General features: G+C 42.4%; 1 protein-coding gene across 4 annotated transcripts; it reads right to left on the bottom strand.

Moving 5' to 3' along the window:
- Positions 1 to 19,429: 19,429 nt before the first annotated feature.
- WARS2 (tryptophanyl tRNA synthetase 2, mitochondrial) lies at positions 19,430 to 59,752 on the bottom strand. Of its 4 annotated transcripts, none has more exons than XM_058018775.1 (6): positions 59,673 to 59,752; positions 39,221 to 39,478; positions 27,886 to 27,966; positions 26,064 to 26,149; positions 23,334 to 23,452; positions 19,430 to 21,326 (listed from the first exon to the last, which is right to left on the bottom strand). In XM_058018775.1, exons 1-6 carry the CDS (start codon positions 59,739 to 59,741, stop codon positions 20,878 to 20,880), a joined length of 1,062 nt encoding a protein of 353 aa, XP_057874758.1. In that variant the 5' UTR covers positions 59,742 to 59,752; the 3' UTR covers positions 19,430 to 20,877. The 4 variants fall into 4 exon arrangements, with proteins under 4 accessions (XP_057874758.1, XP_057874759.1, XP_057874761.1 ...); XM_058018776.1 differs by lacking the exon at positions 59,673 to 59,752 and adding an exon at positions 59,415 to 59,495; XM_058018778.1 differs by lacking the exon at positions 59,673 to 59,752 and adding an exon at positions 58,755 to 58,866.
- Positions 59,753 to 72,089: the final 12,337 nt, after the last annotated feature.

Genomic DNA, 72,089 nt, shown 5'->3' with positions numbered 1-72,089 from the left:
CTCCCCTCCCCCCAAAAAATAACCTGTGCACCGCTTGGCTTCACGCGGAACAGAGGTGTCCCATCAGCCATGCCACCCGCCACAGCACCTTCCTGACAGCCTTATTTGCACACTCACACACTCACAGCCCCGAGGAGAGGCGGCAGAGCCAGCCGAAGGCGCTCCCACAGGGCGCTGGTGCCGAGGAGAAGGGGCAGATGGGGTCCTGGGCCCCGCTGCCCCCCCGGGCCCCCCCGGCCTCACCCGCACCGGGTCGCTGAGGTTTCCTCGGGGCCTCCTTCTTCCTGCCCCTGCCCTGCTTGCAGGTGGACTCTGGAGGGGTGTTAGCCGGCGAGACGGGACCCAGAGAGATTTCAAAGCGGTTCATAGGTCTGGGTTTGCTTGTCTGTTTGTTTGTTGGCTGATTTGGGTTTTGTTTTGGTTTGGTTATTTTTTCCCAATACATAAACCACCCTGAAGGAATTTCCGTGTTCTAGAGGGTTAGGAGACCTCGGGAGGAGCGAGGAAAAGCCGGCACGCACATATACTCACATACACAGACACAGACACAGCGAGGCTGTATCTACACAAACTCCAGGGCAAGAACTTATACCAGATCCACTGTCAGAGTCAGGGCACAAGAGCTGGTCCCGAGAAGGTCGCAGGCCGAGCACCTCCCGGAGGCCGAGGGGCTCAGCTCTGCCGTGGCTCGGCGCTCCTGTGGCCCCAGACCGGGATGTTATCGCCTCCCTTATCACCCCACGACGAGCACCGGGAAAGCCGGGCCGGGATCAGGCGTGGGGTGGCCCACGCGCGAGTCTCGGCAGGGAGATTTTAGTCTGAAAGGTGACTGTTCTCTGCAGGGAGCCTGATTACTTTTCCATCGGAAAAGTAAAAGAAATCAGTTTAAAGTGGGTAGCAAGCAGCTTTTACACAGAGGCGCGTTGAAGAGCTGCTTCTTCGCAGATAATTCCTGCTGTTATAATTTGGGATCGTTCGAGAGAGGTGACGTTTTGGGATTTGTTTCCTTTTTTTTTGGATTATTTTTTCAGCCCAAATGCAACCCTCGGCTCCCAAGCCCACAGGACTGAGTGCCATCAGTGCGGAGATCTGGAGACACGGGGCCTACGGTACCTTGCAGCCGTCCCAGCCTAAGCTGCCCTCGGGGAGGAGGAGAGGGAGAAGCCAAGGGAGCTTTAACCTGCCCCGGTCCGGGCAGGACCCAGCCACGCTGCCCCTTGTCCCGCTCTTGTTCCCAAGCCCCATACACGTCGAAAAAATGGTGTTCCCCAGAAAACGCTGTGGGTCTTGCCCTCGTACAATAGTTCTCATTCGGGGCGCTGCAGGCGGACAACCGGCCCCTTGTTACAGAGACGGGATCCTAAGCTCGCTTTTCCAGGGAGGAAAGCAGGAATGCGCACAGCATTTCAATGTGTGTTCGGTCAAAAAAATAAATATAGGGGGATTTTTTTTTTTCCCCTCTTCAAGGCACGACTCTTTGAACCAAGAGAGGTTTCTGGGCTCCCCTACCTCATACATGATGTGTTATACTGTAAACAATCCCGTTTGGGGCCGAGCCTAAAACGAAGCAGACTTTAATGGGACTATTCAAAAGATCTGTGGCCGGCGGATGTAATCCTCCCTCTATGGAAAACAGCGCTATCAGCGCTAGGCACCACTGCAGAAGCAGGAGAGCGGTCCCCGGCCTCCTCACGAGGTACGTTCGTGGCACAACCCGGGAACTTCAAACACGGCTCATTTTGACCCACGTGAAACACAAGTGCTGTGTGAGGCAGGCACGCCAGACGCGGCTCCAAGCCCCTCGAAAGTGGCCATGAGCCACCAGACCCAGACCCGTCCTCTCTTTCTGCATCTCAAACCTCTCCCGCTCTTGCTCCGCGCCCGGAATTCACCCAGATTTATTATTAAACGAGATTTTATTAGCTTCTAATACTGTTTTTATTAGTTTCTAGTAACCAGAAAGCTGGTGGGGACTGGGCTCTCTCAGGACGAAATTTTGGGCTGGCGGGAGGAACTTCTCCTGGTATCTGTGGTCCCTTTTTTTATCAGCGTTATCTATGGCCCACACCTCTCAGGGATTTCTCCTGCCTGGAAGATAGAAACCTTGGAATCGAACGGAGGGCGACGAGCGATTACACCGTGGGATACCCCCCGATCCAGCTGAACCTTTATCCCTCCCTCAGCACAGCTTTCTCGGCTCTCCACGGCTCATCCCGCTAATTCCCCGCAAAGCCGCAGAAACCTGCAGATATCCCCCCGCTCTAGTCTCGGTGCCGGCCGCATTCCTGTCGGGGTCACGTTCTATCATGATTCTATAAGTGAAATTATCTTCCCTCTCCATCCCCTGGGGAGGCAGGACCAGGCAGCAGCGAGCCCGGCAGCGTGTGCGGAGCTCTCCCCGCCTCAAGGCCTCTCTCCCCGCGCTGGGCTGGGGCCCTGCCGCTGCGGGCACGGTGTCCCCCCGGGTCAGGGAGCGGCGTGTGGCACCCTCGGAGGAGGGGCCCGAGGGCCGCAATGCCGCCTCTCAGGCTCCCGCAGAACAATGTTTTGAGGCGGGCGGTGGGCAGCAGCCAGCGCTGTCCGCAGGGGCCGGACCGCGGGCGCATCTCCGCAGCAGGGAAGCGAAGAGCGGAGCGCCCCGGCCAGCCGGAGCAAGGGCGGGCAGCCCCGGCAGCACTTCCCCAGGCTGCCCGGCGTGGGCGCAGCAAGGGGAGGCTCTGTGCGAAAACAGCACGGAAAGCTCAGCCGCGACGGGCTCCGGCTCAGGGAAAGACAGTGCCGGGTCTCGTCTGGCAAGGCCGACCAGAGGGTGAGGTGGGAGAGCCAAATTCAGAGGGGACAGCCCAAGGGGGAAGGCAACGAGGCAAACTGAGAGCGGGATCTGACAGTTCAGCACAGGTCGGGGCTTCCTCTCCTCGGGAATGAGCAGTCAGCGAGGGAGAGCCTCGCTGCAGGGCAGAGGGGCGTTCAGCAGCCTGCATCCAACCATCCAGCCATTCTCTCGTGCGTGGGTGGCAGGAGGCTAAATAGGCACTCCCGGCCTTGGGCTGCATCAGGCGGGGCCAGCATGACGACAGCGGCCGCGCAGCAACCAGACAAAGCCAGCCTGCGCCACACTGCAGCCGCGCTCGGAGAATAGGAGTCCTGCCTTCGGAAAACAAAAACACAATAGCAATTAAGCGCTCATCTGAGGGTGACTGCTTGTTTGGCAGAGACTGACCGGAACCCCATGGCTTTCCGCTTGCCAGCACACACATTCGCCCCCGTTTTCCTCCTTCACCATCCCGCCCTGAAAAGCTCTCCAGCTGTCGGGACAAAACTCAGGTTGTGTGTGCCCCCATATCGCCAGGGGAACGCGAGCTCCAGGGGGAACGAGTATGGCCTCTTCTAAAATAGCAGGGCCGAGCAATAGCCTCTGAGTCAAATGTGCCTCCCTAGCAATCCTGACTGGAAGTTTTCTTCTTTACAGATGTTTTGTGGTATATTGGTCTATTTGTTAAGATCCCCCTGTGCCTTAGTAATCCTGCCCTGCCGCATTTTACTCACTTTGCGTTGATGTGGTTTCTCCTCTTGCCTTTCAGGATTATAAAAATCTCTCCCTCTCCCTTCCTCTCTTTTCCCTCTATAGTCAGGTTTCAGAGAAATGTTGGTTAAACCTCATCTGCTGCTTTTTTTCTCTTGTGATGGCAAATTCGGCGTCATCTGTGGACTTGCCCAATGCAAACATTGCATTAAGAAGTATTTCAAGGCATTTTATTGTTGCTCTGCAGTGCTTTGATGTGGTCTATAGGCACCGATTGTTGATGTCTCCCTGCGACTCCTCAGTGTCAGCATCTCATTTCTGTCTCTTCTTCCTCCTCCCCCCGCATTTCTTCCCTTTTAAAAATAAGGGGTTCGGACAGTCGCGACAGATTCCACCACCTCACCCTCGAGTCACTCCGGCCCCATTTCCCACGGGAGGGACACTTCTAGCAGTGCGGGGCTGCCCCCTGCGCTGGAGACCGCAGATTTATTTCCCTGCCCGCAGGCTGCAGAGGGGCGGCGGTGTGCCTGGCCGCCAGCTGGCAGGTCTCCTGTCCCCCAGGGCACCTCGCCTCCCGCTGGCGTGTGCAGCTCCCCCCGCACCCCTCCCTGCAGCGGGGGAGGCACCGAGCAGCGCTCCCCGCGCAGCGGAGCGGGCGCGGCGGCAGCACCGGAGCCTCCGCTCGCGGGGCAGCGGGGCGGTGACACGCCGGCCCGTGCCGGGAGCCACCCTGCGGGACGTGTCCCACCCTCTCGCCGGCCACCGGCGGTGGCGCCGTCTCGCCCCTTGGCAGCAGCGGGATCAGGGCCAGCCTTCGGCTGCCAGGGGCTCGCCTGGGTCCCGGCGCCCCGACAGCGAAATCCCGCTGGGATGCGGCTGCTGCGGAGCCGTTCCCACCGCGCTGGGGGAGGAGGGCGCAGCCCCCGCGCAATCCCAGCGGAACACGCCGGGCACGGCAGAAGCAGAGCCCGGGCCGAGCTCTCTCCAGCGCGGGCACCCGAGGAGCTTTGCGAACATCCCCACTGGGCACGACGGGCTCCCGAGAGAGCCACTTCACACTTCGAGCGGTCTGTAGGGTCAGCAGCCTGATCCGGGTCGGTATCTTTGGAATGGAAACGCCAGGCAAGACAATCACCAGCAGTCAACGCCGCTGATCCAACACGGGCCTGCGTTTTCAGTGGAAGAGTGATGGGGTCGGCGTCTCTCGGGTCCACCGCACAAACACACTCCCCTTTATCCTTCCTCCCACTTGATTTTCCTTAGCAAAATAAACTCGTGACCTCCGCACGGGTCCCGGGTGTCTCCCGGGAGCCCAGCCATTAGGCAGGTGGCGGTGGCTCGGTCGGGGAGGGGGAGGCCCGAGGGAGGCAGCTGTCATCCTGCTGCTTCCTTCCGTCCGGCCGATCTTAGCGCTGTCCCTGCCATCGCCGCGGCCCGGCGGCGGCGGCCGTGACCCCGGGACAGGGATGCCCGTCCAGGCTTCTCCGGGCACGGAGGGAGCAGACGGGAGAGAGCCGCCCCAGTGGGCTCAGGCAACGGGTCGGGCTGGCTTTGGTAACTCCAGCCTATACATCGTATAGCCATGAGCTGGGAGCGTCGCAACAGACGCGAGGCTCCTGGTTTTATATGGGGCGACTAATTTTGGAGGAACGCTCAAAGAGGGTTGGCCATGCACCAGTGAAAGCAGAGGGCCCTCATACGCCGGAGAGGCAGACACTGATCTCTTCTCTGTGTTGACCAGTGACAAGACCCGAGGGAACGGCCTGAACCTGTGTCAGGGTATGTTTAGGTTGGATATCAGGAAAAAGTTCTTCACCGAGAGGGTGACTGGGCACTGACTGGAACGGTCTAGCCAGAGAAGTGGTCACAGCACCAAGCCTGACAGAGTTCAGGATGCGTTTGGACAACGTTCTCAGGCACATGGTGTGATTCATGGGGCTGCCGTGTGCAGGGCCAGGAATTGCACCTCGATGATCCTTGCGGGTCCCTTCCAACTCAGTATATTAAATGGTTCTGTGATCTCCCTCCTGCTCTGAGGAAACTGGGTCGGGACCATTTGCCAAGCCGTGTCCTGGCCCTCGCCACGGCTCCAGCCGCAGTTTTTAATAGCTCCTGGGCGCCTTGCAGCTCGACGTGTGCGCGCCTCTCTCCGCGGCACCGCGCCCCTCCGCCAGCCTCTGGCAAGCGCGTTAAAGGGAGGCTCCCACCGCACGCTCGGTCAGCCCCTTGTGCACTGGCACACTTCTCCCTTGGGAACGAGCGGGGCTGTAAGATTGGCTCTGAGCAGATGTTCCAGGCTCGTCCGCAGAGGAAGCCCCGCGTCCTTCCCCGCCGCCCCATTCCTGCGCTCCCGGCGCTCGCTCCCGCCCCCCGGGCCTCCCCGCGCGGCCCGGTGACCTCATCCCCGGCATGTTTGCCATTACGCTTTGAGTTACCCAACCCATTTTTTTAAAAAATTAAAAAATATAAATTGCTGCTTTGTGAGATCAAAGTAACGATTTCTGGTGCATCTGGAAACTGGAGAAAAAAATTGGAGCAGCAACAGTTGCACAACTTCAAAGTGTTTTTTTAACAATGATTTCTCTTCTTCCTCTCCTCCCCAATCTTTCAAGCATCAGATAAAGACAATGGGCTCCATGGCTGTTTTCCAAAGAAATAACCTGCCTAAAGTGCCGCACAAAATCTCAAGTAGACAGGAAACACCTTACATGGCTTTATTCTCTCGATCAAATAGAAATAGTGGGAGACTCGTCTTTCTACAAGCCCAAATCCCGTCGCTTCTAAACGGCCTCGGCGGGCTGTGTTATAATGTGTAGGTAAACGAGTTTCAGGCGCGGGCTGCCACGAAGTCTTTATTCTTTTATAGAGGTTTCTAACAACGCAGCACATGCCCCGAATAACGCAGCAGCCGAGTGTAACCCAATAACTCGCAGGGAAGGAGCAGAGGGCAGCGGCGAGGGAAGATTTCCCCAGCAGGCACCCTCGGGCTGACAGGGATGTAGTGGACGGAGCGAAGCAGGTACTGGGAGCCACACAGAATTTGTTATTCCGTGTATCAGTAGGATATGCCTGCCCCGGTACCCCAGTGATCGCGGGTCCCAAGCAGGCAGGAGAGCGGCTGGGAAAACCACGCTCTCCTCAAGCCCTGCTCTCTGCCGGGGTCACTCTTTTGGGCTCGGTGGCCCTCAGTGCCAGCTCTTTAGTGTTTGCAAAGAGAAGCACCAGGGCATTTTCCTTCCCCACGCGGTGTCCCTCAAGCCCCTCGGTCCTATGCGTGGGGACGGTGCCCGCAGCGAAATGCTGAGGCCACAAAGGGCAAGGCCGCAGAGGCGGACGCTCTAATGGCTTCGACCCTGCGCCCCTGACCCGGTGCCTCCCCCACGTTTGTCCCTTTTGCCCCCTTAACTACTTCATGACTGTGCCTTTGAACTTGGAGCAGAGAAGAAACCCCCTTTGGCAGGGCGGTTTCCTGCGAAAGGGAAAAAGCCGACTGCGACTCTTGCGTGTCAGGAGATGTATCTGGAGCCCCGGGAACAGAAACCTTCGCCAAGTTTTTAAAGCTAATGGACAAGCATAAGACAGCAAAGCGGGAGGAGGAATCACCCAGAGAGCCGCAGAAGAGAAATCTCAGCTCTTTGCCGTCGGCTCGGAAAAGCGAGAGAAGCCAGGCGTCCCCAGTCCACCCCGAAAAAAGGCCGAGCTGGGTCGGCAGAAGCCAAAAAGCAGAGCAGGGCCGGGGCAGGGGCTCGGGGCCTTTGGCTGCAGGTCTGCAGGCGATCCTTCCCCTCGCAGTGCCTGCTGCTCCCGCCGCGGAGCTGAGCGAGTCCCGGCTCCGCTTGGCGGCCGCGGCCTCGCCCGCCGCCTCCCCTGCCCGGGGCACCCCGGCCACGGCCCCGCCGACAGATGTGACACCTTGGGGTCACACCTTCCCCCTCCGCCCTGACACCGGGCATGCGGCTCGGCCTGTGCAGGGTAGGCTTTACGGACCCTCTTTTATTGTAGCTGCACCTTCTCTGGTTTTCGCATCGGGTTTTTACTCCCTCTTTTGATTTTTAAACTCACGGCCCGGGCGGACGCCGTCTAGCCGGTGTTATGCGATTAATTCTCTTTGCGGCTGCAAAGGTTTGCAGGCTCCCCGTTCCCTCTTTAGGTTTCACGACTGATCCCCGGCGAATTGGTTTCCAGGTCTGCACGGCGCGGCTTAAAAGAGACGCTTCAAATGCTGCCTTTTCGTTTTAACGTCGGCATTGGAAAACAAATCTAGCAAACATTTCCCTCTCCCCGAGAGACCGCCACGGCGCACAAGTCCCAAAACCTCGCTGGAGAGAAGACACCTCAGAGGCACCACACAAAACGTGAAAATCCGGGGTGTCACCGGCTCCTGGGAGCTTTACAGCGCCGTCCCTTACGGCTTGCGGCCGTAAACCTGTGCGGAGCTGGAATAAGAGCTTGACCTCTGCAGTCTTCCTAGAAATAATCACTGTAAAGAGCTACAGAACCAACTTTTCGGGGTCGGGATCCCGATCTCCGCAGCTGCAGTTCCCGTCCTACACGGTTTCCCGGCTAAACGCCGAGAGGCTCGTCCTTTCGGAGAGCACCTTTTCGTCAGCGGATCGCCATATCCCAAAACATGTGTGCCTACAAACAGAACTAGGCTGGCGGCATTAACTCTTCTGGTCCTCTAACCCTGATCCCAGATTTAGAAATTGCTCATCTCCCGTTTACAATGGCAGATACATCACAGAATAGGGGGAAACCCCACGGGGGAAAACGATTTCAGAAATCAATTCATGTTTATTTCAGGAGAAAAAGATCCCAAACAACAAACCAACGAACAATAAACTGGTAACCTATTTCAAATATGCCTAGGAGATCAGTGTTATCTCTTTTCACATAATCGGATTTGACACCTCATTTACACGCTGGCGCAGCTCGAAAGCTTTTTACGGGTGTGTTCGTGTATATAAGTACAAGTATATTTTCTTCAGAGAAACCCTCTGAAAATTTTGAGTACTGTGATTGGGGTTTTGTCTGGTGACCCTAGGTGCTCAGAAGGGTGACGAGACTTTCCCTGTCCAATTACTCAAAAAAGAACGAATTCGGGGGAGAGGGAGGGTTGAGGGCAAACTCACGCCAATCAAACTGGACAGGAGTGGACACATACCTGACAATCCCACCTGGGCTGCCTCTCCCAGAAAGGTCAACCCTAAAGGACAGATAGACAGATAGATAGCTGGACAGACTGTCAAGCAGGGACACGAACAGATTTTGCTAGTTAGAAAAGAAGTTTGAGTTCAGCCTGGGAAGGGGTGGCCACAGTTCTGAGAGTTTGGATGGAAGTACACATCAGTTTTTGCAGGCACTGCTTTGATCGAAACAAAACTGCACCTACACTTCCCTGTCAAATCCAGAGGAATAAGGAGAACGCGGACTAAACTGCTCTTTCTCAGATGAACATAAACACCACACTCCAGACTGGACGGCCTGGCATCTCAGACACAGCAGAAAGAGGGGTCACAACCAGGGGCTCATACTCACCCCCTCTGCCTTGCCAGCGGGTCCTGTGGACACCAGAGACAACACTTCTAGATGCCTTCAAACAGAAAGCAGGCACGGACTCGGCAGCCCAGCGCTTCCACACACACACACAGGACGCTCCCACACACTCACACACACAGACACAGCGACACACGCGGCGTGAGAGGCAGGCGAGCCCCTGGGTGCAGGCTCCAAGCTGGGATAAGTTTCGGGAGGGCGCGGGGAACCCAGGCAGCCCCGCTGCTTTCCAGGGGCCGGGAAAGAGGGAAAGGTTGCAGGGACCCGGCGGCGCCAATTTGCGTCGGCCGCGGGGTTCCCAAAAACGCCTCCCCAGGCGGGGAGCCGCCGGCTCCACCAGGGCTCCGAGGAGGCCGTACCTGGGCTCCGGGCAGGCTGCCAGAAAATTTCCCCCCTCGCCTGCCCTCTGCCTTCACCCTGGCAGGGTACGCGCTGCACACCAGATCCACGCTCACAGCACCCCCGGCTCTGCACGCATCCTCCCCTATAAAGGCTCTACATCTACCTTCATTCTAGATCTCTAGATCTTTTTCCCCTTTATATATATATTCCCCCCCCCCCCCCAAGTGATTTCAACTCTTACTCCTGATCCGTTTTCCATGGCAATTGATCGCTCTGTGTTTAGCCTATTTTCAGCAACAGCGATAAAAATGTCCAGGGCATTTTTAGCTCTGTCTTAAGGATAGACTTATTCGGAATCGGCTTTAACAGTGCATTTGCCTAGACTTAGTTTAATCTCTCTGCCCAAACATATCCCCCAAACCATCCCGTACCGTTTCAGTGTATTAGAATGTGCAAGGAGTCAAATATGTGTAAGTGCGCCTTTCCCCGCTGAAAGCTGCCCAGCTCGCAAGAATCAGGGGGGAAAAAAAACTAAACCATATGTGTACAACGCTTCATTCTGCATTGCACTATAAGATAAAGAGCTTTGCCGCATCGATTCAATGGAAGTCATTAACAAGAAAGCCAGTGAAGATTATATCCGTATTTGGGAGGCAAATGCTCGTTTAGAAAATTTATTTGGGATACAATAACGCCAGGTAAGAGTTTGCGAGGCACTAGGAAAATCGGTGATGTGTGAGCCTCAGTCGCCTGGAATAAAAGAGGTTGAAAAGACACCCGGCGCCGCTGATCCCTTGGACCTCGGGAGAAGATGGGAGCGGAGACTCTCCGCTCGGGGTGAGCACCATGGGGGCTCCGAGAAGCAGGAGTGATGTGCTACCCGCCCCCGGCACTGCCCCGGGCTTCAGCACACGACGAAAAGGCGAGGGGATCGGCGGGATTCGCCAGGCTTTGCCGAGACAAGAATGAAAATGAGCAGCGGGGTTTTTCCACGGCAGCCGACGCTGCACCCTTCACGGAGCGGTGCCGACGCGCAAGGCTCCGTTTCTCGAAACGCGCCAACTCACTCACTAATTGTTTCAATTATCTGTCCCCTCCTAACTTGGTTTTCGTTATATGGAAATTGCTGCAATTTCCCCCGCGGAGATGCTCGAAAAGAGCGAGCACTGCAGCCCGACACTGCTGCTTCCCCCGCTTGCCCCACGCACGTTGTCTCCGGGGCATTTCCACTTGAACCTGGAGTTTTGCCTCTAGCTAATCCCAAAGTGTGGGCAATAATACATGACGGGGTGCTCGGGAACTCACAGACTTATTCCCTGCCTCAGCAGAACACGCTCGCCTTGCCCGTAACAATCGCTGCCTTGCTCTGAGCCCTGCCGTAACCCGTGGATGGAACAGAGCCGTGTAACTCTGCCCACCCACGGGCTGGGAGCCCACGGGGCACAGCAGATGCGGGGGGCTCCGGACTCGCCCCTCTCGTCCATCACTCTTCTGCCTCGCCGTGGTGTGGAGCCTGCGGAGGCGAGGCGATGCAGGGCCAACGCGAGCTTTGACACCGCACTGCAAGCCTGGGAGAGGCTCAAGGCTGGGCTTGCATCAGACATGGCTTTCCAAACCCCACGCCTCCGCTTTTATTTCGGAAGTAGCCCCAGCAGAGGTAGCGGGAAACGAATAAAGGAAAGAAAGAGGAAAAGTCGTGTATGGGGAATTCGTACTGCAACAAAAGACGGCGGGCAGACGTTTTTATCTGCCGGTGCCTTCGTTCTGTCCTCTCTCCAGTTAGCAGCATCAGGTGTATTTTGCCCTGTCGTTCCTATTGCTGACTCTCGAAAACAAAATTATGAAAGTTTTCTCGGGCATCGATAGCACGCTTCTCCCTCTTTCCCCACGTTACGGAGGTGATGGCTCGGGCCAGCCCTCGTATTTCCCACGTTACAAGAAGCGGGGAGCGCTTAGTAAATAACCCTCGGTGAGCAAATCTGATCGTCCCTGCACAGTCCCCTCACGTATCCTTTTAAACCACTCGGCCACTGAAATAATCCCCAGTTTACGGCTCGCCTGAGGGAAAGCGCTGGGGAATTATCGCCGGCAAACGCACGGACGGAGTCAGCCTCCTTTTCCCTGCAGGGCTTCACTACCTCGAAAGCGCAGCAGGGACTGCCCCTGCTTCTGCTCTAAAATCTGTTTGAGGAAAGAGCCCTCCGGGATACAATGTCAGGATAGCCTTCAGTGCTGAGGCTGCATTCCGTGCAGTAAGCAAGCACCGCTCCAGAGGGAGGGGGAAGAGGCTAAGGGGCTTAGAAAGGCCCTTTGACGAGCCTCCTGCTCGCTTTTAACCTTTGGGAGGATGCGGAGAGTGCGCAGAGTCTTGCAAGGAGACATAGCCCAGCCCCTGTCAGAGCCGCGCAGCGTCGCGGCGATGCTCCCGCACCCACCCCGCAATACGCGCTTCTGAACTGGGTTCCCTTCCCGGGAGGACTAGCTTGAAAGTCTCCTTGATCCCGCGGAGCTCGGAGCCCGCTCCCTCGTCGCAGTCAGGGCAGCGGGACACAGGCGAAAGCAGTTCCCGGCCCCGTGCCATGAAGAAGCAGCGCGCTGTGCGGGCCGGGGAAGCCCAGGGCGCTGTGAGAGGCCGGGGAGCGCAGGACAGCGGGCTGGGATGAGGAGCGTAGGACAGCGGGCTGAGACGGGGAGAGCAGGACAGCGGGCTGGATGGGGAGAGCAGGACAGCGGGCCGCGCCGGGGAGCGGGGTTGGATGCCCCGGCCGCAGCGCCCCCCGGCCCGCCGCTGCCCCCTGGCGCCCGCGGCCGCGCACTGCGGCCCCGCCCGCACGGACCCCGCGGCTCTCCCCGCGCCGGGAAAGCTCCGGCTCCATCCCGCACACGGAGCCCGAAACGCCGGGGAAGCTCCGGCTCCTTCCCGCACATGGAGCCCGAAACGCTCCCTCACCGCCGCTTCACTCCTGCGGCACCTTCCCAGTTGTCTCCACTGGCCGCTAAGTTTCGAGGCGGGGAGCGGCGAGCAGGCAGGGGTGTGACATCCTCGAGATACTCACCAGCAGTGAGAGGGCCAAGAATGGAGGGACCAGCTCCCTAAAAAAACTTCAAATGCAAACCAAAACTGTTTACTATTCAGGAAATTTAGTAATTATTGTCTCCCGTCCCTGTAGCAGAATTACCTTTCTTTAGATATTAGATACTTGGAGAGGCCCTTACGTTCACACTGCAAGGAGGAGACAAAGATTAGGACATTTTCAAGTATTTTGCAGCACAACAAAGAGTATTAAGGTAGAAATCAACAGCATACAGATTTCTTCGAAGCACACAACTCGGATACTTTCACTAAATGCATTATTTACTAGCCTATACTGAACTGTCTGCCCTTCGGCACTTTTCACTGTTTACTTGCACCATAAGTATCACCAAAAGAGCATTACAGGAAGAAATACTATACCTCAGTGCCAAGCAAGGGCATCTTGGATTAGAAGGCTGAAAATGTTTGGTAAATATTAGTTTAGTCTCCCAATAAATGTGTAATGAAATCTCTTATGCCTCATTTATGGTGAGGAAACTGAGGCAAAGCATCCTGCTCTAAGTTAAGCATCCTGCTCAAAAGCAAAAGAGAAATAAAAAGTAAAACATGTTTTTAGGTTCTCTTTGCTTAACCAAAGAGCAAAACTCTTTTTCCAGAGAAAGAAGTAAAAGAACAGAAAACTGCAAGGCAGACAACAAAGGCTCAAATCAGATTAAAAACACTACACCAAAATACCCTTTATGATGCACATTTTGCTGTTTTCTATGAAGCTGTGGCAATACATTCAATAAAACAGACAGGGAATATTCAATTTTTTCTATTTACTAAATTCTCATCTGCAACTACATTAAACTTTTTTTTTTTTTTTTTTTTTTTTTTTTTTTTTTTTTTTTTTAACTGGAGAGAGGCAAAGCATTCTCCCCAAAATCTGGCAGCGTCCATTAAATCTTCTCAGGCCACCCAGAGATTTCACTTGACAAACCACTCGTCAGCTACTGAAATATCCTCATAAGCCATAAAGACAACATTTACACTCAAGCTAATCCACCTCCTCAAAGGCAAGCAGAAAGTAGAGTGAAGCCCTTTGGGTCAGAACTTGGTTGGCTTGAAGAAGAAAAAAAGTGGAGTTTCTACCCCTGTCAGTGTGTGATGCTGGTAAGCAAAGTGGATTAAAAAAGCAGCAAAGCTCACCACTTCAATTTTGTTGCTAAGCTACACAGATATTTTGGAACTCCAAAGTTTATTTTAACAATATCTCTGTAGAAATTAAGCCCATTAGACATAAGTCTCCCAAAAAAGCACATTTAATCTTCAGGGGAGCCAGAACAACTCACATACAAATCAGCAACACATCCTAATTTACAAAATCACAGAATGGGTCAGGTTGGCAGGGATCAGAGTAGGTCAGCTCCTCCAGTTTCCCTGCTGAAGCAGGTTCATCCCAGAGCACATGGCAAGGGACTGTGTGCAGACAGTTCTGAAATACCTCCGTGAGAGGGACTCTACAACACGCTGGGCAATCTGTTCCCGTGCACCTGAACAGTAAAGAAGTTTTCTTGTGTTCAGGTGGAGCTTCCTGTGCATCAGTTTCTGTCCATTGCCTCTCATCCCAGTGCTGGGCACCAAGAATGGTGTGACTGGATGCCTGGCTCCAACCTCTTGACAGCCTCCCTGCAGATAGTCACAGACATGGATGAGGCCCCCTCTCAGACATCTCTTCTCAAGGCTGAACAAGCTCAACTCCTTCAGCTTTTCCCCATACGATATTTGAGATCGTCAGAATCCCAGCCCATCCTTGGGCCATTCTGGCAATGGTTATTAAACACCAAAATGATACTTTCCTAACAGGTCACACTGACACTACAGAGCCTGCAGCACTCACGTGGTGTACACAGTAAATTCATCCACTTCACAGCTTCCTTCTAGGGGGGGTTCATGTTGGTAAACCTTCAGTAGGAGTGTCACAGTTTCGATCAGTTGTCTCAATGGTGACAGCAGGAATCCTCTCCCAAGCAGCAAGGCCCTTCCTCCTTGTGTGCCAATGTTCATGCATAGCAAAGACAGCAGCTCTGAGACAGAAATGGGTTTAGTCATTCACATCCAGGGCTTCTTCCTCCTGAATATTCACACAATTTCAGCTTTGGGGGTGTGCAAACAGATATACCAGATATAAGAGAAAGTTAAGGACTGTCTAAAAATAATGGATGCCACACTGCCACACGCAGTTTACATTCGGCCTTCAACCCTAAGGAGAAAATTTCTTTTTCCCATTCTTGCTGTAGGAACATCTGCCAGGCATGCCATGAAGGAGTAAGTGTGGGCAGAGCAAACCCCAACCCACTCACATTTATTTCTTGGCTTAAACACTCAAGAGGCACTTATTGAAATCTTTGTTATTCATTCAGCAAACGAAGAGACTCTTCAAATATATTTGACAAACTGTTTCCAGTCACAATAAAAAGTCAGTCTCACAACATTGAACATACAGGTTTTACTTTACTCAGAGAAAGATGTGGCTTAGGGGATGAAGCATGAAGGTAAACAGGGTGAATGAAGCCAGAAACCACCTACACCAGAAACTCTGGATAATGCCAGAAAGTAGCCTTGTTTTGGTAAGTTTCTTCTTATCTGCCTTAATGATTTCTTTCTATAAATCCTGGGGCATCAGGAAAGAACTTTTCACCAAAGATAGTAGAGAACATACATCCAGTGTTTAAACCAAAGTTCCATTGATTTTATCAGCATGTGAACATCATTTCACATTGGTGGATGACAATAAAGTCACGCCAAACTGAAACTGGAGGAATTGCAGAGTCATAGATACAACAGCACGTGGGACAAGTGACACTGTCCATACAGCATCTTCTCCATGCTCTGTGTCCCCACCTGAGCTGTGAGCATCTGGTTTCAGAATGGTTCAGGACACAAGAGAGATGTGGTACTACCTTGCTCTGCCATAAGCTATTATTTCCCACCTGTGAGGGTTAATCCAGTAAGCCCTCAAATTAGACTCACACTGTCTTTACACTATTGTACTGAGGAAGCAGATGGCTTACCTTATGCCACCATCACACTCAGCTGTGTGACTGCTCCTGTCAGCTCTATGAGTGAGGCTAAGACCATGCTATCACAGGCTTTATAAGCCAAGCTTTACAAGCATGCTGTTACTTCCAAACATTTAATAACTTTTAAGGATTTTTGTTCTGCAACTCTTGTCTTGACATTTCATCTTGCACATACAGCAAATGCAGCACATCTGGAACTGATTGAGCCTTCTGGTGTGGCACAGATTTGCTCTGCTCCCATCTCACAGCCATGCTGGAATGCTGAGAGCACGACAGCACAACAGACGTTAAGCTCAGTGCTTAATTTTATGTCCACAGGCAGCACGAGCCCACTCCTGCAGTGGATAATCTCATCTTCAGTCATGGTGTTCTGTGACAGGAATTTACAACAGTGGCAGAACATCTTCCCAGGTGTTAAACTATTTACTTTACCTGTGCAGGAGGTTGGCATTTGGTTTTATATAAAATAATTGTGACACCGAGGTAGCTGCCTACAAGTGAAATGATCAGTGAATCTTCCATTTTCATAACAATATGGGACTGTTGCAGGTAAAATTATTTCTTATTGACACACAATAAATACTTACATGTCAAACTTTCCACAATATGACCATTAGCACAACCAACAGAATAACAGAAAAGACAGAATCAGAGCAGAATCTTTTGTGATATTAAAGAGAATTTTCCATTACTTCAGCTGTCATCTGGACAGAACTGTGTGATAAAAAGCTTCATTGGGAATTCAATATTTAGTAAGTCTTCTGTCACAGCTGAGTGAGCAAAAAAAAAAATCCAAACCAAAACACCAAAGCTTTAAGCACATAAATTAATGTCACATATGACTACAGTTTTGCTGCAGCATTTTTCGCAAAACTGGCTGATGCTAACAGTAAAGCCCCACTATGTAAGAGACTTTAGAAATGATGAGAGATGTATGGGTCCTTTCAAGGCTTTTGACTACACAATATATTGACATTCTTCTTGCAGCTACTGTCGAATTTACCTAGAAAGAATGAACAGATCAAATAATTAAAAGGAAATTAGACAGTCCAACACAGCAGAAAGAGGGGTTTTGTTTTCCTGTCAAGAACAGACAATATATTTCCTGAACAAAACCCCTTTTCCACTAGGTTTCCTCCACCAACTTGCTAGACTATTTCTCTGTGCAGCAGTCCACCAGTCATAAAAAAAAAAAAAGGTAGGCAGCATCCAGGAGCTTAAATGCATAGATCAAAATGGTGAAAGATCCATCCCTTGTTCTGAACGTAAATCTAACCAAGCTGGACTGCTGAAAGAACATACTTTCATCAGCAGTATTTACTGCTACACTGTTGGCAGGATCATAATGGCCCTAACCAAGGATAAGAAAACACTTGCTTTGCTAACCTACGGTTCCCAAAACATTTAGATGCAGGTCAGTCCCCAAGGATCCCATTTCACTGTCCTTCCTTAGACTTTCAGCTCATTTTGATAAATTCTCTAGCCTTTAATGGATGCAGCCATAATCCTGCAAAGGAGCTGTGCTTGAACTGGTTGTAGATAAACTCACACTGAATCAGAACTATGCAGAAAGCCTTCTGGGGAATCTGAGAAGCCAGGTCACGGTGTTTGAAAACTAAGTATCATCTTTAAGAGTTACAATTAAATTCCAGTATAATGTACAATATTCACGCACTTCAGCTATTTGAGGCAGGAACGTATGCTGGAGCAGTCCCAGAGTTAATTTATGGGGCCAACCATCATTTGGAATCTCTGCTGCAGAAAACATTGTTCTTGAATCTAAAATTCTCAGTAAACCCTGTGCTCTAAACTGAAAGCACAGAGCTGAGACTCACTATGTGATATCATGACTTCCTAGGAACAACCAGCTGGAAAAATGAATGTCTCAAGTGTATAAATGTTTTTGTTAGATTTTTGCAACTAATTCACTGTGGAGTTGATGTTTTATCTCTAAAGGTGAGTGAGTCTTACCAGGAGATGCTATGTCTGAAGCATATGTAGTGGTTGGGATCTGCAGTGGGCCAGGAGCACTAACATACAGGAATGCAAAAGAGGAGATTTTGAGTCTAAGGCACAAATTACTGATACCTTCTAAATAAAGGATCATTGTTTCTGCTTCCTTTTCTTCAGTGAGCTACACAGCACAGGGTAAGGATACCTCTCCACCTTTTGACTCTTTTTACTTCAATTAGGAAATACATATTTGGATCTTTTTCTCACTCTGTCCTGGAAGAACACCTTACAGTGACTTCCTACAATAACACAGGGCATGTCTCTACCACTCTGCAGCTGGGATGAGGAGTGTGCTTCTGCAGAAACTCCCCACCAACTGCACTTCAGCTGACATCACAGAGAAGTCTTAGAGGATGTGATTCGGAAAAAAACAAAGATGAAAATGTGTTTCAGGAGTGCACCTATTTTGCTGCAAACAAACATTAAATCCCCAGCACTAGAGTTTGTGTGAAACAAATAACTATGTGAAACAAATTTTTGTGAAACAAATAACTATGAAACATAAAGCATCATGTCTTCTCCAACAATTTTTCCCTAAACAGCTATTCCAACTCAACTGCTTTTCTTAGTAAACATTGCCACAGAACCCTATACAGAATGGGTGCTTATAAGACATTCCCAAAGGGAAACAGGGAGGTAGAAGAGGAGAGAGTAGCTTAGAATCAACTCATTGCTTCAAACTCAGCTAAACCACCTGAGTGCCAAGATGGTTAACTTTGCAGAAAAAAACATGCTCTAAGAAAACTGAAATAGGCAACAGATACCTGCAAACATCTACATTTGTTGTCTTCTCTCAAGGGATTCTAAAGATCGTGCTTGTTAATGGAATCGAGATTATTTCACTGGGCAAACACATGTTATTTTGAGAATTCCTCCACAGAAACAACTAAAATGAAAAGCTTAGTCAACCATCAGTAGGTTAATATACTCATTTTACACAAGTTTAACTTTTCTGAAGATAAAAAAAAAAGTATATTTCCTTACTGGTAGGAAATAGCTCAGGCAAATAAGACTTGTTTGACTGACAGGGGAAAGGAAAAACCCCCAATGTAGTGTTGAAAAAGAGGCAAAATAGTGAATTTGCTTGAAACACAGCTAAATATGTAACGCCTTAAATCCTCACCTCCAAGAAAAGGCTCTATTGAAGTTTTTTTTCTTGCTCTACTTACATGATTTTCTGAAAAAGAATCTATCAGTTTTGGAAAGATTGCTCAGAACAGTTTAAGTAACAAACCAAAATCACCTGTTGGTGTCAACTTCTCCCATGAATGCTCCTATTTTCCTTCCACTGCAGAGAAGGTGTGTTGAATGGCAACTCTATATATTAGGTGATTTGAGTATCAGAAGTGTAAAGAGACCTTGAAACTCTGAGTTGTCTTTTGAATATATGCATCTATCTTTGCTAGTGAAAAAGAGGTACAGGTAGAAACTAGATATGCAAGTAATAAAGATTTTCAGAGTCTTCATGAGGACAGGGTTAGCTTCTCTCAAGGTACATACTGTGGGACCTTTGCAGAAATCAATCTATTTAAAAAGCGCCACAGAAAACATTTTATGCCAACTCAGGAAGCAGCAGTAATTGTGTACCTTAATTTTTCATCTTAGTGCTCTAATGCAGCTGTTACACTGACAAAAAGTTTTGTAAAACTACATAAATATGTACAGTTATAATATATTCTTTCCTTATCCACTACAGTATATTTAAAACCAGGGACAATTTTTGAATATACTTATTCTTTCCAGAGGACATTACCTTAGGCTTGTCTACACTGAGTTTGGTTCCAATCAGTCTGTCTCCATCCACTCTGCTTCTCTAGTCTTGACTAATTTTAGAAAATCTGTCATCATCAAGCTCTTGCATGGCAGTTCTCTTCTTCAGATCCCTAACAAATAAATACAGGTCTCAGCACAAATCTGGAGACTCTCAGTCCTCAGCTTTATGTTTTGGAACATTAAATATTTCTTTCTGAATTAACTCACTATAATTAACTAAATACTGCTATTTAGAAAACCCCAAAACAACCAACTAACTAACTGCACAGTGTAGAACCCCCTTCCCACGTTTTACTAACTCAGTCATGTAAGACTGCAATCCTTCATGACCAATGCCACAGGCATAGCATGATTATGAGCTGCCAGAGCACAGGATTAACTCAGTTTAAAGTACAGCAACTTCATACACAGCACTATGAAGTGTAATGACACAGCTAAATATGCCGGCACAGGATCAGTAGGGCTTTCATTACCTTTTAACATGTACTACTACCCCTCTTCAGAACATGGTGCCTCCTTTTGGCAATCCCCTTTTGCCACACATTCCCCAACAGGTGCCACAATCCATGAGTCCAAGTCTGTGGATCTTGGGAGGCCCAAGATCAGGGCAGGTTAACACTGCTTTCCCATCACTACACTTTCTCAAGGCTCAGTAGTGAAGAGTCCAAAAGGATCTATTTAACTCTGTTCTGGCTCTGACCTTAGCACAATTTTCTAAAGAAGCAATTTTGTAAACTTTACAGAAAGTTCTCTGATTCTCAACCCAAGATTTCTTTGATTCAGGACTACATCTCCTCTTCTACACCTTTTTTAAAGCAATTCTAGACTTGATGCTGAACTGAAAATCCTGGAGCTGCCTGTTAAACAGAACAGCAGGTGAAACAGGAGCAGCTGAAGCACATGTCATTTTTCACTGAAGCACCTTAGACCTGACCAGCAGGATGGCACAAATGGCAGAAGTGAAATTCACTTCATACCAACTACATAGATACAAAAAAATAATTCACACTGAATTTGAAGAAACTATAAGAAGAAGAAGTAAGTTCCCTCTTCGTCATCCTGAGCATTTATTTTTAAGTCTCTGCTTTTATTGTGGTTATCCAAGAACATGTTCAATCACTATATCAAAGCTGAATAACCCCCAGTAGGATAAATTGTCCCTCTGTAACAACAGCACATACACTAAGCATGTTCTTGAGGGGATTACAAATCCTTCTCCTAGATTCTGATCACCTTACCTACACTTCAGCTTCTTGCAGTGGTCAGTGGAAAAATCCAAAAACCCACACAGGCAACCTTATAATCTGCTTTTGCACAATTTCTTTGTGAATTGTGATTGCTTCTGTCCTCCCTCTTTGCCTAGCCAGACAAGCTTAATGCTGGTCCCACAGGAAATACCTGGCTTCATGCACATTTTTTAATGCAATCACCTTCAACATTCTCCTTGGGTCATCCAGGAGAAAAAGTTTTTGTTTTAAACCAAAATGATTAATAATTAATAAATGATTTTGTTATAAATAACAAAATCTCTGTCCCATGATACAAAAGTCCTTGCAACTACTCAGCAGCTTCTATTGAAATCCCACCAATCTCCTTATCTCTTGATAGATAGGAGCAGCCAGTTCTTTGGCTTTCTCTGCTCCATCCTCTAAAACCTTTATCAGATGAGACTTGTCTTCCTGGAGTTTCTTGATTTCACTCCTGATAGGTGCAAATTTTTGGATAACGGCCTCTGCCACCACCATTTTGTAGTGAGCAGTGTCGAGACCAGTGGCTTGGTGCAGCACGTCTTTGATGCTCAGCCCCGTCACTGCGGCGTGGATGGACACCAGGTTGGAGACACCGGGGCGGGCGGCGGGCTCGTAGGTCACCTCCGAGGTGAAGTCAGTCACAGCCTTGCGGAACTTCAGCACTATTTCATCTGGGCTGTCTGCTATGGTAACGGTGGCTAACTTCTGCGGGTCTGACTTGGACATCTTGGCTGATGGATCTCTGAGGGATTTAATTCTCTTTGTTGTACCTTTAAAAACAAAAAGTTATGAGCATAGACAATGGTTTCTTATGACAATTGCTAAGAACAGTGTGCAGCTATATGATGAAGCTGTTTATTCTTGCTCGAAAATGAACTGTGAGCACAATCATGTATGTTCTGTTTAGTCCTTGCATCCTTCCTGTCCTTCTAAGAAGCCACCTTTCTCCTCTCATAAGCTGAATGAAGCCCATTCCATTTCTCCCATCCTCAAGAAGCAGGAAATTCTGCTGGAGCTACTTCTAATATTTTATGTGGCTTACATGCTGATTTGCCCCCAAATTTTTCCCTCATCTATCACTGCACTTTACTGAATGGTTTTGAGCAGCGGAGAAACAGGTTAACTCCACTGGTAAAAAAAAAAAATAGAATCCCATAACAGCTAATCTCCTTATTTCAGGAAACTCTTCCACTCAAAATCTCTTGCAAATTCTCCTAAATCTCAGTAAAACAGTTATTAAAATTCTCTAACTCAACACTGACCAGCTCTGTTAGATGTAAAGCACTGTTTAGATAAGAAAGGTGTGGGTGTTGTACAAACTGCTAAGATACATGCATGTACATGAAACAGATAAATGGCATTAGGAGAATATTGCAAAGTACTTTAACAGCATCAATCCACACTGCTTCAGTTTTTCACCAAGAAATATCATTCATGGAGTACCTAAAGTATCACTTATCTACAGAGTACTTATACCAGTTGTTTTTACACACCTAATACAGCCAACAAAATTACCTGCATACTGCTCATAGATGGCCTATGTACTCAGTGAAAGGATAAGGGTTCTTCCAGCATACAATTCAGACTGCCCCAGAAAGTGCTTTGTTCTGAAATCACTTTTTGGAAGAGTCTCTTCTGCAAATTTGAAAGAGTCCAGGTAATTCAATTGTCTACAGCTAGTGAGTCTGAATAGGTCCCCTACCTTCTCCATCCATCTAGGATGTTTTGTTGGTTTGCATATACTTATGAAGTAGTACTTCAGAAGTACTACTTAAGAAGGAATACTTTTTGGGAGCAAAATGAAATGCTTTTTCCTTTTTTTTTCCAAATTGAGCTTTTTATTTAATGGTAAACAGTCTCACCTGCATCAGAGGCTACACTCAGCTCGTCTCTATAGTGTTTAGTACTCCATTAGAAACTGTAGCATTTGCAATCCCTGATATTCTCAAAACACCACTCCAGGTCTAACATAATTTTTGTCACTGAGGCTTGAAAATTGAGAAAGCTTTATTACTGCCTGTCTTTTCTAAGGTGAGAGCTCCTTGCCCTTTTGGGGGCGAAGGTCTCTGCTGTGCATTCCTCTACATTACTTACAACAAAGATGCAGCGCTTCATCCTTGCCCAATTCTTCACGTTTCTTAGCAAACATGCCATTTGCGCCATCTGACTCCTCCTCACCCCCCGGCCTATGACCTTACAGCTCAAAAATGGCCGAGAAGATTTTCCTTGTAAGTCTTCTTGAGACTAAGATCAAAACCGTAAAGTCTTAAGCTCTGTGACAGACACATATTGAAATACTCAAGCATATATTAAACACCCTTAAAAAAAATTGGAGCACTGTACATATAACCCAACAGGCTGTTCAGCAACCTTAAAGTAAACATCTCTGACTTGGACACTGAAGAATTCTGCTTGCTAGAGGTCTGTTGCCTTGTTGCTTACATGTCTCCTGAATGAGCAACATGGAATAGAGACCCTACTTTTTTTAAAAAGTCCAGTGCTTGAAGAGCAAGGCTGACTGGCAGCAGAGTGCATCTGGCCCGCTGGACTAGAATACCAGACGTCACGTACATTCCTCAACCATGGATTTCTAAAGCCTTATATCTATCTTGGGAGTTCATTTTCACAGCCTCTAGGCTCTTTTTGCCAGGTTTTAATTTTCCACTCCCTTAATATCAGTTTGCCCCCTTTTCTTGGTCCCTGAAACTATTTCCACAATGTTTAAATCCATCTTCAACTTCGAAGTGCAGTTAAGGGAAAAAAAATAACCAACTCACTTAAAATGGCTTTGGGCACAGGAAAGAATTCTCCATATTTCTTGTTGAAATGTTGTGCTATATCTTGGGCTAGTTCCAGGTGCAGGACTTGATCTTCTCCAACAGGAACACGTGTTGACCTTTTAATAAAAGACAGATACAGGAAACTCAGCAAAGCTCTCTGGTTCTGCTGAAATGTTACTCAAGACTGTAACAGCTTCTGCCATGACTGAGGGCCAGACTGAGCCAAACACTCAGTCCCAGCTAGATAAAGGTGCTGTGGGAGCAAGATCCCAAACTGAACATATTCAAGGATGACTCTGCTTTTTGTGCTGAACTGAAGCACATAACCAAGGCCAAAAATAGCCCTTTGTGAAGACATATATGGCAAAGATACCTGTAAGAGCAACTCATTAAACTCAGCTCAAAGAAAGGTTTCTTTAGTATCTCCTGTTGCCTCTTTAGAGATCAAAGAGCACATGCTATAGTGTAAAAAAAAAGTAAGAAAGATCTGCAAGGCATAAAGTGCAGGCAGCTTGTCATGTCAAGTCTCAGGAAAACATAACTGCTGTTGAGTTAGTACTGAGGATGTATCAAGGGAAGGAAAGAAGAGAGTGTTTCTTCTTCATCACAATTGTATAAATCATGTGGTCCAGCGCCTCTATTGTCACAAGAGTTATTAGAGGATTCAAAGGATAATTTGATCTTCTGTATTGAACTCAATGGCTTGAACACACTTCTGGAGGGAAACGCAATCTGCATCAGAGGACATGAGGAGGTGAAGAGTCCATTACTTCCCCTGGTGATTCTTTCCCACAGTTAATCATACTTGCTAAAAATGTATGATTCTTTTAGATGAGGCAGACTTGAAATCTTGCCAGCTTTTGATTACTCTCCCATCCCCCAGCAGATTTTTTTTCCTAAGGCTTACAGGGTATTCAGCTATGAATACTGGACATGTTCCAAAATAAGGAAGTTCACCATGCATCTTTTAAGTTCCCAGAAAATTTCAGATCAACATGGTATGCTTTCCTTCCGATTCTGAATTACTGGGCTGACATCCAGGAATCAATTTGTCCACCTTTATTCTCAACCAGCCAGCAAGGCAACCTAAAAACAGTTACAGTAGGAATCAATAGGAAAGCACAGTGCCCTATAACTGAGAGAAAATCAGTTACCATAATCAATATACTTTAAGCAGGTCAAAAGAAATGTTTCCATATGCCAAAATGGTTCCATATTCACAAAGTTTGCCACTAAACAGAAAACATATTATCTCCATAAAAGCTTCTGCACGATTCCTTGCCTTTTTCCTTGCTGGCTTTTAAAAAAACTTTTTCTATTCTGGTGCTATTTTTACTTCTTTCTGTCGTGCATTTACCTTCTGTCCATTTTCCTGTCTCTTTGATCCTTGGTTCATCTGAGCTAGTACTGTTTCTCCCCCTCCTCCAGCTCTAAATTCTACTTCATGACTGCTGTTCCCTTCCTGTGTTTCCATTTCTCACCAATTCTTGTTCCTCATATTATTTTGTTTACATTAAAACATTTCTTATTAAAGACATTAAGTCAAGTTTCTTCAAAGAGATATTGTTTCTCTTTCAATTCCTTGTTTTGTGCTCTGGGTGGACAGCCTGCTGTTAATACAGATAGTAGCCAACAAACCACTGGCTTTGCTAAGGAAAGATGAAACACCTGATCTTATTAGAGATGGAAGAGACAGACATGGTTGAGCTCAATCAAAACAACGTGATTTCTGATAAAGTTGTCTAAATTTCACCCTTAAATACTTGATGCTCAAATCACTCAAATATTTGACAATCAAATGGGACTCACTTCAAATAAAATCATTACGATATTCAAAATAATTCTGCCTTTTGCTTGCTTCCTGTTATTTTTAGTTAAAATTTAGGTAAATTAGAAATACCATCTCTTGGTCTTTTAACAGTCCCTTTTTCCCTACTATGATCAATTAACATGAAATTTCTCTAGATACATTTTTCTGAATTCACAGCTGGTTAATCTTGGTTAGTCTGACCTGACATCCTTGTCCTCAGTTCTGTGTTAATTCTCCGTCCCAATCAATACTCACAAGTTCCTTCAGAACAATGCTACAAAGTACATATGCTCTGAACATAAAAAAAAAAAAATCATATATGGTGCACTGTCTTCAACATTTACTTACTGAGACAGTTTAAATCATATTATGAAATACAACCAGTGATTACAATGCACTACAAGTTCTATTAGCCAGGCTACAGGCATGCTGAGTTCCCAGTCCCTCACTAGGGGCTGTTTCCACTGCAGCACTAGCCAGGCACTACAAGCTGCAGTCAATAAGTTTCACTTTTTCACCAGTATGAACTGGCCTACACAGAATCCCCCACTAATATTGGTATGCTACATACAGACAGTTTAAGTACAGTACACTGCATAAAATAAAGCATAAGTACTTTAAAAAAAAAGTGTATCAGTGTGAATGTGCAATATGTATAATTAAAAATCAGTCTGTTACAATTGCCTAATAATTATTCTCACATGACCAGATTTTGCTCTTTACAGCCCTGTCAGTAGCTTTTTAACCAGGCTAGATTTCAACCAGCCACTCAAGAGTCTGTCTGTCATCCATTTCCAATCTTCTGATCTAATCACACCCAGCTCCCCTGCTCAATAAGTTAGCATGTTGACCTGACAGGCATTCATTCCAATGTAGCTGAACAGACATTGCCCATGGGCTCACATTCTGCCTCTTACTTGTACAGTAAAATATCTGCTGCTTGAAGCACAGGGTAAGTCAACAAACCAACAGTTCCTTCGCTATTCTGGCTGGCACGCTTCATCTGTTTGGAAAAGAAAAACAGAAGAATCACACTTTTGACTGATGGTATCAAGGTCTGTGATTTTAATTAATTAGAATTCTGAATAATTGAGTAATTTATTATGTAGCTCTACAGAAGACAGTGTCAAGTAAAATCCACTACTTATGAATATATTCTAGTTGATGTCTTACATTTATGAATTTCTCTACACTGTTCTGATATTCTAGTGAGAAGGGAACATAGGGTTTCTTTTGTTTTCTGTTTGTAACCATATTAATGGAAATGGTTTCAAATGAAAAACGATAAGGCTAAGTTATTAAACTTGGATATTACACATAAATCCTACTTTTTAAATAGTGTCTTCAGCAATAAATTTTTGAAACACTTCATAATGGAGATACAAAAAGATATTAAAAGGTATTAACCTGTGTTAGAGATCAAGACACAGTGATCACACACAGTCACCAGGACAGCCAGTGACAGCTGGGAGAAGCCAGACCTACACAGGCAGAGTCCAGTGCTGTCTCCATCAGTTCTCACTGCTCCCCACAATTTACCTAATGCATTCAAGTCCTCTACTGCTCCCTGATATGGATCACCTAGATCAAGACAGTCAGGGTGCAAACACTAACTCTGTTCTAGCAATGACATATCTGTGTTTTACTTTTAGGAATATTTAAATATACTAACCCCCTTGAAATCTGAATTATTTCATTAGGACTGATCAAATATATTTCAACTTGTCTCACAGTCTCCAACAGATCCTGAATTCTGTCTCCATCTTAAGTGCCTAGGGTTCAGGGAACCTAATTTGCAAAGCCTAGCACCTGTAACACCTATCTGTAGGTCTGGAAAGTCAATCCAGTCAAAGTAGGATTTAGGAGCTTAACTTTAGAACCTCAGGTTTGAAAAGGTTTGCTTTAATCTATGCCATGCATTAACACTGGTTGCTGTATTTAAGTTTTACTGGTTTTATTTAATTAAGAAGGAAAACAGGAAAAAAGAAAACATCTGGAGGTATTTAAGGCTGCTCTGAACTCTGCAAGCCCAAACTGCTCTTAAGCTGTTGGGTTTTTTTTTTTTCCCCTTTTTCAGATACTTCTCTCTCCTGTCTTTTTCTGCTTACTAAATGTCAAAATAAAATACAAGGAAATTAAATGTAAGAACTCTATTGATGCAGTCAGGCTAATGCAACACCAAGATTAAGAAGATGAACATTTGACACTCATAAAGGCAAACATTTAAGATACAATATCACTCAGCACATTTTTAATATTTATAATTTCTATACTCCTCTTCAAACATATGCCTCTTTTGAACACTCTTCCATAAAATCTACAGAGCAGCCACTCTTTATAGTGGAAAATAAAAAGCTGTTTATGGAACTCCTTAATCGGCAAGGCCCAAGGTTTCCACTGCAATATCTTCCATTACTCCTGCATTATTAAACAAGCACTGAAATAACACTGAATGTTCTAGCAGTTTAATAACAGCAAACAAACCTCCTTTTTAGCACAGTTTTTCTGCAAATCTCTGCCAAAACCACAATTCTGTAGCTTCCGGCAGGAAAATGTTCACTAAGAACAGAACTGGAGAGGTATGTTTTACCCCTTCCACCACAAGACTACAGAATTACTTAAACCTAAAGCAAGAACAACCAAGGTAAAGTTGGTACTTCATACATGACAAGTATTTCCAGGATAACATTTCTACTCAATTCCCATAAATTTCTTTTAAATTTACCAAACTGTCCATACCTTCCACTGGGGCAAACGTAGCAGACGTGGCACATTAGTTAAGCACCCAAGAATCCAGGCAAGTTCTGCATGCTCAGGAACCTGAAAGTATGAAGTTAGAATCTATTTAAATCTTCCTCCTTTATATGCATATTTTCTCAAAGTCAGTAAGAATAAATTACATCAAAGATGAGAAAACCATTTATTTCTGTACATTACTTTTTCAGTAAGGTCAAGTGACAAGCTAATGGAAAGTTTTGGACACTGCCAGGATTGAATACCCTATATCAAAATAGTATAGCAAGGTTCTTGATCCTATCCACCCATATTCTAAACAAGGAAGAAAATGCTTTAGCAATAGCAGAGTTGAGCACACATGTAAACTCCTTTGCTTGAGTACTTGATTCACTCTTTGCAATATTGGCAGGTTTGAATCTTTAAGAGGATGCTAACTGTCTCAAAGATGTTCAAAGCTTCATGCCTGCAATATAATATAACAACTCATACAGAAGGCAGTAAAAAGTGTTTCTTGATAAGTAAGAACTACTAGGATTATTAATTGCAATTCTTTTGTTGTCACATTTTAAATACAGTAATTTCCTAGCTAGCAGTCATTGGACTACTTTGTTGACCAATGTGTAAAAGTATCCAACCTCCAGACTACAGCTCAGTGGTTAGAAATATTTCAGGTTGACTCTTTCCCTTCTTTCTGCCTTTCCCACAGATTCAGGGTTTTTATTAATTCCCTCATGCTTATTTGACCTATAATCTTCTGTGCACAAGACAAAGTGCAACAAAATACTGGAGTAAAATGAACTTCACGGAAAATACTGAGCACAAGACTCCTACTTCATCTAGAAGGAATCACCATCTGGTTGAAAGTGGTTTCTCATTTCTTTCTTCTAGTCACGGACAGAGAGGAGATGGTGCTCTGTTGCACTTGTGTTGACAAGAACCCTCTTTAAAAGCTATGCAGTCATTGATTCAGCCCTGTCAGATGTTGCTTTCGCAGCCAAGACTGCACGTGTGTTTCACTGGATCAGTGGATTTGACATTACATCAGTTACCAAAACACCAAGTGATCTAAACAGTATTTGTTGGGTTGAATACACGGTTCTTGGTCCTACCAAGTCATACTCACTTCCCACCTTGAAACAAACAGTCCTCTCCTAAATATTACTAAAGTGCTGAATATGCTGAAGAAAAAGCCTGATAAAATGGGGACATAATATGTAGAAGTATACCAAAGGGTAGAGATTTCAGCTGGAATAAAATTCAGTACTGGAGGCTAATGAGTCAGCATTCATCATCCAAATTGAAGTAACTGACTGTGTATTGGTGTGTGAATCAGGAGGTTCTAGGCTTAAACCACAAATCATTTGTCAGACTAAATCACAGTTTAAGCTACTGTGTTTTACTTGGCAAGAGGGGCAGGTAATTGCTGCCTTTGGTTGGTCATGGGGCATCTGCTCAAATATTACTCATTTAGCTATTTTAGTATTTCATCACACTGATTGCACAAATCTGATACAATGAAACTGGAAGACGTATATGATGATGCATATGACACCAGAAGAATAATTGCTCAGTCTGTTCTTCCTTTCACTGAGTAATATCCATGGATCACAATCAGGAGAAGCCATTCTCCCAGACAAACTCCATCCGCTTCTTGCTGCAGGTCCATTTAAAACTGCAGGCAAATGTCTTCATTAAACAACCAAAACACAAGAATGTGAGAAATAACACTGTACTGGATCACAACAAAGGCAACGCAGCCTTGTGCCCTATTTCCAGGAGTAGTATTTGGGGCAAACACAGGAGGCTACTGCTTCCTACAGTATCTTCCCCTCATACTTCTCCAGCATCCATAATTGTTGCACTAGGGAATATCAGAAGGAATATTAGAATTATCCCTGGCTCAGTCCTGGTAATGTACCCAGATTCCCCAGGAAACTTCTCCAGCATCCATAATTGTTGCACTAGGGAATATCAGAAGGAATATTAGAATTATCCCTGGCCCAGCCCTGGTAAAGTGCCCAGATTCCCCAGGAATATGTCTAATTGTTTTCTGAACCAGCTGATAGTGCCCACTTCACAACCCCATGGAGCAGCAAGCTCCAGAGGCTTAAACCTGATGTGTAAAGAAGTAATTTAGCCACTAATGTATCTATGTTTATTTACTGGTTTTGAATACCACCTGTTTCTTATATTGCACAATTTGGTGAACAATTCCACATCCACCTTATTCAGTGTATTTCTGATTTTCAGAACTGTGATTGCATATACGCCTCAGCCTTCTCCTCTTCAAACTGAAGCAACCCTGACTTCTGATTTTTTTCTTCTTAAGGCAGCTACTCTGTCCCCTGCGGCATGAATTCCTCTCCTTTGTATCATACCTAAATCATTAGTTCATTCTGGAGACTCTAAACCTTCACCCAGTATTCAAAAAATGGGCACATTAAGGTTTGCATGGTGACAAAACATCATCTCTGTCTTACTCACAACACCCTTTCTGGTGATGTGGTGATGATGACTTATCATTGGCTCTTTTGAAAATTGTTTGTGCTGAGCCAATGATTTCAGAGAACCGCCAATGATGACTCCAGGACCTTCTTTCCTGGATTTTGTGAGGAAGGTTTAGAATACTTTTACCCAGATGTTTTAAAGTATTTAAAGATCTTCTACCCCTTATTTGCCTGTCCACTCTGTTTTATGAGTTCTTTTGGAATTCCTTTCCTTGGCATAGCATTTGGCTACACATAAGGACTTAATACTGTCAGTGAACTTCTGTTCACTACTTTCTTCAGGTCATGAAGGAAAATGTTGACTAGAACTGCTTCCAGCAAGAATTCCTGAGCAACATGACTGCTGACTGTGCCATTCAAAAAAAATAAGTGAGCATTACAGCCTATGTGGCTTTCAATAGCGATATGATTTTTCTTTCAACAGAGAAGAGAGATCTCATATTTGCATAAATCTACAAAATGCTTTTCAGTTGATTCCTATTGTGTTAGGTAGTGTTTATTGTGCCATCACAAGGAAAACCTTTGTCAGAGAAACATCACTTTTCACACAATTTTCATTAAAAAGAGTATGACTGTTAGAGAGGCGTTCTGCTTGCTTTTTTAATTTATTTTTAAAGGAGGTTACCCAATAATCCAACAAGGATTTCAAGAAATAAAAGTATAAAGAGCTCCAATTAATTCAGGTTATTCTGTTTACTCTTTAACCAATGAAGAGTTAATAAAATTCATTTGTATTTTAAAATCTGACAACAAACCACTGTCTAGAGCTACAATGTACTTCAGGATCACCCAGTTTTTCAAAAGATAACAGATAATAATAAACTTAACTCTTTTCCAAAGAACACATAATTTTCTCAGTGTGCACTCTCCTCCCAGTACATCAGTATAAAAGTAATACAAATGGTAGAAAACCAGAATTACATCTCCAATTAACAAAACTCACAACCAGTGACAGTTGCTGAACTGTATGTCAAACCAAGCTCCAAGAATGTCACAATCACTGGTAATTCTGAAAATCAGCTATCAATTAAATCCTTCAGGTCAACTTCAGCTACTTTTATGTCCTGAAAAAAATATAATAGTCTGTTTTCAGTATAAACATTATTTTCTTGGGAAATATTTCTTGCAGCCTTGCTGAAAATATTTCCAGGAATAACAGTTTTTAAGTGCTCTATTTATTGTTTCCCTTTATAAATTCAACTATTTCCCATTTAAAATTTTCCAAAACTTCTTACCCATATCCCTATAGCAATCTCCCCTTCTCAGGGAGCCCAAATCCTACCCTTTGCTCTTCTCAGTAAATATAGCAAGTTTCTCTCTCTTTTCCTGCTCTGTGCTCTTGCTTATTTTAACAATTTTTGTTTTCAAATCTCACACAAGTCTGTAAAAACTATCAACATTTCTCAAAGGGTTGAGATGGCCACCTCTATGCTATTACCAGGGATACATTTCCTCCTTCAATCTCCATTACATTAAGCATCCCCCACAACCTGGCTTACTAATCAGTAATCAAAGAGTTATTTCCAGAGCAAACTACATACATTCCTTCCCTGTGGCCTGACAAGGCTAAAGCTGCCTACACAGATTCCTTTAATTTTTTTAAAGCACACATATTCAACAGAGGTGACCATTTCCAAACGATAATGAGCAGTTATCTAAAAGGCACAAACACTTCTGTTTCTTCACCTGAGCACCCTGCTCCTCCCTTTTTAAAGACAAATAGCTTCTTCATTATTTACTTGTGCAGCCATTTGAAGTTATTAACCTCAGGTCACATTTCATACTTGGATCTCTGGAGCTTTATATGCTGGAGTACAATCTCAGGCCTTCTTCCTGTAAATCTATTTTTTTGTCCTTGATCCTAGCTATTCCTTACCAAATTCTTGTTGATATTCCCTTGCCACAGCCAATTATATATATATATATATATATATGGAAAAGCAGTAGCTACTTTTAGTCCAAATAATTCTACATGACTTTTTATGATTAAACATACAGCTGAGGAAGATAGCAAGCTGTGAGATTCAAGAACAGTGGGACAGGCATGAATAGTGGAAGCAGATTTGAAAGCAGGCAAATCAGCAACACTGGGCCTCAGCTTTCTGAGGTTATAATACAAAGTTGTGTGTTGGCAGCTGAAGTGGCTTTCTGCAAAAAGAGATGCAGAGTTTTATTTGCAGGATGGACTTCCTCAAGTTGCAACCTATAGCCCTTCTCTGTAAGGCACTGCCAATTTGCTGCACAACTATCATGAGGAAACAGCTTTCCTCAGCAGAGTAACCTCATTAAGGGCTACATTTTAAAGGGGCAGTAAATTTTAAATATTTAATTTTGATAGAACAGAATACAAACAAAGTCTCAGGAGGTAATTTGGATAGCTGTGTCCTAAAAGAAATTGAAACAGAGAAGGGAAAAAGTCCTACATAACAAAAACAAATTAAACCATTTGTTTAAAAACAAATTAAACCATTTTTTAGGACTTTTGCGTCCTCTAGAAGTACCAGTAAGAGCTTCTGCAAAATTCAAGAGGCCCTTTTCAAAAGCAAATGATGCTCACATTTTTCTTGAATAAGAGGCAAGGTTTTATTAATGTGTAAGGTTGAAGGCAATATGTTCAAGATACTTAGCAATGTGTCTCTATATTACACAGCTAAAGAAAAAAAAAAGACCATAACAAGACAAAAAAATAGACTACCCTTGAAAAAAACGCACACAGTGCAGGTACTCTTACGACAAAAAATTTGCCAGAGTATCCCAAATTTGTGTTCAAAGAAATAATTGATTGGGTAGAATAAATTTATGGTTACAAAGGCAATATGGGATTTAAAGAACATGTTAAGCAACGTATTGAATTGGGAGGTGGTTATCTAGTTATTGTCAGTAAATGTGTTAGTATCTACCCCTCTCACCTTTACCTTGGAACAATTTAGTCACATATCCTTATTTATATTTGGTTAAAACATACAGAAATAAGATCTGCCTCTCCTTTTTGAAGAACCTGACCAAGAATATTCCTACTGGAATTAAGCTTTACTGGTTATAAACCCCAACAGACCACAGCAATTTGTCCAAAGCACCCTTTCCTCTCCTTTATTTATTATGAAATTAACTTATTTTCAGAAACATTCTCCTAGTATAACTCACAATACTGTTTGAAAAATTAGTCTGGTGTGTCCAGAAGACTGGTGAAGAGAGGAAAATATAACAGCTACATAATAGTATGAGATGAAGAAGGTAAATTAAGGCAGAAAAGAAAAAAAAAAAAAGAGAAATCCCAGTGAACCATGACTTTCCTTCCCACTGAGCTCTAGTTATGTCTAGTCCAGTCCATGAGAGAGAAAACAGAGGAATGAGAGAAGCAGAATAATTTTCTAAATTAAACAGTCACATACTTCCTCTTATGACAGGAAGTTTTCAATGGACCGTGCTAAATTAATGTACTTTAATGAATTTATAAGCTATGATGCAATAGAAGCTTTTCAGCCCCTCTGAAAATTGGACAAGGGGTAGCGTGAATCCATTCAAACTCTGCCCACAAAACAAAGCAGATGGATACTTCTGGAATATAACAGCAGTGAAACAGTGCACACATTTATATTGTTGTATTTTGGCTTTTGGAGTCAAGGCTAAGACAAATTTGCAAATTCCCACCTCCCAGAGTTACTGCCTCAATTTGCTTGCACACTGCAAGAATACTGCAGCTGATTATACTCAGAAAATAAATCAGCCTATCCAGAAGGATGAAAACTGCAATTTTCCACCCAGAAACGGAACATTATGTTGTCCAGAAACTCACAGGACTCCTCAGAGAAGTGCTCATGCAGCGTATCAAGCACTGCCTGCTGAATCAACTCTGATGGAATTTTAGTTTCCCTTGGGACACTTAGCATGTGTCTGCTACAACAGATAGGTGGACAGGAAGAACAGCCTGAGACCACATAAAAGCAAAATAAGTTTCCAATATTGTTTTGACTGTGAAGCAGATGAGATACAAGATGGTTATGGGTAAGAACTGAAATGTGTAGTGTACCCACCACGAATCAGAGAAAATGGGTTATATCATGTAAGTTTACCACGTGTGCCGATTGCATACTGTCTTCCTTATTTACCCCCCCATAGTCCTTTTTGGTTTTAATAAAAGATCTAAGTTTTATGAAAGATGACTCTTACAGCTTTTATCAGTTATGGTACAATTTAAGGAATATATTTTCTGTTTCTTCTAATACTGTCACGATATGTTGTATAAGTCATTATTCCATAACTTCTTTTTTATGCCCCCTAGGCAAAGGCAGCCACTTAAAGCATATTTTGACATTATTTTCTCTAAGAGGGTTTCATACATCTTGCAGCTGTAGTCCAAATAAAAATGCACTATTTTGAAATATGTATTTATTTTTGTTTTTCATTCTTACTAAAATTGTCACTTTTCTATAACTTCCTACTTGAGAAAATATAATTAAACAAGCTGTAATGAAAGAGCTTCTCTCACTGGGAGGCCATTTTACTGTCCAACATACACCACAATTGTTTTTCTAGATATTCTAATTAAATGTGCTTGTTTATAACCCTTCACAGACAATGTGGTTCCAAACACTACCCTAATTATTCATCGCCATCCTTCTTGCTTCTAAATATTTTCAAGTTATCATCGGTCGTTCTTTGTAGCCACTACTTCCCTAGGCTGGAATTCAAGTTTTTTATATGGTAATGGAAGTGTGGGAGATATTTGTTGAAAAGCAATGTATTAAGACCAAACATACAGCCAGCCATTAACTTACTGTTTGTACATGCTTTAAAACAATATAATCTATAAATGGTAAATTCTGAAGCATACAAAACTAATTTTCATCCAATTACTAGCACTTTCCATTTATAGGTAATTTAGCTGTAAATCCAATACAAAAGAACATAAACCATATGCTCTCTAAACAATACAATAAAGAACTTGCCTATGCAAAATTTGTCACTTTTATATAATTCTAATTGAAAGGCAAGGACATAACTGAAATCTGTTCTGGGATTCCAAGTGAACTTCACCTGTATCCTTATCATAACAGCACCTTTTGGACCTAGTATAGGCATGATAGGGATCTGTTCTCACCACACTTTCTCCCAGCAGTCAGTCTGTGATTCCTATTGTTCAGCTTTTTGCCCCTTGCTTGTATTGAAAAGGATGATAAAGTGTGTGAAAACTTTGGAGGCAGGTATTTCAGATATCACTGGATTAGAGATTTGAAAGAAAAGCCTAAGTAAGTAAAATAAATGAAACCCTTACCAAAAGGCACAGGCCTTTTGAGAAACCAAGTAGCATTATATTTTTTCACATATGGCCAACATATTCCAGAGAAGCAACACAAACAGCAAAATACAGACAGAGAAAGCCAAACAAACAAGCAAAGAACAATAAAACCCAAGCCTTTTTCAACAATTCTAGACTACTCATAGCCAGTGTAATCTAGAGAAAGTGAGAGGACACAACAGCATTTACATGAATGAATGCATGAGCAATTCCCTTAGTGGCGCTCACCACTACTAGCATACTTCTGTAGTGCAAGAATTTCATTCTGCTTTAATGCTACAGAATCAGGGTACAGAAAAAGTCATTAGTTGTGGTGGGTTTTGGTGATTAAAACTAGAAGTTCCTAAACAATACATTTTTTTGCATGAAGTTTGTTTAAAAAAAAGAACAGAAATGTCATTCAGGAGTAATTAAAGAAGTATTTCTGTGATCTACAAATTAGGTAATCTTCTAGATAGAACTCAAAATACAATAAAAATTACAGCATGCTAAGCTACTGAGAATTCTCATTCAGCAGTTTGATCTGCTATTGAAAAAAACTGCTCTGTCCATAATTAAATACCTAATCCAGTTTTCTATTTGTGGCTGGATTTTCACTGCTTTCCTGCTATCTCTGGAAGTACACACACCCTATTTCAGTATACAATCAGTTTTGGTCACTTTGCTTTACACCTCAGCCAAATGTTTGTAAACAAAAGTGGGACTCTTTTAGACCACCCCTGGAGACTGCTACAGTGGCTGAAAAGGAGGTCAGCTCCTTTTTTTTTTTTTTTTTTGGCAATCTGAGAAATTTCCAATCAAAATCCAGCAATAAACTTTCTTGATTAGCAATAGCTGTAATCCATCTTACACCTTCATTTTTAGGAACAATCATCTCGATATTATGACATTCCGTAACATACTATTTCATTATCATGCTAAAACAATAATCACATTAGCAAGGTTCCTGTCTCCTTTCCTCACATCAAGAGCTGCATGCAGATACTCCTTTTAATTGCTTCCAGAGAAACATCTGGTGCTGCCTATGTAAATGTAACAGATCACAGTGGATCTCTGGGTATACCTGACCACTTCATACAGCTTGCACAGACTTGGTTTGGGGAAGCAGACTTCAGCCTGAACCAGTCCTGAAACAGTCTATATTCACAAACAACTGAACAGTTCTTCCGATTGCAGTATGACAATGAGCTTTCAAAAATATGCTAGAATCAGTCATTTCTGAAAGTTGTATGGATACTTGTGTGGTAAGTATTGGTAATAATATTCAAGACATCAGACATGGCTCAAATGTTTAATCTAATGGTTTAGATTTAGTAAGAACAATGACCATTAGATCTGGACAGATAAGGACACAGAAAAATTAAGGTAAAAAGGCAAATTAAAGTCTATTTAACTGAGGCCAGCCTAACCACCATAAGGAAAATCTGAATCATATTTGGTGGAAACTTTTGTTTGATAAAGCAAAACATGTTCAAGTTTAGCTATTTTAGGTTTTCATTGTTTTTTGACTGTATTGGTACCGTAGAAGCACAGCACAAAGATCCATCATTTCCTGAGTCTGACACTTTCTCTTTGGGGGTTCAAAGATTCAATCTCTGCATTATTATATTTTGAAAGATACAACATACTTTCTGTGGCTGAGTGCAATGTAAGATCCTCACAGATAATCTGCTGGCTTCAAGGGAAGCCTGAGTGTTGCTTTTAGCAAGACCTTGAAGAGCACAAGTTTAGCTTTTAGACCAATAGGAATATAAGAAAAGCAACACTGGACAGATCAAATATCCACCTCTGACAGAAATCAACAAAAAAAAAAGAATGTAAGTACAGAAAAGCATGGATACTCTCCCATCTGTGGTTTCACCACTTCCTGTAGAGGTGACTGCTCAGATATGCAACAGTCCCAAAGCAATTTTTCAGATTAATTTGTCGAGTCCCTTTCTGAATTCATATAAATTTCAGCATGCATTGTATCCTGTGTCATGGGGTTTTGTAACCCAGTTGTGGATTTTGTGAGATGCATTGCTATGCTTGTGTTGAATCTTCCACGTTTTAACTTTTTTCGATATTTGTCAGTTCACATCCTTCAGTGGACAAAACAATTTCTACATATCACTTGCAGTTTCATAAACCTTCACTTTATTCCTCTCTAACCATAACCTGCAAAGCATTTATCCTTCATGCTGAAGAGTCTTCTCTGTGTATCTAGTCACTGATCCTGTGTTGTAACTAATTGAATTGTTCACTTGCTTGAAAACAAGAAAAAAACCTCTCTAGACTGGTTTTTACTGCATCATTGGCTTGGAACTCACCTTGCGATTATTCCAGCTAATGACTTCATCATTTTGAGCTGACAAGTTAGAGTACAGGAAAATTAAAACCCAAGCTGGTAACATATTTAAAATTATAAACAAATTTGAAAAAATGGGGTGAATTTATTGAAACATATTTCCACTAGAATTCTGAGCTCATCTATTTAGACTGGTTTTTTAATACAGAGGAAAAGTGAAGCAGGAAGTGTATCTGTCTTCATCAATTCATGATTCACCAGGGATATAGAGCTATGATTGCCATTTACAGTTTAACAACCCCAGGAAACTCTGCCTGTAAAGAATCATGTTGAAAGGGAGAATACAATACCATTTCAGCTTGCATTGATAAAATTCAGATCCTGTGTGCACATCATCTTTGCAGTTCTGTTGCAAAGATACTTGTGGGTGTCCTCACAAGAGCAGAAGCTATGACACATCTGTGTCTGTGGAAATTACAGAACGTTGCCAGTTTAGAGTCAGTAACAGAAAGTTCATTAAGCAAGAAACTAAGTTGAGTTCCAGGAAAATGTAACATGTGACAGCTATATGCCAAGTGGGAAGGTAAGCCCAGTACCCCTTGGGGTAGTCCAGAGAAGCACATGGTTTACATACATGAATTACCAGATCAGATAGAAAAGCGTCCGCATGAAAAGGAGGTTATAGCAAAGAAGGGAAAGTAATAGCAAAGAAGGGAAAGTAAGCCCCAGAGAAGATGTAACCTCCTGATGATCATGGTGGAACTGATACAAAACTTACCATGTTAATCACCTGTTACTTTGTGAGTACTGTGCAGCTGGCAGAATAAGTGGCAATAGCTGATACAACAGCATAGAAACATGTTTTCCTTACCTTTATGGTTCCACATAAACACAGGCCGTGTTTATGCGTTTATGAGTTAACCTTTTGTGATTAAAGTGACGCAGAGACAAATTAGTGGTCTTCTAAGAGGTCTTTGAAGTATATTACTCATAATCTGTACAAACTCCTAGCTCTGCTTCAGAAATTTAGTGTACTTATCCCTAAATGGGCTTCTCAGTCATGGTTGCAGCATTCACAATTTCAAAACTGCAGCAGGGGATAACTTTAAAATCCAACACTGCTAACATTTTCTAGGTCCACCAACACAAACACGATTAAGGAGTTCAGCAATCCTACACTCATTCATTAAGACCTGTGGAAAGCCACTTAATCAGAAACAAATCCAACACAACAGGAGCACTCACCAGTGACTGCCGGAAGAGGAGACACTTGTTGGGGTCAATCCCACAGGCAAGGATGGCAGCAGTGGTGTCCAGGATGTTCTGGCGCAGGACAGCTGGCTCCTTGGGCATGGTGAAAGAGTGCATGTCCATAATGCTATAGAGCACTGAGCTGCACTCTTCCTGCAGATTCACCCAGTTCTGAATGGCTCCAAGGTAGTTACCCAGATGAGGGGTCCCAGTCGGCTGGATACCAGAGAAAATCCGATCCATGACCATGTTCTGTGACAAAGCATTGGCAAGATTACCACACACATTTTTTTGACAGATTCTTTTGTATTTTAAAGTAATTTTAAAAGCCTCATTTATGCCTGTCTCTTCTCCCCACTTCTCAGTGTATTAATGTATAAATGACCTCACAATCAATAATTGCAGTAAGTCAGTTAAATACTCTATCTTACAGCAAAGAGATTAACAACTACCACAATTTTAATCTGTCAGATTGCATATGCAAAAAAAAAAAAAAAAAAAAAACCAGCTGTAAACAAGATTAGTGAAAAGCTGGTCTCAGAAAGCAAGAGGTAGATTCTTCCATTTCTTTTGCACCAAAGCTGTATGTTTCTCTTTAGTTTCTATATCCACACTTCAGTTTCTGTATCCACTCTGATACAGAAACTTAGGGTCACAGAGCAGAGAAATTCAAATACTTGTGTTGTAAACTCATGCAATGTCCCAGTAGATTGCCATCTTAACTCCCATGAATATTGAAGTCTTATTTTTCTAGCTGCAAAGAACATTTTGAGCAGCTCCTGAAAGAAACCTACTTCTTGACCCAAAGGTCAAAGAATAATGAAAGAGATCATCAAAGTTCTGAAACTCCCCATTTTGGTAGCAATAGAATTTCTAAAAGATCTCTACAAAGAAACACAGCTACAGCTCAAGATTGCACTTGGAATACTGTTCATGCATCAGGACCAACACTGGAAAAGAGTTCACAGAGAAACAGCAAAAACAAAAAAAGACTAAGAAGCTGAGGTTGTGAGCAAAGATTAAAAGGCTTGAAACATGTATAGCTTGGCTAAGTGACAGTTACCATCTTAGAAAGTTTGTTTTCCTGTATCCCAGCCCTCCATCTGACCATTTTCTCAGAGCCCTGAGCTGTCAGCATATGATCAATTACCTCCCTGACCTTCCCAAAGAATTCCACCATATTCAGAAGTAGCTCAGCAATGTTTTATGTGAAAATGCCAAGTTGCAAGAGCATGCAAGACCGCTCAATTTATAAATGCGGGTCCCTCTCCATCACAGCAAATACAATACAAATTCTCAGACTCAGTTGTGTGGCAGGATCATCAACTTCATTGTGCCTGTGGCTGCACGGTTTTTTTCCTGCTCAGTTTTATGAGCAACATCTATAACTTAGCAGGAAGCATTTATTTACTGATGTAGTCTGTTTTCTTTTCTGTGAATCTCTTACAAATGTGTGGGACAAAAAAAAGTCACACAACTATTAAACCACACAAAATGGCAGTAAAAGTCAAGGCCAAGTACCATTACATTTAACTATTAAAAAAAGGACTTTGAATTGACTTAATTCATTTTGACTCAGACTTGCGAAATATTAATGAGAAAGTATTTCCAAGCGGAATAGGACTTTTTCAATTTTAAGCATGATGTATAGCTCAGAAAAGCCTAGACTATTTCTTTCTAAATTTGCTGGAAAAAATCTCTTTTCTTCTAAAGTAAGCTTGTTTTTCAAATCAAAACAATTTTCTTACCCAATGTTTAAGTGTTTGTGCTGACATACCAAGAGCAGCTTTGGGCTAGCTGTCATGCTAATTTCCCCTGCTCACATAAATGCCTACACATTTAAGTCTTGATAGCAATTCTTCACCCAATCCCAAATATCTTCTTGACTTCCAGTATATTCTTGACTCAGTTTTTAAGTATTTTGAAGCTCCAGCACAGGAGCTTCAAGGTAGTCACTTGAAGCAACGAAAAGCACACCACTTCTTCCAACAGCAATTCCAGCTTCCAGTCCTTGTGTTTCAGTCCTTGACCACCCACCCATATGTCTCTTTTCTTCATTACACAAAAATGGAGTTATGATACTCAATCTCTCACTTGGCATTTGATTCCTTGTTTTCCTAGGAACCTATATCAGAGAACTTCTCACCCCTCACAGAATCCACTCGCCTCCCACTAAGCCACTACCTGGCCCAAGACTGCAGCCAGCTTCCTGTTAACACTGAGAAGGGCCAGGTGCTCTCTTGCAGAAGGAGGCATTCAACATTCTAATATGTATAAATGAGATGAAGTCTTATAGAAACTTGGGATTCACTAGACTTCAGAGCTGTACTTCTATTACTACAGGCCCAAAGCAGCTGCTAGGAAATGCAATGGGTACTTCACAGGCATAACATTTGTTTTTTGCTTCCTATGTTTCTTAACGAAGATAATAAGAAGTCAGGGAGGAAATAGTTGACCAGCAACAAGGTGTTCTACCCCTGCTGGGGTCCCAGAACAGTTGGTTGTTTGTCAGAGCACATAACCTTCCTTCACGTCTGTATCTCCGCTCACTAAGTTCAAATCCTGATGCTCCTTCCCACAATTACTTCTCCCCACAGAACTGGTTGTTTTCTGGTGCCCATTTATATGCTTGTTTAACAACACTCTTCTTCACAGACCATAATTCTTAGAGCCCTTCTCTCCATTTTCTTATTTCATCCCTCCTGCATTCATTTCTTCCTCCACTTGTGCTTTACACCCCTTGCTTCCCCAAAGAGCTCTTATATACAGCTCTTGATATACAGCTCTTACTGTAAGAAGGCACAGAGAATGCCATGTTAAGATGATTACTATTATTACTAATTAAGCTATTACTGCCTTGACTCCAGTCACTTCATACAAAATATGTTTTCTACCTGCACGGTTACAAAAGCTAAGAAATGTCATCGTGCCAGAAATCCACTACGGACCCACATCAATTACAGTATCTTAGGATGATAAATTAAAACACAGTACAGAAACTTGCACATCTTCCAACTTCAGTCTAGTAAAAGACAGCATCACCTGACATGTCATGTCTCCTGATGGTACTGCTTCTTTTCCCTGGGACTTGAAGCTGGTGCTACTTCAGTGCAGGAGCAGCTCTACCCCCTGGGGTAACTGTGTGTCATACCAGGGCACAGGAATTTCTGTGCACTCAGCACAGATCAGCTCATATGCCGGTACCTTGACCCAAGAAGTGCCAACACCCTGAGCCCTTGGAGAACAGTTCTGTCTAGAAATTTTATTGGTCCCCAAGTCAGGCAGACTCAGTTCCCTTGCAGCTGCAGTGCTTGCTTTGGATGTGTCCCATAATAGGTTCATTATCTGCCTTTTCAACTTCTCAGATCACTGTCCAGTTTGTAGATAATGTTATTATGAGCATATTGGATGTATTGGCAAAATTGTGTCCCTTAATGTGAGTATAATACACTCAATACATAAAAATGCAATAGTGACATTTAAACAGGCAGTCTGAGAATGTCTTTCACCAAGAAAATATAAGACATCAGTGTCTCAGCATAAACTGTATGTTCAAATACTGTACTTACTCCAAATATTCAAAGGCTAACAATGAGCTAATGAAAGGTAGGTTTGTTGCAGTACTACATAAGTTAGCACCTGGTGACACACTACGTGTTGAAAAGAAAATACACAATGTACAATGTCAAATGGACACAGTTTCATATAAAGAAAGAATCAAGTTCTCTATCCATTAAAGAGAATACCTGTGAAGGCAAGCATGATATCTTTAATGGTGCTTTGTATGTTCAAATGGTAAACAAATACAAAAGGTTTGTTCAGTATAAGGTCAATAAATAGCAAGTGAAACATTAGAAGCAAACAGTAGCAGTATTATATTCAGTTTAAGCACAGCAATTACTTAACCTGAAGTAGAGAATTCACAGAAATAAGTAACTCCAATAATGAAAACTGAGCTAGGCTGAACCTGAGTAAAGCATTAGCAAATCCATTACAAAGAACAAACCCATTCTGGCTCCCAGCTGAGGGACCAGTTGACTAGGAGTCTTTCATCTTTAACTCCTTTGATTCCATTTAACAACATAAAGCACAAGAAGTTACAGCAAACAGGGTGGCATGAAATATTCCATTGTGTTAGCAAAAGTCTATATTAAAAAAAGCCCACACAAAACACCCTCAAATGAATCTTGGATTTCTTGCACTAAAAATATACAAAGAACATTGCTCCTTTGGAGAGAGTTTATGTTCCCTGTTTGTTCACTCCGTGAGAAGCAGCGGGCAGCATAGCAGCGTGGCAGGGGACTTCTGCCTGGTACCATGAAATCATGGGGCTGGAATGCACTTCAATGGAGCTGTTAGGTCAGGGGATGGGAGCTGTGTGCTCCAAAGTACTGGAGCTGGAAAAGGATAAAAACAAAAGGAGTGAAGACTTCCCAATGGAGCAGAGTGAAAGCCACAAGACATGCAGCTCGAGCCCACAGGCACTCACTCATTCAGACATCTGTAGTAAGCACAGTGTGAGCCTGCTGTTCGTATGTTTAACTCTGTGTGGTGTGTGCACCTACACCAGCAGTGCTGCATGTTAATTCTCATGCCTGCTACCAGTGCTGCATCTGACAGGTGACTTAGCACCTACTACTTTTGTTTTCTCTCTAAAAGACCTCTGCAGGGCAGTTCTAAACACCACAGTGTATTTCTCAGCTGCATTACCGAATGAAGCTTGGTCCCAAACCTGTTAAGATTCAGGTGTTCTCTCACCTAACCTTCCTTTTGTCATGAGATCAACAACTGCCATTCCTTGTACTGAAAAGATATCAACATCCAAATGCTCACAAATAATCAGGTATAAGCATTTCATCCTTATCCCAGAGTAGGATGGCTAAAGTCTCATCCTGCCATCCTGTAGCATGGCATAGCCATTTTCAATGCAAAACAAAAAAGATGACAGCTTCCAAAAGTCCAATTCTGCTCTCTTGGACCAAAGCAGAGTTTTTCTCTGTATGGAAGGTGAGCTACAACTGTCAAGGACTCAATTCAGCAGTCAAAACCACAATAATTCCCTCTCATGAGACAGATGTGCCAGAACTGGAAGATACACCAAAGCTGATTAAGGAAAACATCCATGCAGATCCAAGCATCCCATGTTACAGACAATTCTTGGTATCGTGGCTATATATTTCATGTTTAGCTTTATGAATTCTGACACTGCTGAACACAAGAATTTATTTACCTGTTGGATACACATACTTGCCTGGTACAGTCAAGAAAAAACTGCATCTCAAATATGTAGTAAAATGAGTTGTAAAATAGTTCCCCCTTCACAAAGAGTTACAGAAATAAAATCAAGTGAAAGCATTCACAAAACTTAGGTTTTCAGAATCTCTCTTCTTTACAACTCCACATAAATATTGCCATCACACACTTGAAATGACAGCAGACAAGCTACAATTATAGGGTAACCTTATGCCTATGCTTTAGTCTCTTTTGGGTTTTAAAACCAGAGAAATGTAGCGCCCATTCAAGGAGGTACGAGAAAGCTGCCAGTAAACAAACAATTCTCAGGATTGTTTTCTCTTTTTATTTTGGCACGGGCATGTTATAAAATTACATAAAAGCATACATAAAAATGTGGCTGGTTGGAGTCTAGTTAAGACCTATTGTTTAACACAACAAACCATTAAATGATCACATTAATCCTGCCCTAGAAATACAGAGGCGGTGCCTGTCAGCTTCTCCATCTACCCAGTCATAGGGAGACAGACACATCTTCAAAATCAAATTCAAATTCAAAGGAGGCTTTTGCCAATTATATCCTTGGAGTGCCTGAAGGTAAGGACAAAGCTTTGGACTAACTAGTTTCTTTGGACTTTGTTAATGACTTTATATCAGCAGCCTAACAGATGAGAGATAGGCTTATGCCTCTATCTATAATATAACTTATAAATATTTTAATTTCTATATAATACTGACTCACAAACTCACCCTGGGCTGAAACAAAAGCAGGAGATTTTAGACCCAAACCTCACAATGTTACAGAAAATTATGACAGTACTACAAGAGCAGCTGCAACAGAAATCACCTCCCAAGCCAATGTGATGGTTATATTCACATGCCACAGCATTTAGCTGCTCTGCTTTATTTGAACAGCCATTTACTCGGGGCAGAACAGGTGAAGAGCCAAGTGAGATCCACAGCATCAGAGCTAATTCTAAACACAGGTGGTGGGCACGACAGAGAGAGCAGGAAGTCGACAGGAGAATCACTGCTGACATGTAGGACAGGGAAGATTGATGGCTTCCCTCTCTAGTTTTCCCCACTGTGTAGGCACGCAGGGGGTGGGGGAAAGGGACGGAGAAGCTGCTGTGCTGGCGACATAACACACCACAAGGCTCCACAGCACCAGCGCTGATTAATGATGCTGGAACGGCTCAGGAAACAGCAAAGGATCATTCACAGACTTTGCTCTTCTTGTTATAATTTTATTCGTGGGGATTCATTTTGCCCCAGCTGTCCCAAGCTGAAGCGAGTTCAAATTTGCCAGATGAAAAGAAAATGTGGAAGTCAAAGGGAAGAAAGAGCAGCATAAGCAAACGCAGACATGCATAGAACACAAAAACTGGAAAATTTGAAAATTCTAACATGAAGATCCTCTCAACAGGCATCAAAAAGGGAAGAAAAATAAAACGAAAACAACACAACCAAAACCTTGCTCCAGCCTCAGAGACAAAAGAAATTCTTTGGCTGACAAAAGTCACCAACTACTGCATCTTTTGCATCTGTCTACAATTTTTTTATTTCCCTTATTAATACTTTGCAACTTCAAAGCTCTGGTTGCTAAAATAATATGCTCATCTGTTAACACTGGCTTAGCAAAACATGTCTTGAGACAGTTATTAAGCAGCAAAATGAAGGGAAGCCAGACGAGTCACATTTTACAAGCTAAAGCATAAATTTTAAAGCCTAATTGGGACAATTTAAGTATTAATGTTGTTACAGAAAGAAAAAAAAAATGAAGGAAAAGGGAAACTTAGGAGCAGCATATGTATTACATACTTTGTTTTCTTTATTGTTTTTAATGCAATTACTTCTCTGCAAACTTGCAGTAGAAACTTTTAAACATGCTTATTTTGATCTGATAATTTAATATGTCAAATTCATCTGATGCAAATGCTATTTCAACATGCTTAATTCTTAAAATGAGAGACTAAAGATCTAACATTAAATTAGAAAGAAACATATTTATACCAGAGCAAGTTTTCAGGTAAATAGCTTCTGAGTAAAGATTAACCCATTGCCCAGAAACTGAACTAAATTAAGATTTAAACAGAACTGCCTAGTATCCCTTTCTTGAATGTCAAATGCACTCAAACTTCAGTAGGACTTTAATATTTATATTTCAAATGAAAAACACATTGGAAGGAGGAACATTTACAGCACATACTAGCCCCACCCTATAAATTTAACTCTGCCCTCTAGGGCTAGCAAAAGAACTCAACGAAGCTGCGGCTGGGTTAGGCTGCCCTCTCACTCTGCCTTGGTACAGATGACTCAGCAAATGGCTCCTTTCATGTGGCTCGCTGCATCCCGCAAGTGGATTCTCTCATTTGCTTTATGAGCCCCACGCGCCACTCGGGGTGCTAATGACAGCTGCACTGACAGACCCCAGCATTATCTACAGCCAGGCTGCCACGGCTCTGCCGCCACACACCACAGGGCTCCTCCAGACCTGAGGCAGCCACGGACCCTCCCCACCGTGGGGAGTGGAACAGGGAATAACCTCTGGTGAGGGGCCTGGAGGCAGCCAGCAGCCTCCTGGCTCAGAAGAGCTGGCTCCAGTGCTCTGCAGGGGCTGGGACAAGAACCTGTGCTAACATTTGTGCAGAGCTGGTGGAGGAACCAAGCACTGGGTCTGCATGCAGCCAACAGTGGCCACCAACCTTACCCTAAACCACAATGCCTTCCTGAGCAAGGACACAGCCTGGTGGTTTTCATTTTTCCTGCTGCGCTCCTTACAGTTCTCCACATCAACTTGAAGGACGGCATGTTAGAGCTCCTGTTCAGAGCTGAGCCATAACCCAGCTACAGAGCAGGTCCAACACACACTGAAACATGCACTACTTCTGCACCTCCTGGGTTTCAAGGGCGTGCACAGAACTGCAATTAATGGCCTCACATGGTGCCTGATGCAACCTTAACCCTGATTGATGATTCTCAAACCATTTACTTGCCTTTTTAAAGCTGGAGCAATGAAGTTTCTTCAATCAAACTATCTAAACATAGACATTAACTGCAGATCTTATGAGTTCATTTCACCTAGGGTAGGTGAAAGGCTAAAAGAATTTATAATAATATTTATTAACAATTATGACATAAGGAAGGTAATTAGTGCCTCACTGACAGGAAGCTGCAGCAGGAGCTTAGCCTGAACCATCAGCAGGAACATTCTGGCCAGACAGGCAAGGCAGGAAAGTAAGGTCAGATTGATACATGCTGCTTCCAAAACCATCAGATGATACACTCAATGCTCAAAAGCTGAAAATTTGACAGTTCCAGTACTGCAGGCATTGCTTGGAAGAGATGGTGCCAGGGAAAAGGAAAGGGATAAGCAGGCCTACCTTTGCTACACTGTGAAGAACACCCTTAAAATACAAATCCATATAAAAAGTTCATTGAACAATGTGGTTGAACCAATAACAACTAAAATTTTCAGGCACGGGTGCTTCCTGGAAACAGCTGCTCAAAGCACCCATCAGGTCTGGTATTTTTTTGATCCATATACAGCCCCACAAAGCACACTGGCATGGAAGCACCAGGCCTGGGAGCTCACAGAGAACCTCGTGTTCCACTCTGCAACCTCATGGAGTTACTCTGTATCAGTCAGCTCAACTTCAGTTCCTGGAAAGATACAGGAACCAATAATGAACTGCGAAGAAATTACAGAAATAACAGAAGACAGTGGTATTTCTCAAGAACTGGTGCCTCTCAAAAACACTGATAGCCTGCAACAGCACAAGAGATGCTAGAATGGAAATGAAATACTAAAGGTTATATCCTACTTTTCATTTAATTCCAATACTATCTCAGTTTCCAACAAGATAGAGAAATAGCACCTTGAATACAATATTATGTGCTGGGAGTGAAACTGGAGAGAAAAAAATATCCTGAAAACAGCACCTATGGATGGCTTACAGTGGTTGGGGAAAGATATATCAAATACAGTTTTTCAGGGTTTTGTGCTGGTAAATTTGATATCTTTGTATCTCAAAATACAAAATCTAGATGACAAAATGGAGCATTCATTAAATTTGCAGACAAAACAAAATTAGAAGGATGATAAGGGCTCAAAATAATCTTTACAAAGCAAAGAAATGGTCTGAAAAAACAGTATGCTATTTACCAGGCAAAAGTTCACAGATTTATACAGAAAAGTCTACTCAACCACACAAACAGAGGAAGGAGAACAGCTGTCAAGGCAACTACAGAACAGGGTCTGAGGTTTGTAATATTTTAAAAGGTGAGCATGAATCAATATCATGCAGCTGCAAAACCACCACATTTATAAACTACACCAAAAATTGCACAGGAATATATGAATAGGATGAAAATCCAGGAGACAGAAAACAATTTGCTCATTTTACTCAGGATGAGGATGGCCTCAAGACGCAGAAGTTGGATAGTTTTAGGTCCTGTCTTCAAAAGAGTGGTAAAAAGAGGCCACAGAAGTTCAATCAAGTCCAATGAATGACCTGAATAAAAAAGACTACAGAGGAAAGTCCAAAGTGTTTTTAGTCTAGTGGAAGGAAGACTGTGAAAGTAAAAGGTATTAAACAATGAGCTTAAGATGAAGTAAGAAAGATTCAGACCAAATGTAAAAAAAGTTTCCAAGAGTAAGAAAAAACAAAGCATTTCAGATGAATGCTTAGAGAGGTTTTTTGTTATAAATAAATAAATAAATAAATAAATAAATATGTTGTATGTTGATAAAGATGTATGGGCACTTAATTTTTATTTTGGGCCAGGGGAAACACCAGATCACCCCAAACAGGGTCTGTTCTAGCCCTCTGAGCCCATAATGTTACATAGGCGTGATTAAAGTCAAAGTGAGATGATCAAAAAGGATGGAAAAGGAATTGGAATTTTATTTAGATAGATTAGATCTCATGGCATTTCAAGTCCTTCTAACTGCATTCAACAAAAATGCAAGAATTGAGGCCTTTTCACCGATAGCAGCTGAACACTGACGGCTGCTGAACACTGACAAGCTTTGAAAAACCATTCCATGTTGTTGAAAGATGGGAAATACAAGTTAACATTTAACACCTGTAAACTGGTACACGGCCACAATTAGAAGTATACATTGCTCAACAGAATAAATGTAATAGCAACAAGTGAACAATTAGCATTTATTTTGCTACAAAATACATGTGGAACTATCAAAATGCAGTGAAAAGTGTAATATATTTATAAATTATAGACTATTTGATATATGAAAGGTTGCTGTGATTTTAATATATTACACTCTTCTAAGTACCAAAACGTTAACAATCTTGAAGCGAAACAAAGGCTAAAAAATGCCCCCCCAACTAAATACTTCCCTCACAGAGAAATTAGAGAAGTTTTATGTTTTTGATCACAGTAGTATCCAAATCTCTTAAAATCATCTGATTGCTCTTGCTCTTTCTCTGACCTCTAGCTGAAAGAGATTTTATTGCATTTTTTAATATATTTTCTTTAAGTGAGGAGTCAGCTTGCTACTGAGATTGCCCTGTGGGATATAAACAAAGAATATCAACTTACATCTAGAAGGATATTTTTTAAAAAATACTTTTTGTTTGGAATTACTATGTTTCTTCAGAATATTGTCCTAGAAACTCAAAGAGTAGTTCATTTCCTCTCCATTATTTTATTTGGCAATTTCCTGTAGCACGGAAAAGTTGGCTTTGTTTCACATGGGGCCAAAATTAACACAGCTGTTCAAAAACTTTCACCTTGTGGTCACAGCATGAAATTCATCTCAGGTGAATAGAAAAGTTTTAAAACCACCTGATGGATGTTGAGAGGCCTTAGAATGTGGAAATCCCAGTAAATTCCCAAATGATGCACACATGCACCAAGAAAATGCTACAGCTGATCCTCCTTGTCTATGCTGGAGAGAATTCCATGAATTTAAGTTTTTTAGACAATAATCACACTTGCATAAGGGGACTTCTAGAGAATTTAAAAAATGTTTTCTGGAGCTAGACAATACTCACAGACAACATTTAAACTGTTGTTAACAGCACAGGTTGGTCCTGAAATCATCAGGCTGGGCTGCTTCCACAGAAAGGACAAACAACAGATGAGCAATGGATGAGGGGTACAATGGACACACAAGTGTTCATCTGTGCTCAGGTCAAGAGAATGTAGCCAAGTGACATGAGAATGGTGACATCAAGCTGTGACTCGCTTATTAGACAGCTTGAGGCTAGAAACATCAAATGAAAAGTTCCCTAGTTAGTGTGTGACACTCACTGTTTTGCTGGTCCTAAAGAGGAGATGAGATGAGATGAGATGAAATGAGATGAGATGAGATGAGATGAGATGAGATGAGATATGAGATGAGATGTTCCTTGCTAACTTACTTGTATTATTCAAACTGGCCCACAGAAAGCCAGGAAAATCACCAACTCCCAGTTTGGATGCATCCCATGGAGTAAATCAGTGTCAAAAAAACCAATTGCTTTTACTGTTAGTATCCCAGAGATGTACAATACTTCATTTTCTTTGGGTACTGGCAAGTATTCTGAATACTGGAGACTTACAATGTTTCATGGTCAACTGTGAAAACATCCCTCTGGAGGGAGTGACAGCACCTCTGGCTGTTGTGACCTGGCTTAATGCTTGATGAACAAGAGTCAGAGTGCTGACATTGCCTTGACTCTGCAAAGATCTAAAATGTAGATATCATAAAAAAAGTACCCAACAAAACACTCCAGTGGAAGTGCATGAAGAGCAGAATGTGAACTTGACTGCAGAAATTACATGGGCTAATTTGTTGCCAGCAGAGATGCAAAATGAGATTCAGTCAGGAATTCAGAGGGCTGGACCTCTCATTCCCTTTACATAAGCAACAAAGAGGCTTTGAAATGTTTGAAACTGTTTTGTTCTTCCATGCAAACGGAAAGCACCCTATGGATGCCTATTAAGTAAAGTCTTTCCACATCTTGGCAAGTATGTGATTTCAAGAAAAATATTTGCAAATGGATAACCCAATTCAAGGACAAGTCAAAGACCACCTTTGAAAGTAACTTTGATGTGGCTATAAAAAGATTATATTTAGGAAGGATAGCATAACGTGGTTCTGTTGTTACAAGTTTGTACCTCCCTGTATTCCTTTGCTGTTCTTCATGTAAAAAGCAATGCTGGTAAGCAGAGAAGTGAATGTCCATGAGACATAGGATTAAGGCAGAATCTCTGAAAAGAACTGCTCCCAACTAATGTATAAAGACAAAACAAGCCATTTAGCAATCTCACTGCCAAAGGACATTGGAGCATCCACAAGTGTGAAAGCAAATGACAGCAACAGTTGCTATGTGAATCTTAGGTAAGATCATCAGGAAGCCTGGAATCCTTTATTAACATGGAAACACTACTATATCTTCCCCAAAGTACAGCTATCACACGCACATTTCAAAGTCAGAACTATGCACCTGGCAAAAGGAAAAGATGATGGTGAGACTAGGAAGTTGTGAAGACTTTTGCAGTTTACTTTCTTTTTTAATGCTCTCCAACAACCTTCAAATGAGAATAACAGGTCAGCCAGACTGAGGACAACACTATGCAGACCAATATACAATAATTAATTGTCACAGAGTGTATGCAATCAGAAACAACAATGATGGGATTCAGAACAACACATGTTCCATCTGTCAGAATGGAGAATGCATGCAATTTCATCTCCTTTCAGCTTCCGAATACTTCTGGGAATTGGAAGAATCTTACAGAAAATCTGCACTTCAAAAATGGAAATATAGCCCTATCCAACCCTAGGATCTTTCTGCACAGAAATGTAAATATTGACACCCACCTACGTAAGTGAATGAGATGGGTTTACCACACTTTGTAATATCAATAAGAAACATTTAATTCACCCTCTAATCTGTACTGTAAAGCTCCAAACCACTTATCCATAAACAATACAGGTAGTCTAAACAAAAATAAATTCCTAGTCTGAAGAGTTATGGAAGTGTAATCCAAATACAAATGAAGCATAGAAGGGCTTATAACATGAACTACGTGCAACACCATGAAAACTGAGGAAACCCTTATTTTTAAACTTCACACAACACTTATTCTTCATTCAGTTATTGTGCAGACATCACTGAAGCAATTGGGTAAACTTCAACACTCTATTGCTTCAGCCAGCTCCAAGGAGCAGATGCATGCCCTAGCATAATTCAAAGAACTTGAAGCTAAAAGTAAAAGCAGATATTTCATTTCTGGTAGCAATCATCACATTTCAGCACAAGAATGAGGGAAATGAAAAAGTAAGTATATATATTTTATCATCTATTTTTGCATGTGTACATATGTATATATACATATATACAAATATGTATCTATTTCCTCTCCCATGCAGCAAGAATTTCAGTGCACTCTCAAGGTGGGTATCTATCTCAGGGGCAAAAATATATTTAATCCAATCCAGTAGATATATAGATTTGCCTGATACAGCAGAAAATTATAAAATCTGCTATGTGATTTGTCTGAGTTGGGGCTTCCAAGAATGATACTGCTAGTCAAGGGCTCAAATAATCAAATGGAAAACAATTTCAATTCACTGATTACAAACACAGCAAAACTAAAAAAAATTATGATCTAAGGTGACTTAACTGACTTGGGGTTTTTCTTCACTTCACCTTCTGATCCTGCTGCAATTTGAGTCAACTCCACAAAATGTTTGTTCATCTAACCCTAGAGTCACAGCATAAACCACAACTTGTGTCATGGAAAAAGTAATTGTTAAGTGTCTAGAATAGCACTTGCTGTACTAGCAAATGGAAATTCTATCTGCCAATGAGCCAGCATTAAAATGGGACCCCAGTCTGCTGTCTAGAGACAGAGGTGATCTGCTGCAGACTGATTCACAACGCTTGTTCAGCATATGCACTGGAGAAATTCACACCAAACTTCAACATCCACGATGGCCAGAGTAGCATCTTTCATTAAACTCCCTGTACAAAAACATGTTAATAAACTCAGAAGTTCCTCAAGAGAAAAAACAGACTTAGTCAAGACACTAAAAGCAAGGGCCAGAGGGGGAAAGAATGGAGGGACTCTACCCAAGCCCTGACAAGAAGCCAGAATAAAGGGCTGTTTCCTGCTAAAACAATCTATATTTGCCAGACTTTATTGTTAGAACTCCATTCTGAAATGAATAGGACCCATTCACGCCTCAAAGATCCTTCATGTCTGTTTACAGTGGGGCTCTCTCTGTGCAGCTACAACAGTGGTCAAAATCCAGTATTGACAAGGCACTAAGCAAGGCAGATCACAAGAAGTCTCTCTACAGCTGCAAGTCTAATAAATCTGTGTGGAAACCTGAGATATCTCAAATTCAGTAAAAATACAAGAAACATATATTGCCACTGTATACTAACTTGCCTTCCATTCTGAAAATTATACAAAAGCTCATGATTTCATTCTTGCATAAAGAACTATTCCACTGCTTTATCTGAAAGTTAAGCCAGTCTCCCTAGAGGATTAAATATATTATTTAGCTATTGTTTACCTATTTATTTATTTAGCTTATTAGTGATTAGAATAAAAACAAATGACTGCTTAGGGAAAACTTCCACTCCAACCCGAATAGAAGACACCAGAGTTTTAATACAAAGGCTGGAATATGTTGGTAAATCAGGTTGATTTCATAAGGATCTGAGTAACGAAATAACTTTTAGTATCTGTGCACAATAACAATAGTAAAAACTGTTAAAATTCAGGAAAATAGGAAATAAAAAATAAAAGGCACCAATTTCTACAAATAAATCCACATAGAGGCTACTTTACTGGAAAGAATTTCTCAAATCACTTAGATCTTTCCTAAGGCTCCTGTATATTACAATATATTTAACTAGTCCATACTGGACACCAGGAGACATTGGTGTATTTCCATTTCCAGCTTTTTTCCCCTCAGTCAAAAGCATTTTGCTACTTCCAACCTTAATGCTCTCTAGAAGAAAGAGATGCAACACAGGGGATTGTCACAATCATAAATCCAGAGCAAGCACTTAAAAATCTGCCTGTTCATCCATCAATTTCAGCCTACAAGTGTCTGGACAGGCATTCTGAAGTTGACCTGCTGCAGTAACCTGTGTATGTGTGCAGCTTGTTACATGCACCTGGGGACCCATTTCATTAATGGTTAACAAAGTGACCCCTATGTGACAGCAACAAATTCAATATGGGAACGGGGATGCATTTAAATTGTTTGCATTTCATTCATAACACACCTGAACGATTCTGAAAACTGAGCTCTCTCTCCCACTGTAGTTTTAACTACAATCTTTGAAATCCTTAAGGATTAGGGTATGGTAATTTCAGTTACTTCCTTTCTCTGGAGCCCCATATGGTAACCATAGCTAAAAATTTTGAAGATTTTATTTGCAATCTGGGAAAAAAGCATTTTAATGGTCTTCTCCAAAACAACCCTTCAAGTTTTACCTAACTGCCTTTTTCACAGCCATCTTTGTTAAAAAATATGAAACATGACCAGTCATTAACATGACTAGCACAGTAACAGTGATCAGGTGACCTGAATACAGAAGGAACAACACTTCCTCAAAAAAAGTAAATCAAATTTCACCAGACCCAAACAATCTGAAGATCTCCTCTTAAACTACTGACAGTACTGGCCAGAATCACTGAGGTTCACAGAAGCCCAGCAAAGCATCAGAAAACCAAAAAAGGAAAAATGGCATTCCCATCCTCAAAAACACAGGAAAAGAGGAGCAGTGAAGTAGTCTGCTTAGCATCAATACTCAGTGAACACAATCCATCTTTTGCAATTTCCTAGAAGATAACTAGAGAAAAAGAACAGCAAATGTGGATTTGTTAGGAGCAAGGCATGCCAGATTAGTCTAACTGGCCTTGAGACTCATTAGGCTGCCACAGCAGGGGAAAACACAGTAAAGGCCTCTAGATTTTAGCACCACCTTTGGTCATGAACGGTAAAGCAAACCAGAGAAACTACATTCAGGGATCTATACTGTGGTATTTTTTAATAGATATTGACCCAGGTAAAGAAGCAGATACATTCCTAAATGAGCTGCTAAGACTACCACTATATTGGCTCCTTGGATTTGAAGATCCTGCACTTGTAGCGGTCCTGACTAAACATTCACCAGAGATATTTTCTGTGCAACACTCACCAAAAGGTAGAAACAACATCCTTGGAAGAGTGGGACTCAAACCAATTTTCTCTTTATACAACCTGCATGCACTAGAGTCAGTGTCCTGAGTTTCATTACAGCAAATCCAACTTGGAGTGCCAGGAAAAAAAAAAAGAAGACTAAATTCTAGCACCAAAGAGGAAAGGATTTTGATGTTAAAAAACATCAACCCTTATGGCTGGAAGATGCAGTTCTGTACCACATAATGCTAACAGAGAATCCACTTTCTGATGCATCACTCTTGTGAAAGTTGACAAGAGATGAAGATTGTAGGACATCAAAATGTACAGCTTAGCAACAATAATACAGCCACAGATGTAATAATAATACAGTAACAGATCATGTGTGGAGGCAAGGCAAGGTCTCTCCTACCAAAGAGGAAGATTAGGGTAGGAGAAAAGGCAGCAAAATGGCAAGTTATTTAAAAGATATTGTCAGGAAGAAAAGCAATACAGGTATTAGAGTATTCTTACAGTAATTGTAGTAGTGATAGCTACTTTGATACTAGAAAAGAAAAATTAAGCCAAAGACTCCTGATTTCTTGAAGGCAAATAACATCTAAATGTGTCTTTCCAGCTGAGTGTCTTGAAAGCCATCTAGTGATGCATGAGACCATCAAAAGCAAGACCTTGTCATTCTTCTACTTCCCCTTTGTAGCCAGGACTAAACCCAATCCATGTTTCATCAGGCCATACACCAACAATTGACTGACTCACCTTAGATTACATTTTCCTACCGACAGGTTATGCCATAGTTGGATTTTTCATGATTTTATCAGTAATTCCCTGGAGTCCCTGCAGTGGCCATTTTTAAGAGTGTCTCATCAAAGAAACAGACTTGATGAAATGACTTTCTATAACCCTGGCTTAGAGGGCACTGAAGAACAGTAAATCAGGGAATTTGAAAATAAGCTCTTAAAAGTTAAGATACCCCAAATGTAATTAATCTCCCCAGGAAAACATGACTTTCTTCTTAGCCACATTTATTATGCATACATATTTGTGTGCTAGAGATATGTAAAACAAAATGTACAGAGCAACTTTTCCACAGCATGGTAAATCCAGCACAGGGATGAACTGTGCACTACAGTGAAACAAAGCTGAAGCCACATAAATTATGTCTTCTGGTGACTATGACTGCATTATTGAACACTTAAACATCAAAACTATAAGGGTGACAGTAGACACACTGCTCAAGCTTGAAGGCAAACACTTTTCCAGCTTGAAATTTGAATATTCCTCATCAGCAGGCAGCAAATATATGATCTGTTCCAAAGTGTCTACCGTAGTAGCTGAACCACTCCTGAGTCCAGCCTGGCAACAGGAACAGCACAAATAAGGAAGCCATTTTCCTCCTCAATTCTTTAGAAGATGCAGTGTAAGTACCAGTTCAAGTCCAGTATAATTCTTTCCAGATAGACATAAGAGGGCACTTCAAGTGAGAGAGAAAAGGGACAAAATCCCACGGCACACTGGACTTGCAAATTTAGCACCAGAGGAACAACTTAAATTACTGCTGTTACTTGAGTGTGGGTGACCTGAGCTACACAAAATTGGTCAGAACACTGTGCAAATAACACCAGGGTTGTAGCCTCAATCCCCATATGGGGTTTTACCTAAGAGCTGAACTGGATGATCCATGTGGGTCCCTTCCAACCCAGAATATTCCGTGAATCTGTGAGCCAACACTAACTTTGTGGTTCTTTTTTTTTTTTTTTTTTTTTTTTAATTTTACATTTAAACATTTAAAGAATAACAGGAAATAACAGGAAGGAGTTACATTCTCAGACCCATCACACCTTTAAGACATCATGGCAACAGCAACCAGGCCATAAAGCACCTGGTAAGTAATCTAGACCTTATAGGTGACTCAGAGGTGGCAAAGAAATGCACATCAGAGTAAATATTAAAATACAACATGAGCTGTATTCACTCAGAGCAGATTTCTTTATTATGCAAGAAAATTGAGATTTCTTTGCTGGAGGAATGAAAGCAGGGGAGGGCATCTGTTGTGATACTGAACAGAGCCAAAAGAGTTACCATTTGCATCAGGAAAGATAAGTATATTCAAATCCCTTCAATATTTTTCAAGGAACTTTTGAGTTCTAAAAATAATGAGTGGTTTGAGGTATCTTTGGCAGACCTGCTTTGCTGCATATTACAGGGGCAGGGTAACTACTCAAATTTTAAGTGTGAGAAACCAAAGAAGATTTAGGCACATGTAAATGAAATTAAAGCACCTCAAGACATGCAAACACCCAACAAGCTTATTGAGGATGCCACATTGAGATTCTTTAGCTCTTCTATATTGCTACAATTCAACACAGTCTTAAACATATATTTTTTGGTTCAGAATTCATTTAAGCAGAAACCTTACTTCTGCCTCACACTAACAACTAATAGGAAGAACACAGCTGCTAAGTGAAATATCAGTTATCAGAGCTTCATATGGCATAACAGGTTCTTCCTCTTTTGCTTTCACTCTACCTCCTCAATAGAAAGGGCAGAATCAAGGTCATCACCTGTTCTAGAACATAATGAAATATGCCTTGACTTTTTAATTTTAAGAATCCTAGTTCTGAAATAGTCCTGCAAATGTGTAGTTTACCCCGTTCACTACCATATACACCAACTTTTTGTGCATTAGTGTGTGTTACAGCTTGATGTACTCAAAATATCAACTCCATGGCTGAGAGTCACAGAATCCATTTGCTGCAAAATCACAGACAGTACAGATTACACCATGAAACAGAAAGGAAACTTTGATCTTCTGCTTACCCTATTTCTTCTCACAAGTAACATGAGACATATCTACCCTGACAACCATTCTGAATAATGTGTTCCATTATTGAAACATACCATACCATTCAGGATTTGGATGACGTGCCAAAAGCAAGATTTTCATGAAAAAGCCAGTTGTCCAACTAGGGGAAACATTCTCTAAAATGATGCAATGTTAGTATTACTGTCATCGCATTCTTCCGCTTATTTTAAAAACAAGGCTACAAGCCACAGAAAAATTTAGATTTCTAAGGCAAGCCATTCATGTAAAACTATGAAGGAGGCTGCCTACAAAGATGACACTGAATATATACTTACCTGACCTGGCTGATTGCTTGGAGTTATCTTACAAAACACAATCAAAGCAATCAGCTGCCCATTTATTTAAATTTTCTAATAGAATGTGGGGAAATGAGAAGAGGGGAGGCTCCTTATGGGTTACAATGAAAATCCCAAATGTATTAAAGAAATTCAATCCATTCAAAAACTTATGAAGTTTGGTTTTTTCCTTCCTGCTGCAGAAGACAGGAGTTTGTAGCCAGTAGGTGCATTTAACACCGAAAGGCAAGAAGCAAAGACCAAGGCTGAAACCGCGCACAACCCCAGCGGCACCTCAGCGCTTGAGCGACCCCCACGACGCCGGCTCTTGCCGGCTCAGGCCTCCCTCTCTCCCGCTCCCCGAGCGCCCCGCGGAGTCAAAGGCCCTGCGGCTGAGCGAGCCAGCGAGAACCAGCCGGGAAGCGGGAGGGACGAGCCGAGAAGCGGGAGGGACAGACAGACAACCGGGAATGCCGGCGGGGAGCGCGGCACCCTGAGGGGCGGCAGAGCCGGCCCGGCCCCGCCCCGCGCCCCCCGCTCTGCGCATGCGCGGGGCCGGCCCGCGGCACGGGGCGGGATGGCGGCCGCGGCCGGAGCGCGGGGCTCGTCCCAGGCCGGGCATACCGGGAGGCGGCGGGGGAGATGCCCCAGGCCGGTTACCTGGCCGAGGGTCCCGCGGTGTAGGGCCCGGATCAGGCCACTCGGTGTCGCCATGGCAATGGCGGGAAGGAAGAGGCGGGGGGGAGGGACACGGGGCAGGAGCCGGGCAGGGTCCGCGCATGTCCCGCAGGCGCGATGCGGGAGCGGCCCCTGGCGGGGCGCGGTTACCGGGAAGGGGCGGCGCTGGCAGCGACGTCGGCACGGGCCCGTGTGGGAGTGAAGGTCATCGCTTTCCGGTTTCCATGGCTCCTGCCTCACCTGCGGGGTGCCCTTGGAACGGCTCCTCTCAACAGCGCGTCCGGTCCGAGGCCTCCTCCATCCCTGCATCCTTCCGGCTGCCTGGCCTTGCCCACGGCCGCTCTTCCACAGATTCGCAGCCAGGCCGCTGCTGGAAAGTGCGCGGCCGTGCCTGTCCTGTCAAACTAACTAAAGTCAGCCCCCGCAGAAACCCCCCGAAAGCTGCTTTCTGCCCTCAGTCTGCTCTGCTCTGCCCGAAAGCCGAGCAGCGTGTCCCCAAATCCAGTCATTGTGCCATGTCTCTTCCATTGTGCCCGGTAACCAAAGAGAGAAGCACCGAAGTTACTAATGAGGTTTCGAAAGCTCCTGAAGAAGTTGTGCATCAACCCCTCCTGTCAGCTCCTGTGCAAAAGGTGCCTGGTTTCTCCCCAGTGCATTTCTCCCCCGTTCAATGCCCACGATGGGGAGCAACAAAAGGCTTGTTGCCAGTGTCCGGGTGATGTGAACCCATGCTCTTATGAAGTCTGCAAACATGTGGGACAGTGGGAATCTATTGCAGGCTCTGGGAAAGCAAACCAGCCATCAGGAAAGTGCACGTGTAGGTTTTCAGTGGCACCGTGCATTGGACTGGTGATTATTTCCAGTAGCCCACTCCAGCCCTGTCACTGGGGATATTATTATGGAAAATTCCCAACTCTAAAATCTGGGTTTAGTAGTTAAACCTCTGTAAATTTACATAACTGTTTATTTATTTTCACTTTGATGCACTGGTTAGTGACAATTTTTATATTTTAAAACCCTATGTGAAGAGTGCTTAGTACATAAGAGCATAATCTTCATGTACTTTCCCAGGCACTGCTCTGAAACAAATTGTAAAAAATTGACTTTGGTTTTTACGAACTTTTATTTGAATGCAGAAATTGTATAAATAATTTTTTTAATAATTTGCATCATCACTAAATATTTTGCATAATTCGCACTGAAAGCTTCTGTGATGTTCATCTTTGAAGTTTTTATTCAGTGTTTCAGCAAAAATATGTCAGCCTTTTTTGAGAACATAACTAGACAAAAATGATGTGAAACTCAGTGAAGTTATTAGGGAAGAAGCGGAAAAATCAAATGTTTTGAAATTTTCTAGTTCTAAGACCAAAAAATGATGGGACAAAAGCCCATTGCTGCTCCACTAATGTGAGACTGAAGATATGATCTGAGTGGAGCATTAGGCAGTATCCCTGATAGTGGGAGGGGTGGGCAGCTGCCCTACCCCATCTCCCAACTAGAACTATTCCCTTTTGGAGACTAAATGGAGCAGGTAGAGCTGTCTTAAACTGATGCCATGAAGAGCATGATGAGACAAATGGAATATAAACTTACCTTCAAAAAGTTGTGAAGAAAATTGATGTAATGTGATAAGAAAACATTAAGACAAATTTTCAGTTGCAGATAATTCAAACCAAAAATCTTTTCCAGTATGTTTACGAGGGAGAAAGCTTTCAGCATCTAATGAATATCAATATTATAATGTGCTTATAAAACCGTAAGTTAAGCATTGGTTTGAGTCAAAATGATGAAGAAAAAAGCTATGTAGAATTCAGCAATAAAAACCTAAAGAATGAAGATGAAGTTAATACTTCAAAAAAAGCATTAGTGCTGATTTTCAAGGTTATTGGAATTTGAGTTAATAAATGGATCAATAAAAGGTGAAATTTTTGAGACTTTTGTAATGCCTTTGACTTAGTATCGCAGAGAATTCTGATAAACATACATGAAGTGGCTAAGGGCTGATCAGATGACAAGTCTTTGAAAGTACCTGTTATAGTAGAGTTGTATGGTGAGCTGTGCTTTTTCCTGCTCAGTACTGCTGCTGGGAATCTGGAAATAGATTCTGAATAATTTATGTTGAAATGTGCTGTTGGCACAAATATTGACAAACTTGTAAATAACACTAAAAACACCATGATCAAACAGATAATAAAAATCTATTAAAGCAAAGCGTGTTCTGAAATCAAATTGAAACTGAAGTAATAGGTTGAATTAAAGTTGGATTTTTTTTCTTTAGCAAGAACTGAGCCTGTGTTATTACTTTTAGTTCTTTATTTAACCCAAACAAAAAAAAAAATCAATACAATATTTACAACAGCTCTTTAACACAAGAAGAGCCCACTGCTGTGGCAGAAATCTAGGCAGGGGTAGAAGAATAAGCATGGGATGTTCTTGGTGCAGGCAGAGAGGGAGAGTGGTGTGAACGTGTAAGGCAGGTGAGATGAGGACGAGGTTGGCTTGAGAATCCCAGAGGAGATGACAGCTTGCATCCTGAGAGATAGTCAGGTTAGGAGAGAAGGATTCCCTGCTAGCGTTTATTGTCCTCTGAAATCTCCCACTGCTGCTAAAACACCTCTGGCCTCTCTCATGTATTGTTCCTAAACACTTTCCCCCTACCCTTATTACCCCAATGCACGTTATGAAGACATTCATGACTGTTGAGATGTGAGGAATTTGCTACAGAGCTCAAATTAGGAAAATTTGGTAGACCAGAACTCAGTCAAAATATCACCAGTGCATTTTGCTGGTTTTAATACTACCAGACTGACAGTGGGCTTAAAAACAAGAGTTTTATACAAAGTCTTTCAGATCAATGTGTGTCTCGTGGGACATGGTGATTTTGCAAGAGACCTAGAGATTGTCTTGGACAAGTAAATCTATTTCTAATGCTGCCCTGTAGCTCATATAGTCCAGGTTTTAGTACTGGGGTACCAGTTAGAAATTGCTAAGTCCACTTTGGGTTTCCATGCCTAAAAAAAAGATATTTGCAAAATCAGGGAAATAACTACACATGATAGCTGTAAAATTATTTAAGAAAACACTAGGTACATACACAGTTGAATAATTAGTGAAGATACAGGAAGTCCTAGAAGCAGAACAGAAAGACTGATTCCTTTTTTCCAGGTGGAAGACCTCTGTGGCTGGGCTACAGCCCACAAAACTTTTATTTTCATGAAGCCTTCAAGAGACAGTGCTTTACATAGGAGCGTGTAACATTCTGTGATGTGAACAGGCTTCTGGGGATCAGCTAGGGATGTGTAGAGAGATTTTATGCACAGCCTTCTTGTCTTACCTAACATAGAAGTTTAACAGCAGAGTGTAAAATGGAAGAATTGTTCAAGAAGCTGAATAAATTTTGAAAAATTGGCTTTGTTTCTTTCCGCTGTGAAAAATCATGTGTGCTAAAGTATTTTTTGTTCCTCACCTGAAAAAATATCAGAAATTCTATGCACTCCAAGCTAAAAGCTTTTTTTTTGGTCACTATGCTTCCAATGTACCATATGCTAGAAACATGAAACAGTATAAAATATTGGAAGATATCTTGTTAATTTAACATGTATGATTTATGTTTTATGCTTACTCTATCTGCTTACTTTATCTCCCATCTTTAAGATAGAATGACAAGTCTTCAAGTCAGCATTGCCAAAATAATTTCACTAATACTCTTGAATCATTCACATCCTCTGATAAAAATAACAAAAAAATATAGAAGAAAATTAGTAACTTTCTACTCAATGAAGAGATTATGACAGGAAATCCTATGGTAAGAAAGATTTGGGCACCATTTTGGATAAAAAAAATATTTTAAAAAATTAACAAACTCAATGAAGCAAGACATTTGCAGAAAAAGTAGTATACTATGATATAGATAGACACAGTATCATCATACACAAAAGAAGAGAGGGAAATTAATTAAATTACGTCACAGGATTGTTGCTGTCATTTCTCAATATCTGAGTGATCATGTATTTTAATGTAGCTTGTGGGAGGGGTAATTATAATTTTTTTTATTGTTTGCTACAACATTTCTCAAATACTGTCTAAAATAGGATGCCTTTGTGCTGTGCATTACTCAAGCACACACCAGATGACAGCCCCTGCCCCAAATATCTCTCAGTTAAAAAAAAGTGAACACAGATCAAAGAGTGCATGACACACAGAGTGGTAAATGAATTTGCAGAAATCAATATACAAATATTGTTTTTTTTCAAGTGAAGGTTGTCATTAGCAAGGTAATACTTGAATGAAAGAGCAAGGAAAGGAGATTTAGGCAAGCTGGAGAAGGGAGACCAGGGAGGCTGTGATGTGAAGAAAAGTGAGAGGAGAAGTTTGAACAGGCAGCCAAACAGCATGGGAAAGAGCCCAGTCAAACCCTTCACACTGTCATACATAAAGAACTTCACTTGAGATGTGTAGTTTGGTGTCGTTTAAAAAGCACATCTTCAAATGCTTGAGAGCCTAGAGGTTAGCAGCAAGACTGGCTGAAGAGGGTGAATCAATTACTCTTACCTGCTTCATTTTGTATTTTACACATGCTATGGAAGAATCTTTTGGTCACTTTTATACATCTGTCTGTTCAGTGAAGCTTTAGGAGGGCAGTCACTTGGAAGTGCTGAAGATGTGGCAGAGAGCAGGAAGAGGAGTTGTACTGTCTCTTGTATGCTGAAACTGTTGGTAGTATCAAAGCATTGCTGAGAGCTGTATCCTCTGAAGTTAATGGAAAAACAGTGTTGGTAGCCACTGAGAAATAAAAATACGTAAATTTCTCTGAAATCTGTAAACCTTTTCTTCCTATAATATGCTGGGAAAAAGAAATCTTTCCTACGTGTTCTTTTGTATTATCATCAGTTATGGTGACTGTGTTCTTTTACATTCATTTTGAATCTGTGTTTCCTGTCATGAGCAGATTAAAAACAGAAGAGAGTGGAGTGAAAGTTTTCTATTGCAAACATCTGTTTCTGAAAAAGGATTGTATTTCCATGTCCTGGAACATCAAGGGAAAAACCTTGCCCTCCCCAGACACACACCTTTGGTTTACAGCAATAAGGAGTTTATAGACAAGGTTGCTTTACTACAGTAAATAGAAAACCCATTTCTGTATTTCCGGTGAGTAATACAGCCTGGATGTCTGAAGAGACCTTCAATTATTCCCAGCAGAGAGCTATCTTATTGTCTATCTTTAAAATGGTTGACAATTTTTTGGGTGTGACATGAGCAATGCTTTTAATAACTCCTGTCTTTTGTATCTGAAACTGCATTTTATATGCAAATATGGTTGTCCAGATAAGTGTTAGGGAGTGTCATTAGAAATGGTGAATGGACATACTCCATGGAAGTCAATGAAATCTAAAAAAAAGCCCAAAACTACAGCAGTGTCAACAGACTTCAAAAAGAAAAAAAAATGACGCTGATGTATCGTCCATATCTTCTCCTTTTAAATAACACAAGGCTGGAAAATGAGAGAAAAGATGTAAGAAACACTTGGGACCAGATATATAGTACTTTCTCATACTTTTTGGTATTCTTACAGGAATTTAGCCCTGGAAAGGAGGAAATTTATTTGTTTAGAAGCGACCCTGAGACCTTCCTATCCCCTACATAAATGCCCTCCTTTTAAAACTTCAATATACGAATATCCATCAGTACAAATATTACCCAAAATATATTGCACTAGATTAATTTACTCCTTCACTCCTTTGAACCCAGGGATCTGTTGTTTGCAAAACTGGAACAAATTTGGGACACAATTTAATAGAATCATCATCTGGGTTGGTTCTTAATTTGTAATTGTCTCGGGCAGTGAGGAGTCTTGTGCTGGTATGCAGCTGTGATATTTTTCCTTTCCAAAGTGGAAGCACATCTTCAAGTAACAGTTTCACTTTGGGCAACATTACTAGTGAGGATGGTCTTCTGTCTCCTAATTATTTCCCTCATCTGCCAAATCTCCTTCATGTATACACAACTGATGGTGATATTTCCATATTTGTGAACATAATCAAAACTCAAGGCTTCAAATATCAATATTAGAATTAATTGAAAAAAACAAAGAAAATGTAAAGCTTTAAAGTTTCAAAACCAGGTCGGCGAAGTTAAGAACTTGTTAGAAAATTCTTGTAAGCCAACAGATTTGGAAAATCCGGGAATGGATAGGAATTCACAGTCTGAATCTGTGCTTTGTAACTGGTTGTTCGGTTTAGTAAGAGAACTGGCAGTTGGCTGTTTACAGTGGTAATTAATATGACATCTCTCTCACCTTCTCTAGAGGATTTATTACAGTGTGAACATCTGCCCGTGACTTACATGGTTATCCAAGATACTCAGAAGACAATCTAGAAAGAATATGGAAGTGAATCCTTCATCCTGCTTGTTGGAATAAGGATCCTTAAGATGTGAGAGGAGGGTACAGGGAGATCTGCTTGTCTAATATGCATTTAAATTGGGGGTCGTTAGGCACCAGACACTTATGTAAAGACATTGATGTAAACCCTATTACTTATTTTTATAAATAGTTCCCGTTTCTGTTAAATATACCCTATTTCCAATATAAATTAGTCTGCTTTCCAATTTTAGATTGTGTAACCTCATTGCCTTTTAAGCTAAAACACTTTTTAGTTTAAGAAATCTTCTCCCTTTATAATCAAAGAATGTTTTTACTTTTGTTTCTTAAAGAAACAGCACAGACTTCTTTTCCCCCTCCCACAACTGTTGTAAAATAGGTTTTACATATTTTAAATTGCAATTGTGACTCCTTCATCTTTTCAGCTTTTTAAGCTCTTCTGTTCATGGTTAGCACCAAAATGTGCTGCAATACTATTGCTATTCTCATTATCATTCATCTGCTTCTTCTCAACAATATGCTAAGAAAAAAATAAAAATAGAAGCTTTACTGAGAAAGTTTGCAGATGATGCACAGATTGATAGAACAATAAATAGCATTTATGTGTTTGAGAATAAGGTTAGCTGCTGCACCGAACTGAGCTCAGTTTTTTAAATCTGGTATCTGCCAATTTCAGTGTCATTGTTTTCCACAGTCCCTCAATTTGTAAGGGTGACAGGTATTTTAATTTCCAGGTGTGTGACCTTCCCCATTTATGTGTCTTCAGACTCATTGCTTTAATGAGTTCCTCTTCCTACCAAATAATCCAGGTGTGTATAACTAGCACAATGCAGTTTATCATTCCACTAAGCTGTGTATCGTCTGCAAACTTTATTAGCAGCACTTTCCTGTTTTTCTCCTTGTGGTTAATAAAAATGCAGATTGCTAAAATGAGATCAGAAGCTTAACACCTGTAGACCTGGTAAAGATTTAACATCCAGCTAATGTATAGTTCCATATACACTTTATTGATTATTTAATATTAATCTAAAAAATAAGGCTATAATGAAGTACCAAAATAAACTCTTTTCAAAAAATGTAGCTATGGCACAGCCAAGTGTATTTCTAGAAAGAATGAAGTACGTAAAATGCAGAGTTGCTATAATTATCTCTAAAAAGATCACTGTCATGTGAATATTTAATAGCATTCCTAGACAAAGTTTTTCAAACTTGTTCTGGTTCTTATTTTACCTTTTATATGCACTTTTGTGGCTATGCTCTGACTATTGTGTTCCCTTCTGGGGAACACAAACCACCTATGGTTTATGGGACACTTTGACTGGGTATGCAGCTGCTTTGTTTCATCAGAGCAATGAAAGGCTGCTGAAAGACATTCTAGCACCCTTTCCTTTCTGAACTTCAAATCCTTCCTGATTTGTCACCCCTCATCATCAATTATTCTTCATACCTCCTTGTTTGCATTCCCTTATCTTGGCTTTATCTGCAAATATTAGGAATTCCCCTGGCTCACATGATTCTTCTCCCCTTGTATGCCAAACTGGTACTTAATTCTGGTGGAGTGACCAGCTGCTGAGGGCACTAGATTTGTTAGGGGTGATAGCAAAACCTCCCTGCTCTGCCACCTTCTTATCTTGTGCAGAGAATGCACATGTCCACTTTCCTCTTCATCACTCCTCTGGGGAGAGGGCTCCTGGTTTCCCCTTTGGTGCAGAAGACAAGCATGGTGCCTCCTACCTTCCTCTCAGCCTGCCTGAAAAGAGGGCCTGGCACAATAGGTGCTTTCCTCCCAGAGGCTTCATATGAATGGCCATACTTGCTGTTGGTTTTTGTAACTAAAAGTTGTTTGGTTGTTGTTGTTGTTGTTGTTTTTCCCCCCATGCAGAGTTGTTCCCTTTTGTCCTGGCCACCATCATCCATTGTTCTCCATGAAACAGAAAATGCCTTTGCCCTCGGGGGAGATGGTGGCTGCCTATACTGTGAGGCATCATAAAACACAGATCCCGTTGGGAACAATGGGGAAAAGCCTTCTCAACGTGGCCACCAGCTGAGGCCCATGCTGGGCCCTGGGGAGCAGCGGCCACGCTGAGGGGAGGCAGCTGTCCACCACGGAGCCTCCTCTTGGCCCTGCCTGAGGGAAAATGAGATTACATGCAACAGGAAAAACATCCAAACCAAACCAGCTTAATTACAAGAAGCAAGTGAAATAAAGTCCTTGTGCAAGGTTACAAAGAGTTCTACTTCTGTGCGAGCTAGCAGAGCTCTTTGCCAGTTTTGTAGGGGAGGTTGAAATTCTTTTTGCCGCTTTCTCTTTTGGTTGCCTTAACTCTCTCTTAAAAACTAAGTGAACAAAATTCTCATTTGACAGTTTTAATAGGCAACAATTTTTGTTACAGAATAATAAGCATTTTGTCTATGAAAATATTATATTTTTCCACCCTTACTCCCTTTTTACTGGACAGCCTTCTTCCTCATAAACTCTTGGCTCCATGGACTATGTATTATTTTTTAAACAAGATTGGAGATAAAGAAAGGTCAAATAATGGGTGGTTCATATTCAATCTCTAAGTAAATCAATATATTCAAATATGTCTTTCAAGTCACTGTAAAATACGTAACCAAACTGTATGCATTGTGCTGCTAAGGAGAGTACATTGCATCTTTTTAACGGAGAGTAAGGAATCCAGAAAGCATGCCTGAGTCTGAAAATTCTATCTAACTCTAGAATATTTTGTTGCCTCTGACACATGAATTTAGTGAGAGAAAATATTTCAAAATATGAAAAATTTGAGAGCAAACATCATCAACAATTTTGCACAAACCATACTGTAGGAATGTTGTGATTATTTTTGATAATAAGCATTGTGAGTGACGGAAAGAAACTGGAAGACCTCTCTTAACAGGAATTCAAACTGTTCAGTTAATTAAAATCACAATTAGCATACTCAACCAAGTCAAACTATAATCTGCTAAAATGCCTTGTACATAAGCCTCCAGATCTCCATTCTTGTACATTTACAGTTCTGTAGGATGAACAGTCACTTGCTGCCATTATTCTTTGTTGCTTAAAATTTCTTCTTGAGCAGAAGTCTTAACCCTGCCACAGAGTGATGCTTTATGATTATCGCCCGTGGCCATCTGAGTGTCCTTGTAATTCAGTTGATAAAGTTGATCTGTAAAGGTTTAGCATATGCTCTCTGCTCTGCAAAATAGGGACAGTAATTTTATTTTGAAAGTAGCAATTGTTCTAGAATTGTGAAGAAGCCACATTCTCAACAGAGACAGTAAGTATTTACTGGTACTGTACAATTATTAATGTGAGTTTGGGAGCTGAAAGGGAGAGTTTTGGTTCTGAATCACCATAAGTCCCACTCAGGGTGCTAGGTGTGCTGCTCGCCTTCCACACTGACTATGAGAGTGTTTAGCAAAAGCTTAAAAAATTGAATCTGTTACCCCAACATAAGCATTGAATGCAGGGTCGGAGGATCGATGAGAGTGATTGAAACAATGGAAAGCTGGAGGAAGCAGGAAGGGAGCAAACCCAAAAATCGTGATACAAGAAATGAAGTGAATACACAATGGCCTTGAAAGAAAGCCAAGGAAAGGAGTTTTTTGAGCAGAGCCCTGACGGCAAGCAGATCTGGGATCATGAGCAAAGCAACACATTCTTGTTCAATCTTATAGTTATTTCAAGAAGTGGGACTTTTTTTGTAGCAAAACAAGATTACTTCAAAGAAATACCTGGCTCTTGTAACCAATTTCTCATTCTAATGGAAACAGCCTGCTATATTGTGCATGCAGGCGAACTGCTCAGGCCATGATGGAGTTAGACACTAAAATCAGAGAGGGCAAACAATGAAGAAAAACAGGGAAAGAGACAGAGGGAGATTTTAGAAAAAGGCATGCCAAAGTGGGAGAAATGAAAACTTGCAGGAAATTAACCAAGGGCACAGAGATATAAAAGAATGAAGTCAGGATGTAATCTCCAGCATGATAGTCAGTCAACCAAGAGATGCTAATGTCTGGGGGAAAGAGTAAACCCTAAAGTGCACCCATGTTCAAATTTATGATAAAAAAGAGCCTGTGCCTCCCACCCCTTTGCTATTTCAGAAAAGCAGCCTTCTCTGCCTGACAGGCAGCCAGGCATCATGATGGAGGGCTAAAACAAATGAAGCTGCTGCCCATTTGGAACAGACTCTGTCTCCTTTCACATCTGCAGAGCATTTAGCTGCTTGCATCTGGTTGTGTTTGCGCAAATATAATTCCATATTCACTAATAATTCCCGAGGCTAAAGGCCCCTCTCCTGTAACCTTGTTAATATTCTCACAAGGCCTGGTGTGAACGCCTCACAGCATTTGGATTAGAATTCAGTCTGGTGGGTTTCCCCCCCGCCCCCGTCTCTTACTCCTTCTCTCACTCGTACTTTTCTGGCCTCCAGTTTCCTGGCCACCCACATGACGAGACACTCTCCCTCCCGCTCTCTCCCCATTCTCAGTTTCAAGGAATTTCCTTTTGTCAAAGGCGAAGTGTGATTGACATATTTTCCCCCTCTTAAGTGCAGTCTTCTTAATACTTGATTTAACTATGTCCTTATGGGGCTCGTATAATCATTACCTAGGTGAGAAAGAGACCCCCTGCTCCCTCACTAGCATCCAATCTTGGCCTTCAAGCGCCAGACAACTGGCTACTTAGTGCTTTTTACATGGTTTTTATTCACTTTTTAAAGACATTTTTATTAATTTGGTGATGATGAGGTGTTCCAGATTGACAGCATTGGAAACTGAAGTAATTTGTTTGTCCACAAAACGGGTACCACTGAAGCAGCAGAGCTGCTGGCTCCCCTACTAGTGTTCATGGGGATCCCCTTTCAGAAAAATTGCCTTCTCCTCTTTGTGGAAAGAAGGCAATTCAATTTTCTAATCAGTACTCAACCCTGATGCTAAGAGTGATAAAAAACTGAGCTGGAGCTCACTCTGACCACAGTGTCACAGGAATGAGGGGCACAAGCATTTTGCTGGCCTGCTTCTGATTTCTGCACTCTTTAGCACAAGAAATGGTTTCCTTTTGTTCTCCAGACTATTTTCCATGTGACCTGCATAGCATGGGCTGTGAACAAATGTCCACCCCAGGTAGAGTCAAGGTGTGTTAGTGGGGGGACAAAGAATTAAAGGAAAATGGCTGTGGGATTTGGGAAGGCAGGTGGACTACTGGCAGAAAAAGAGGAAGGCGAGTCCCCAGGCTGGTAATTTGGAGTCCTTAATGATCTCTGTTGGACACCCTGCTGCAATGCTCTGTTTTCATCCATGTCTTGTGTACAGGAAAGTAAAATTCTGGATTATGATGTCTGTGGGTTGGCTGTGGGAATGGAGTTGAAGAGATTGCTCAGACCGAACCAAAAATTTTCAATACAATGTAGGAAGGGCTACTAATGAGTTTTTGAATTGAGATTTGCAAGATCTTAGGACACCTTTTTATCCATATGAGACATGTTTTAATCCAACAAGATTTTTGTATTGAATTTAACAGTAATAGTCCTGAAAACTGATTGGTATAACCAACATATAAATAAATGTTTCTAATAATGCGTGTGGAAAATTTATGCCACATCACTGTAACACCTTGTTTTCTGTTTTGTATCATCTTTGCTGCATTTGAAATAACTGGAGTGACATTTCCCATATCAGGGATTAATCTCTGTATCTTGCATCCTTCTTTTCCCCCTTCTGTGAAAAATGGAGGAAAAATAAATAACTGAGTTTTCAGAAAATATTTTAGGAGACTATTCTCACATATGCTGCAAAAACATGAAAGGGATGCCGGTAACAATTAATAATCCCTACCTAATTTGGATGAAAGAGTTGTCTTTTGATCAGTAGATGGTGTGGAAGGTCCCTCTGATGTCAGGAATGTTTTCTTGCCCATTTCTACAAAAAAATTCCCACATTTAGTCAAGTTGTGAGCCTCAGGAAGTCCCACTTCACACAAAGACATTAGAAATGCAAGGAAGGAAGGATTGGAAGGATTTTGGCCTGTTTTCAGCCCCAGAGGTGGATGGCAATCTTCTCTCCCAGCGGAGCAGCGCGGTACATGCTGTGCCCATGCTGTCTCAGGTCAGGGGAGATGAACAGTGCTGCTCCCTCCACTGTGCTTTCAATGCTTGTCTGACAGACCCTGGGAGAAGCGAAGGAACCTTCCTGACAAGACTGCAAAAGGTAGGGACCTGGGACTGAAGCCCTGTGAATGAAGGCATTGGGACAAAAAGCTGCTGAGCTCAATGTCT

Source organism: Melospiza georgiana, chromosome 2 (genome assembly GCF_028018845.1).
Source record: "Melospiza georgiana isolate bMelGeo1 chromosome 2, bMelGeo1.pri, whole genome shotgun sequence".
Taxonomy (NCBI): Eukaryota; Metazoa; Chordata; class Aves; order Passeriformes; family Passerellidae; genus Melospiza; species Melospiza georgiana.
The sequence above is the reverse complement of the archived record's forward strand: the minus strand, read 5'-3'. Positions and strand labels throughout refer to the sequence as shown.

What these genes read in the sequence shown, in the direction of transcription:
- WARS2 (XM_058018775.1), bottom strand. Translation starts at nt 59,741, where the DNA reads ATGCAGGGATGGAGGAGGCCTCGGACCGGACGCGCTGTTGAGAGGAGC. An exon ending in TACGTTTGCCCCAGTGGAAG is followed by an intron (nt 26,150 to 27,885) that starts GTATGGACAGTT and finishes TTTTCCAAACAG; the next exon opens with ATGAAGCGTGCCAGCCAGAA. An exon ending in TGTGCCCAAAGCCATTTTAA is followed by an intron (nt 21,327 to 23,333) that starts GTGAGTTGGTTA and finishes TTGTTTTTAAAG; the next exon opens with GTACAACAAAGAGAATTAAA.